General features: G+C 41.8%; 4 protein-coding genes across 12 annotated transcripts; 3 read left to right on the forward strand and 1 right to left on the reverse strand.

Moving 5' to 3' along the window:
* Positions 1-5,529: 5,529 nt before the first annotated feature.
* LOC118396587 (phospholipase A2 group XV) lies at positions 5,530-13,882 on the forward strand. Its single transcript, XM_035790876.2, has 6 exons — positions 5,530-5,905; positions 7,123-7,279; positions 8,151-8,269; positions 8,394-8,492; positions 12,484-12,708; positions 12,862-13,882. The coding sequence occupies exons 1-6, from the start codon at positions 5,755-5,757 to the stop codon at positions 13,371-13,373; spliced, it is 1,263 nt and encodes a 420-aa protein (XP_035646769.1). The 5' UTR covers positions 5,530-5,754; the 3' UTR covers positions 13,374-13,882.
* A 53-nt stretch (positions 13,883-13,935) lies between these two features.
* On the reverse strand, positions 13,936-21,498 carry usb1 (U6 snRNA biogenesis 1). Of its 2 annotated transcripts, none has more exons than XM_035790877.2 (7): positions 20,773-21,498; positions 20,452-20,618; positions 20,154-20,337; positions 19,916-19,969; positions 19,686-19,791; positions 19,359-19,442; positions 13,936-14,532 (listed from the first exon to the last, which is right to left on the reverse strand). In XM_035790877.2, the coding sequence occupies exons 1-7, from the start codon at positions 20,919-20,921 to the stop codon at positions 14,428-14,430; spliced, it is 849 nt and encodes a 282-aa protein (XP_035646770.1). In that variant the 5' UTR covers positions 20,922-21,498; the 3' UTR covers positions 13,936-14,427. The 2 variants fall into 2 exon arrangements, with proteins under 2 accessions (XP_035646770.1, XP_035646771.1); XM_035790878.2 differs by having other exon boundaries at positions 20,452-20,637; positions 20,773-20,919.
* A 188-nt stretch (positions 21,499-21,686) lies between these two features.
* Positions 21,687-30,469, forward strand: LOC118396586 (zinc finger protein 319). The gene is made up of 2 exons (XM_035790875.2): positions 21,687-21,836; positions 24,742-30,469. Exon 2 carries the CDS (start codon positions 25,029-25,031, stop codon positions 26,841-26,843), a length of 1,815 nt encoding a protein of 604 aa, XP_035646768.1. The 5' UTR covers positions 21,687-21,836; positions 24,742-25,028; the 3' UTR covers positions 26,844-30,469.
* An 11,770-nt stretch (positions 30,470-42,239) lies between these two features.
* csnk2a2b (casein kinase 2, alpha prime polypeptide b) lies at positions 42,240-55,411 on the forward strand. 8 transcript variants are annotated; one of them, XM_035790868.2, is made up of 14 exons: positions 42,246-42,778; positions 42,892-43,231; positions 45,483-45,588; positions 46,722-46,823; positions 49,295-49,387; positions 49,699-49,758; positions 49,895-49,978; positions 51,038-51,148; positions 51,301-51,402; positions 51,948-52,048; positions 52,524-52,563; positions 54,177-54,321; positions 54,438-54,520; positions 54,930-55,411. In XM_035790868.2, exons 2-13 carry the CDS (start codon positions 43,128-43,130, stop codon positions 54,512-54,514), a joined length of 1,125 nt encoding a protein of 374 aa, XP_035646761.1. In that variant the 5' UTR covers positions 42,246-42,778; positions 42,892-43,127; the 3' UTR covers positions 54,515-54,520; positions 54,930-55,411. The 8 variants fall into 8 exon arrangements, with proteins under 8 accessions (XP_052321618.1, XP_035646761.1, XP_035646763.1 ...); XM_035790870.2 differs by having other exon boundaries at positions 42,246-42,677; XM_035790872.2 differs by having other exon boundaries at positions 42,251-43,231; positions 49,337-49,387.
* Positions 55,412-58,425: the final 3,014 nt, after the last annotated feature.

The following is a 58,425-nucleotide window of genomic DNA, read 5'->3' on the forward strand; positions in this document are numbered from 1 at the left end:
CCTGACCTCTGTGTCTCTCTCTGCCTGTCACCTCTCTCTCTCTCTCTCTCTCTCTCTCTCTCTCTCTCTCTCTCTCTCTCTCTCTCTCTCTCTCTCTCTCTCTCTCTCTGATTTTATTGTTGTACATTTCTCGTTCTAGGTAGAACTGTCTGCAAAGGTTTATACCTAGCCCCAAATGTGGTTCTCCTGTAGGGACATGCAGAAGTAGACTATATCTTCTACTTAGTACATGTTTTCCTAAGAGTGTACAACAATAATTCACTCTCATTTGTCATTCAGTTCTTGCGTTGTGAGTTCAGTGTGTTGCTTGAATTATGTAATTTGTCATAGCGTGTCAAATGTTTTGTTAAATGAAATTGAATATTTAAATCCAGTTTCTAGTGGTACATTTCTCTTTCTTTTCAAAGTCTCTAATGTCATGATAAATGTGTCCCATGATTTAACTGGTGGGAATAGACCCATTTTTTTATGCCAATGAACATCCGGATTTCTCAAAACAGTTATTGATGGATAACTGTTTTGATAAAGTGCGAGTGTTACGAAGGGGGGTCAATTGCGAGTGCTAGATCACAAAAGGAGGGGGTGTGGGGAGGGGGATTATTTAAGATAATTTTTGAAGAGGTAGGGTTTCAGATGTTTTTTCAATAGTTGGGCAGGGACTCTGCTGTCCTAGATTAAGGGGAATGCTGGTACCACCATTGAGGAGTGGGGTGACATGGGAGAATTTGGTAAGGCTAAATACCAGGCAGGCTGCGGCCTTCTGGATAAGTTGCAGGGGTTTGATGCCACAAGCAGGGAGCCCAGCCAACAGCGAGTTGCAGTAGTCCAGACGGGAGATGACAAGTGCTTGGATTAGGACCTGAGCTGCTTTCTGTATGAGGTAGGGTCGTACTCTACGGATGTTGTAGAGCATGAACTTGCAGGAGCGAGTCACTGCTTTGATGTTTGCATAGAATGACAGGGTGTTTGTTGTCCATGGTCACGCCAAGGTTCTTTGCACTCTGGCAGGGGGACACCGTGGATTTGTCAACTGTGATGGAGAGCTGGCAGGCCTTACCCAGGAGGAACAGCAGCTCCGTCTTGTTGAGGTTGAGCTTGAGGTGTTGGGCCGACATCCAAGCTGAGATATCAGCCAGGCATGCAGAGATGTGTGTCGCCAACCTGGATGTCAGTAGGGGGGAAGGAGAAAAGTAGTTGAGAGTCATCCACATAGCAATGTTAGGAGAGACCATGTGTGGATATGACAGAGCTGTGAGAGAAGAGGATAGGGCCTAGAACCGAGCCCTGGGGGACACCAGTAGTGAGAGTAGTTGGTGCAGACAGATCCTCTCCACGTCACCTGATAGGAGTGCCCTGCAGGGTATGATGCAATTCAAGAGTGTCCAGAGCCTGAGGCGCCCAGCCCTAAGAGGGTGGAGAGGAGGATCTGATGGTTCACGGTGTCAAAGGCAGCGGACAGATCTAGGATAATGAGAACAGAGGAGAAAGAGTCAGCTATGGCAGTGCGGAGAGTCTCTGTGACACAAAGGAAAACAGTCTCGGTTGAGTAACCCGTCTTGACTGGTGAGGGTCAAGAAGATTGTTCTGAGAGAGATAGCGAGAGAGTTGGCCAGAGACAGCACGCTCAAGTGTTTTGGAAAGAAAAGAAAGAAGGGATACCGGCCAGTAGTTTTTTGATGTCAGAGGGTTCGAGTGTTGGTTTCTTGAGGAGGGGAGCGACTCTGGATATTTTGAAGTCAGAGCGGATTGGCAAAAAGTGGTTGATAAATAATAAACATTAAAAAAAGAATAGGAATCATTTTATGAGAAAAGTAAAAGGTGTGCAACCTGCCTCTCTATATAAGGAATAACGGACAGTTGAAATGAGATTGCTTTGTCACGTGGTTGAAGAGCTATTACATTTGAACATTTTCAAATATTGACATAAAATTGTGTAAGTGCTTTATTGGAAAATCAAATGGTGTGTAATGTGTATCCCTACCCTGTGAACAATACAACGTTGGTTTAAGGTGCCTAGATCATGTGATCTAGTAGCTATTGAAATTCTAAATCAAGAATTTTACATATAAATTAAGGTAAGGGGGAAAACTTTTTTTCTTCAAAAAACCAAAGGGTGTGCAAAGTGTGTCCCTACCCTCTGAACATGCCAAAGTTGGTTTAAGGTGTCTAGGTCATGTGATCAAGGAGCTATTGAATTTGAAGTATTTTTTTGTAAACATACATATATTTAAAACATGTAGGGATCATTTTATGAGAAAAGTAAAGGGTGGGCAACACGCCTCTCTATATAAGGACAAATGGACAGTTGAAATTAGATTGGTAAATCACATGGTTGAAAAGCTATGGAAATTCTCAATTTGTTTATATTTCTATAAACTCTTGTAAACGCTTTATAGGACAACCAAAGGGTGTACAATGTGTTTCCGGGGGCCTGTGAACAATATAAAGTTGGTTTAAGGTGCCTAGGTCATGTGATGAAGTAGCTATTGAAATTCTAAGTAAAACATGTCATTCATAAATTAAGGTAAAGGAAAATGTAAATTAAAATCAGAAAACCAAAGAGGGTGTCTCTACCCACTGAACATTCCAAAGTTGGTTTGAGGTGTCTAGGTCATGTGATCAAGGAGCTGTTGAAATGTAATTGATTTTTATAAATATTTTAAATGTAGGAATAACTTTATGAGAACTAAAGGGTATGCAACATGTATGAGGGATAATGGACAGCTGAAATGAGGTTGGTGGGCAGAGAAAATGTGTTTCCAGGAGGTGGAGGAGAGGTACCTATGACGGACTGGTCCAATAATGCATTTGTTATTGGACTGTGTTTTTTGGACAAGGAGGTAAATTGGGAAATCCATTTTTACTATCAAGGGCTGTGAAGAGAGCAATGGGAAAGGTGGATTCAATCAAGGTGACTAGATGTGGCCTTGTTTTGGTTAATTGTGTTGATGAAAATCTCTGAAACAGGAAACACTTATCTCTCTCACTAGCTTTAAGCACCAGCTGTCAGAGCAGCTCACAGATTACTGCACCTGTACATAGCCCACCTATAATTTAGCCCAAACAACTACCTCTTTCCCTACTGTATTTATTTAGTTGTATTTATTTATTTTGCTCCTTTGCACCCCATTATTTTTTATTTCTACTTTGCACATTCTTCCATTGCAAATCTACCATTCCAGTGTTTTACTTGCTATATTGTATTTACTTTGCCACCATGGACTTTTTTTTGCCTTTACCTCCCTTATCTCACCTCATTTGCTCACATCGTATATAGACTTGTTTCTACTGTATTATTGACTGTATGTTTGTTTTACTCCATGTGGAACTCTGTGTCGTTGTATGTGTCAAACTGCTTTGCTTTATCTTGGCCAGGTCGCAATTGTAAATGAGAACTTGTTCTCAACTTGTCTACCTGGTGAAATAAAGGTGAAATAAAAAATAAATGAAGAATAGAAGAAGGCTAAATTCCCACATCAGAAGTAACCTGTGTTGATCTTCGGAGCAGGGCACCTGCCAAAGGAGTTATAGCTGGAGTCTTGTTAGATATACTGTAGATGACGAGTACCTTATTCAGAAAGTGATCAGTACACGTCACTTGACCCGTATGGTAAATGGAAGGAAGGAGAAAAGCCTATCGCTACTATTGTTGTTTAGGGAGATTCTACATGTGAACATGTGAAGCTTGGCTATGTGAGGTATGCTGTGAGAGTATTTGTGTCCAAACCACTACAGTGTGGGAATTGTAAAATATATGGTCATGTGTCAAATGTTTGGAGATGGGAGAAATATGGTATTGAAGAATCTGTGAATGGAAAATGTTGCAACTGCGGTGGGGATCTTACTCCAGAGTTCCTTGAGTTGCCCTGTTAGGGTGAAAGCGGTTGAGGTGTCAAGGATCAGGGCTGTTCAGCAGATCTCCTATGTGGAGGAGATGAAGAGAGTCAAAGGGGCTAGAGGACACAGTGTTGAAGAAGATATGGAGGGGGGTGCATTTCTGGCCACAGTGATTAATTGTACAGCAGTGTCCAAGAAGCTGGACATCATTATATCTGCAGCCAAGAAGTTTTGGGGGCTCCAAGACTTCATGGCAGAAGCACTGCAAGGACAATTGTTGCTTGGAAATGTCCTGCCCTCACAGGAGTCTTCTGAGCCTGTGTAGGGACCTGATTATAATTTGTTGTTTTTTTGTTAGAGAAAAGCAGGTTGATTTTGTTTAGTAAAAAAATAGTTTAATAGTTTGTATGATATTTTCAAAAAAATGCATCCACATTATTTCCTTTTTGGGATCCTTATTATCCACTAGCACAGTAGGTGGCATAATCCATAAGACTCAAATGCATGCTTTTTAACCGTTCGCTGCCTGCACCCGCACGCCCGACTAGCATCACCACCCTGGATGGTTCCGACCTAGAATATGTGGACATCTATAAGTACCTAGGTGTCTGGCTAGACTGTAAACTCTCCTTCCAGACTCATATCAAACATCTCCAATCTAAAAATCAAATCTAGAATCGGCTTTCTATTCCGCAACAAAGCCTCCTTCACTCACACCGCCAAACTTACCCTAGTAAAACTGACTATCCTACCGATCCTCGACTTCGGCGATGTCATCTACAAATTAGCTTCCAATACTCTACTCAGCAAACTGGATGTAGTTTATCACAGTGCCATCCGTTTTGTTACTAAAGCACCTTATACCACCCACCACTGCGACCTGTATGCTCTAGTTGGCTGGCCCTCGCTACATATTCGTCGCCAGACCCACTGGCTCCAGGTCATCTACAAGTCCATGCTAGGTAAAGCTCCGCCTTATCTCAGTTCAATGGTCACGATGGCAACACCCACCCGTAGCATGCGCTCCAGCAGGTGTATCTCACTGATCATCCCTAAAGCCAACACCTCATTTGGCCGCCTTTCGTTCCAGTTCTCTGCTGCCTGTGACTGGAACGAATTGCAAAAATCGCTGAAGTTGTAGAATTTTATCTCCCTCACCAACTTCAAACATCTGCTATCTGAGCAGCTAACCAATCGCTGCAGCTGTACATAGTCTATTGGTAAATTACCATCCCCATACTGTTTATATGTATTTACTTCTCTGCTCTTTTGCACACCAATATCTCTACATGTACATTACCATCTGATCATTTATCACTCCAGTGTTAATCTGCAAAATTGTAATTATTCGCCTACCTCCTCATGTCTTTGCACACAATGTATATAGACTCTCTTTTTTTCTACTGTGTTATTGACTTGTTAATTGTTTACTCCGTGTGTAACTCTGTGTTGTCTGTTCACACTGCTATGCTTTATCTTGGCCAGGTCGCAGTTGCAAATGAGAACTTGTTCTCAACTAGCCTACCTGGTTAAATAAAGGTGAAATTTTAAAAAAATACAAAAAATTATGCACATTCAATTGTTGCAAACAGTATTATATCATAGAAGATATTAGGTTGCTAAGTCACTTGGTGTAAGAGCTATTGAAATGTGAATATTGTGATCATGCACTTTGTTGAAGATCCCTAACTAGTTGCATTGACGGGGTGCCAGACTGTCTCCACAATTGCCATGTGATTACTTAACTCGGGTCAGAATCGGGAAAATAAGACTTGTGCAATGTAAACCCTTTATCCTTCACATAAGAGACCAATCTGAGGTGTGTAGCTCAAATCGTTCGCCAGCTATTGAAGTTTGGAGGTCCGAATGGCTGGCGAATAGCGAATCTCAAGCCAACTTTTCCAGGTTGGGGAGTGAATGGGAGAAATGGTATCCTGTGGGTTGACTAGCCCAGCGCTCTTCCAGCTGTGTTTGTTGTTGATTTTGGTACCATACATCAAAGGCAGAACATTTGAGAAATGTCTCCCGGGCAATGCATGTCGATCGGAAAAACCTCCAGTAGTTCTAAGTAAGTGGTCATTGTTTATCCTTGATGTACAACGTTAGCTAGCTAGCCCTTCTATTTTCAGCTGTTCATTAATTGTAAAACAGATGGTCAGACAGCGAACAAGGCTAGTTAGGATAAACTCGTGCGTCCAAAAAAAGAAACTCATGCATCATGTTTCTCGATATATATATCTTTTTTTTTAGATGATCCCGAGTTGAACCCTGTATTATTTCATTACACAAAGGGGGTAAAAAAAAACGAGCTAATATACAAATCAACTAAACTCTTGTTGGTCGATGCATGCTTAATAAGGCTTGTTGTCTCCAACATTACAATGTAGCATCTGTCTCCAATTGTTTGAAATGGAACTTAATTTGACTTGGACATTTTGTTTCCCATGCGCTACAATGTCTCTAGCGACTGGTCTATCTAGCTGCTGTTACTATGTAACAGAAATGTAACCACATTGTAGTAATTCTGTTTTCTGTCATTGAGAACAGAAAATGATCAGTCCTATCACATTTTTTAATTATACTCAGTTATACAGTTAATCATGAAAATAATTATAGCAGCCTAGAAATTAGTAGTATAATTTGTATGTTTCAAAAAAGGTTGTCTCACTGCCATATCTAGAGTTTGGCAAGTTACAAAATGTAACGGTACCCTAGCAGTATTTGTAAGTCTACATGCATGTGATAGCAGTCAGTAAAGTTTTCCCTAGGTCAGTGTTTCTCAAAATCTGTTCACGTTTCGGGTTTTTGCCCTAGCACTGCACAGCTGATACAAATCATCAAGCTTTGATTGTTTTAATCAGCTGTGTAGTAATGGGGTATAAACCAAAACGTGCACCTCTTGGGGTCCCAAGGACTGAGGTTGGGAAATGCTGCCCTAGGGTTTCCTTTCTGGTTTCAGCTTTTAACTTGTGGTTGACTCGGGGTCACAAAGGGTTGTATGTAATCACAGACTCACATGTTGAAATTTTAATCTGGCAGGTTTTCAGTGATTGACCACTAATCTCTATATTACCCCCCCCCCCAACCATGAGTTTGTTTCAAATAGTTCAAGAAATGGGGTTTAATGGGGGGTGGGGGCTGGGGGCTGGTAGGAAAAGATGGGAGGTACACTCAGTGGTTTTTCTAGTACATTGGGCTAATAAATGGAAACTGATCAACTTTATCACACTCTAAATTGATAATGTCTTTGATTGGCCATCCTCATCATATTGTCTTGTCCCACAGTTCCTGGGGACCTGGGGAACCAGCTGGAGGCCAAGCTGGACAAGCCCAGCGTGGTTCACTACATCTGCTACAAAAAGACTGACGCCTACTTCACATTATGGCTCAACCTGGAATTGATGGTGCCGGTGGCCATTGACTGCTGGATTGACAACATAAGGTCAGTGCTTAGTGTTGTGTGAGGTGGAAAATAGGGTGATTGGTGCCAGGAGGGGTTGGGGGTATCTGATTTAGTATGAGCTCTGTATATAGCTACTGTCAGCATCTCTACTGGCATCTCTACTGGCAACTTGATATTAATAATAAAATAATTGTAATACTATTACGTAGCTGGCTGGGTAGGCATGAGAGAGAGGGATCTGTTTTTCTAGAGATCTGTTTTTCTGTAGCCTAGGTTGAATAGGTTATCTTCTGACCTTTGAATCCCCTTTGTAATCAATATGTTTTCAACAATTAGTCGGTCTCAGAGCGTATAGTTCATTTAATAGTGATGCCATAGTTCACAACCAAGTTGGGTCTTTCTTTTCTTTCCGATTAGGACTAGTTCCTCTTGAAATGCAGAAATTCTACTGAATAATCATTCAAACAGGTGCTTCCAGATGGGCCGCTAACCAAGTAACTACATGTCATTGTGCTGTGGCTTTATTCCAGGAACAGCTCATGAATTAAGGGAAGAAGTGAAAGTTTCCAATTCTATCCCATATCATCTTCACAATACTTATATTGTAAACTGTAATGTCATTGTAATTAAAGGTAGACTCAGCTAAATGACTGCCATGAGCAACACCGCAGATATTGAGTGAGATGCAACCCTTTGCTCTCACAGTATCTGTGCCTGTGCAAGAGTTTGCTTCATGCTATTACAGCACGCTAGCCACGGGACTAAAAACAGCAGAGAAGTTGAGCCTTGCGCTTCAACGCTCTTAGTAGTTTTGGAAATTGACCCACTATGCTGTTTTTCCTGCATCCACATCATATCGCCGAGTCCATCTTGAACTTTTCTAATATTCTTGGATGTCTGTCTGCATTAGACTGATTTATAACCGTACAACAAGGCAGACAGAAGCACCTCCGGGGGTAGATGTCAGAGTGCCTGGCTTTGGACAGACCTTTCCTCTGGAATACCTTGACCCTAGCAAGGGCGATGTTGGTGAGTGGACCCATCACCCTAGCATGCCTAAAGTATCTATTCAACAGTCTCCCTAATAGTGTGCGAGTATGTCAGTCTTTGCTTGTGTGTGGGCTTAAGTGAGCTACTATTGTTTTTGTTGCAGGTGTGTATTTCTTCAACATAGTGCAGGCACTGGTGGAGTGGGGATACACCAGAGATGACGATGTTCGAGGAGCTCCGTATGACTGGCGTAAAGCTCCAAGTAAATCAGTCTCTTTTCATTCTCTTACACACACATTTTAAATGTAGATGCATGTCTGTCAAAGAAACATTTGTGGTCTAATGAACAGAGCTTGGTCTTTGGATGGATTGTATGTCCTTGCAATGTTATTGACACCCCCTAGAACTCTCAAACTCAACTCTGGACCTCGAAGCCAGTCCCACTGCTTTTTTTTCATTGGTCCCCTCTAATCAGGGACTCATTTAGACCTGGGACAACAGGTGGGTGAAATTAGTTATCAGGTAGAACAGAGAACCAGCAGGCTCTGGATCTTGTAGGTTATAGGGATAGCCCCCTTTCTTTTTAAATTTTTGCCTAAAATGACATACCTAAATCTAACTGCCTGTAGCTCAGGCCCTGAAGCAAGGATATGCATATTCTTGGTACCATTTGAAAGGAAACACTTTGAAGTTTATGGAAATATAGGAGAATATAACAACAGATCTGGTAGAAGGAAATACAAAGGTTTTTTTTTTTCTACCACCATCTTTGAAATGCAACAGAAAGGTCACAGTTCTAGCCATCACTCTCTGGTTGTAATTCCGATGGTGTCCATAAGATGGCAGCAGTGTATGTGCTTTGATTGAGCTTTTACACTATTAGTAGCCATATTATTATAATTTCAACAATTGCAAAACACCCAGTTTTCACAACTCTCCATATTCTTAATGTTTGTCCAAAAGGAAAGGCTTGCTGTCGCACAAGGTTAGCAGCTACATTTTGCCACAGACACAGGGTTTCCAGATACTCCCGTAAAGCCAAGCTCATTGGCTATCTAGCTAACTTTGTTTGACCCCGATTGGTGCTAATTTAACAAAGTTACAGTTGATCAAATGAAGACCGCTCGAGTCATCGTCGTGCCATGAAGGCGTAGCTCTCTGACCAAATTTGGTGTCCTATAGGATATACTACACCCCTAATGATATAGTGAAGTCTGGTTTATGTTCTAGGATCTCTGAGGAATAAATACGAACACAATTTGACTGGTTGAAACAATGTTTAGGGTTAGATTATCACAGATTCTTTGCAAATTGAACGAGTGGAAATGCAAAATCGATCGTGCATGCTATATGGACCTTGTTAGGATATGAAAAAAGATTTTTATCTGACAAAACGACACTTCATGTTATCTCTGGGACCCTTTGGATGAAAAATTAGAGCAAGATTTCAGAATGTAAGTACACATTTCACCTTCAGAGGTGAATTTATCAAACCTATCGCAGTGAAAACATTTGTTGTTTCTCTCAAATCTGCGATTGTGACAAGGCGCTGCATGATTTACAACTGTCCTGTTGACGGGACGCCTATCCCGAAGAAGTTGTAAGAGTTAAATGCCCTAGACTAGAGTCTAAGGGTCCGGGGCTGGGTTTCTACTAAGCTAACATATGGAATTGTTTTAAGACGGTCATACCAAGGATCATTTAGCTATTTTATTTTGAATTATAGGACCCCTGTAGGAATAAAAATATATATTATACACACTCTTCCGTTCAATAGTTTGGGGTCACCTAGAATTATATATATGTTTGTCCCATTAAAATAACATCAAATTGATCAGAAGTACAGTGTAGACATTAATGTTGTAAATTACTATTTTAGCTGGAAAATGCATTATTTTAATGGAATATCTACATAGGTGTACAGAGGCCCATCAGCAACCATCACTCTGTTCCACTGACACATTGTGTTAGCTAATCCAAATATATCATTTTAAAAGGTTAATTGATCATTAGAAAACCCTCCCTTGTCACAACTCACCTGATTGGCTCAAACACATTAAGTTAAAACCTTTCGTGACTAGGGGGCAGTATTCATTTTTGGAAAAATAATGTTCCCGTAGTAAACGGGATATTTTGTCAGGACAAGATGCTAGAATATGCATATAATTGACAGCTTAGGATAGAAAACTCTAAAGTTTCCAAAACGGTAAAAATATTGTCTGTGAGTATAACAGAACTGATATTGCAGGCGAAAGCCTGAGAAAAATCCAATCTGGAAGTGACTCATCTTTTGAAAGCTCTGCGTTCCAATGCATCCCTATTGAGCAGTGAATGGGCTATCAACCAGATTACTTTTTCTCCGTATTCCCCAAGGTGTCTACAGCATTGTGACGTACTTTTACGCATTTATGTTGAAGAATAACTGTAAGCTGCTACATTGCGCAACTGGTCACCTGATGGCTCCCAGAGTGATTCTCGCGTAAAATACAGAGGAAGCCATTATTCCAATCGGCCCTACTGAAAAACCAATTGTCCCGGTGGATATATTATCGAATAGATATTTGAAAAGCACCTTGAGGCTTGATTATAAACAACGTTTGCCATGTTTCTGTCTATTATGGAGCTAATTTGGAATATTTTTCTGCGTTTTTTTGTGACTGCAATTTCCGGGCGATTTCTCAGCCAAATGTGAAGAACAAACGGAGCTGCATTCCAGGTGACTACCTCATGAAGCTGGTTGAGAGAATACCAATAGTGTGCAAAGCTGTCGAAGGCCAAAGAGTGGCTACTTTGAAGAATATAAATTATATTAAGATTTGTTTAACACTTTTTGGGGGAGGGGGGGTTTACTGCATGATTCCATATGTGTTATTTCAGTTTTCACAATTCTACAATGTAGAAAGTAGTACAAATAAAGAAACCCTTGAATGAGTAGGTGTCCAAACTTTTGACTGGTACTGTATATATTTTTGGGAATGTGGAAATGCCTTATTCACTTCCATAAAAATGGTTTGGCCCGGTACATTACAGCACTTGTAAGGGTTGTAGAGCAAAAAAGAGTACATGTTCGTGAGTCATCTTGCCATAAGAGTGGTCATATTAGTTTGTACCCAAAACCTGTTCGGACACTACATATATTTTTCGGGATCTGGTCTGACAAACACCGCTGTAGCTCTTCCATTGCAGATGCGTTAGGCTGACATCTGTAGCTTAAAACAGACATATTTTTTTATCATTACACTAATTAGATTTTTGCGGGGCGCGGACTTCGACTATAGGTTGATAGTCTTCGTTGTCAGGTTGTTTTTAGCCTTCTATTGTAAGATTTATTACCCGACTTCGGTCCAGTCATTATGAGCGACATTTAAGAGGAAAGGGAAAGATGGGTGTTAAGACCTTTTTATTGTATTGAATATATATACTGAACAAAAATATAAATGCAACAATTTTCCCATGACTTTACTGAGTTACAGTTCATATAAGGAAATTAGTAAATTGAAATCAATTAATTAGGCCCTAATCTATGGATTTCATATGACTGGGCAGGGGCACAGCCATGGGCGGGCCTGGGAGGCCATAGGCTCACCCATTTCGGAGCAGGGCCTACCCACTGGGGAGCCAGGCCCAGCCAATTTTTCCCTACAAAAGGGCTTTATTACAGACAGACAGTCTTCAGTTTCATCAGCTGTCCAAGTGGCTAGTCTCAGATGATCCCACAGGTAAAGAAGCCAGATGTAGAGGTCCTGGGCTGGCTTGGTTATTCGTGGTCTGCGGTTGTGTGGCCGGTTGGACATATTGCAAAATTCTCTAAAATAACGTTGGAGGCGACTTATGGTAGAGAAATGAACATGAAATTCTCTGGCAACAGCTCTGGTGGACATTCCTGCAGTCATGCCAATTGCACACTCCCTCAAAACGTTTGAGTGGCCTTTTATTGTCCCCAGCAGAAGGTGCACCTCTGTAATGATCATGATGTTTAATCAGTTTCTTGTTATACCACACCTGTCAGGTGGATGGATTATCTTGGCAAATGATAAATGCTCACTAACAGGGATGTAAACAAATGTGCACAAATGAGAGCAATAAGCTTTTTGTGCATATGGAACATTTCTGTGATCTTTTATTTCAGCTCATGAAACATAGAACCAACACATTACACGTTGCATTTTATATTTTTGCTCTAATAACAATATTTAATTGCAGTAGTTTGGAATGATCAGTCTCATGCATGTTTTCCCCCATTTTTTTAACAGATGAGAACAAAGCCTACTTTTTGAGACTGCAACATATGATTGAGGAGATGGCCGTGAAGGCTAGGGGTCCGGTTGTCCTGATAGCCCACAGCATGGGGAACATGTACACCCTGTATTTCCTGAACCATCAGCCCCAGGCCTGGAAGGATCGCTACATCAAGGCCTTTGTGTCCCTGGGTGCACCTTGGGCTGGTGTGGCTAAAACCCTGAGAGTTGTGGCTTCTGGTAAGCGTTTGCATATGATTTTCTGCATGAATTACATAGGTGTCAGAACCACAATAGTAAAGTTACCGTGGGCTGCATACTATTTAATGTTTAGCAACCATGTATTTTATATCTACACTATTGCATTGGATTAGAATGTCTCTTTCCTTGCAGGTGATAATAACCGTATCCCAGTCATCAGTTCACTAGAGATCCGCTCACAGCAGCGCACTGCGGTCTCAACCACATGGCTGTTCCCATACGCACATTCCTGGCCTGCTGACAAGGTGCTAATCCAAACACCCACCACCAACTACACAGTGAAGGACTACCAACGCTTCTTCAAGGATATCGACTTCGAAGATGGCTGGGAGATGCGTCAAGACACTGAACCACTGGTCAGTGCACTGGAGCCCCCTGGGGTGGCTATACACTGTCTTTATGGCAGCGGAGTGCCCACAGCAGAGGGTTTTCTCTACACTATCTTTCCTGATACAGACCCCACACTGATTCTCGGAGATGGGGATGGGACGGTCAACCTGCTGAGTGCCACCCAGTGCAAGCGTTGGATAGGCCACCAGACACAGCCTGTCCATATGTTTGAACTGGAGGGGAATGAGCATGTGGCCATGTTGCGCAACTTTACCACAGTAACCTACATCAAGACTGTGCTCTTTGGCCCTTGAGCAACCTTAACCAACTACTGCCCCTCGTCTTGCTGTCTTAAGTTACAAATTCAAAGATAAAGAACGGGGATAGTACAAAGAGAGAACTGATAGGCATTTGGACACATTACACATGACGGTCTCAGAGCCTGAGGAGGAATTGATGACGGCACTGAATGTTTTATCCTATTTTATTTTTAATTATCCCAGCAGACATTTGCTGTTTTTCCAAATTTGTACTATGTTAATTGATAATATTTGTAAAGGTCTTTCCCAATTAACTCAGATTACCAAGTTGTAACAGTTTACTAGGTGAATTAGCAGCAGTAAACTGTGATGAATTAATAAAACCAGGGTCTTGTTGTCAAGGCTGGATTGCTTACAGGACAGGAAGACGTGGTCTTATCACCTTGATTGTAACTATGCCATTGCGCTATGGTTGGACTTGAACAATATATTGCTGGAACTATCATGATCTGTGTGTTGTGACGATTAAGTAAAATATAATGTTAAACATTGCATTAAGCCAGCCTTCTGTGTGAGCTTTTTGTTATTAAAGTAAGGGGTGACACTATTAGCCTCATCATAGGTTCCTCTTCCCTAGTCTCTCCTCACATCTGCTGTGGAGCATGTATTCATCAATTCTAGTCATTGCATCTTATCTGGATTATAATTTTTGGATTATTCCATCCTCTCTTAAATAAAAGCTTAACGGGTCTATCCTACTAGTTCACATCAAGTTGAGCTCTTTTTAAAGAATGGATTAAGATTAATGGAACAGATTAAAGCTTTAGCTGACAACTGTCATAGGTCAATAAGAATTTGAAATACTCTTGGTCTAGGGTCAGTGTCTTGTCATACAGGAACTGTAGCAGAAAAGCTTGAACACATGTTTTAGCAAAACAAGCTTCACGTACGAAGATGTGCACAACCTTCGAAGTTGCTTGATCAATATCGCATCACTGCAGTGTTCTAGATTGAATCAAATAACCTCACTCGTTTAAAAATATATACTTTTTTTCACATTTTACTGTTGAGGTATCCAACATTACAGACTGAATGACAACTGGTTTTGTCAGTGTAGTGGAATGGAAAAGGTCTTGTTCCCAGCCTTACAACGCAGCTCTTGACAATCCAGCCTCAAGAGAAAGGGTCCATCCTCATGGGAGTCGACCAGACCCTGATGGGCGAGAGAACACAATGGGTGCATTCAGTTAAGTTGAGTGTTTACTACGTGGCATAACAGCTTGTACCGAATGACACATTTCCCCAAAACGTTCAACATTCTTAAACAGACACGGAGGTACGTTTGCTCCGTTTGGTGGGTGTGGCTTGAAGCAATGAGTGATGTATTTAATATTTATTATTTAACTAGGCAAGTCAGTTAAGAACAAATTCTTACTTACAACGACGGCCTACGGGAACGGGGGCTTGGATTTAAAATAATAGGACAAAACATCACGACAAGAGACAACACTACATAAAGAGACCTTAGATGACAACAGCACGGCAGCAACACATGATAACACATGGAAGCAGCATATGTTAGCAACACAAAAGATGGTACAAACATTGGGCAAAGACAACACAAAAACAATACATCACACGAAGCAGCAACAACTTTCAGTAAGTGTCCATGATTGAGTCTTTGAATGAAGAGATGGAAATAACTGTCCAGTTTGAGTTTTTTGCAGCTTGTTCCAGTCGCTAGCTGTAGCGAACTGAAAAGAGGAGTGACCCAGGTATTTGTGTGCTTTGGGGACCTTTAACAGAATGTGACTGGCAGAACGGGTTTTGTATGTGGAAGAAGAGGGCTGCAGTAGATATCTCAGATAGGGGGGAGTGAGGCCTAAGAGGGCTTTATAAATAAGCGTCAACAAGTGGGTCTTGCGACGGATATACAGATCCAGTTTACAGAGCAGTATATAGTGCAGTGATGTGTCCTATAAAGGAGCATTGGTGGTAAATCTGATGGCCGAATGGTAGAGAACATATAGCCACTCGAGAGCACCCTTACCTGCCAATCTATAAATTACGTCTCTGTAATCTAGCATGGTCATCTGAATCAGGGTTAGCTTGGCAGCTGGGATGAAAAAGGAGAGATTACAATAGAGGGAACCAAGTCTAGATTTAACCTTATCCTGCAGCTTTGATATGTGCGAGGGGCATTCTTCTTACCAAACCACATGACCTTTATTTTGGAGGTATTCAGAACAAGGATATGGACAGAGAAAGCTTGTTGGACACTGAGAAAGATTTGTTGTAGAGCGTTTAACACAAAATCTGGGGAGGGGCCAGCTGAGTATAAATAAGACTATCATCTGCATATACAGTGGCTTGCAAAAGTATTCACCCCCTTAGGCATTTTTCCTATTTTGTTGCCTTACAACCTGGAATTAAAATAGATGTTTTGGGGGTTTGTTTAATTTGATTTACACAACATGCCTACCACTTTGAAGAAGCAAAATCTTTTTTCTTGTGAAACAAACAAGACAAAAAAAAAACTTGAGCGTGCATAACTATTCACCCCCTCAAAGTCAATACTTTGTAGAGCCAACTTTTGCAGCAATTACAGCTGCAAATATCTTGGTGTGTAAGCTTGGCACATCGAGCCACTGGGATTTTTGCCCATTCTTCAAGGCAAAACTGCTCCGGCTCCTTCAAGTCGGATGGGTTCCGCTGGTGTACAACAATCTTTAAGCCATACCACAGATTCTCAATTGGATTGAGGTCTGAGCTTTGACTAGGCCATTCCAACACATTTAAATGTTTTCCCTTAAACCACTCAGGTGTTGCTTTAGCAGTATGCTTAGGGTCATCGTCCCGCTGGAAGGTGAACATCCCTCCCAGTGTCAAATCTCTGGAAGACAAACAGGATTCCCTTAAGAATTTCCCTGTATTTAGCGCCATCCATCATTCCTTCAATTTGGACCAGTTTTCCAGTCCCTGCTGATGAAAAACATGATGGTATTATTGGGGTGATGAGAGGTGTTGGATTTGCGTCAGACGTAGCGTTTTCCTTGATGGCCAAAAAGCAAAATTTGTCTCATCTGACCAGAGTACCTTCTTCCATATGTTTGGGGAGTCTCCCACATGCCTTTTGGTGAACACCAAACATGTTTGCTTATTTTGTTCTTTAGGCAATGGATTTTTTTCTAGTCACTCTTCCGTAAAGCCCAGCTCTGTGGAGTGTACGGCTTAAAGTGGTCCTATGGACAGATACTCCAATCTCTGCTGTGGAGCTTTGCAGCTCCTTCAGGGTTATCTTTGGTCTCTTTGTTGCCTCTCTGATTAATGCCCTCCTTGCCTGGTCCATGAGGTTTGGTGGGTGGCCCTCTCATAGCAGGTTTGTTGTGGTGCCATATTAATTCAATTTTTTAATAATGGATTTAATGGTGCTCCGTGAGATGTTCAAAGTTTCTGATATTTTTTTATAATCCAACCCTGATCTGCACTTCTCCACAACTTTGTCCCTGACCTGTTTGGAGAGCTCCTTGGTCTTCATGGTGACCCTTGCTTGGTGGTGCCCCTTGCTTAATGGTGTTGCAGATTCTGAGGCCTTTCAGAACAGGTGTATGTGTATATATATATATATATATATATATATATATATATATACTGAGATCATGTGACACAGATTGCACACAGGTGGACTTTAACTAATTATGTGACTTCTGAAGGTAACTGGTTGCACCATATCTTATTTAGGGGCTTCATAACAAAGGGGGTGAATACATATGCAGCATCACTTTTCAAATATTTTTTTTTCTCCAGAATTTTTTCCACTTCACCAATTTGGACTATTTTGTGTATGTCCATTATATGAAATCCAAATAAAAATATTTAAATTACAGGTTGTAATGCAACAAAATAGGAAAAATGCCAAGGAGGATGAATACTTTTGCAAGGCACTGTACATGGATGGGAGAGCTTCCTATTGCCTGAGCGATGTTGTTGTAAATTGAGAAGAGCATGGGGCCTAGGATCGAGCCTTGGCTTACTCCCTTGGTGACAGGCAGTGGCTGAGACAGCAGATGTTCTGTCTTTATACGCTGCATTCTTTGAGAGAGGTAGTTAGCAAACCAGGCCAAAGGCCCCTCAGACACCAATACTCCTTAGTTGGCTCACAAGAATGGAATGGTCTACCTTATAAAAAGCTTTGGCCAAGTCAATAAAAATAGCAGCACAACATTGCTTAGAATCAAGGGTGACATAATTTAGGACCTGTAAGGTTGCAGTGACACATCCATAACCTAAGCAGAAACCAGATTACATACCAGAGAGAATACTATAGACATCAAGAAAGCCAGTCAGTTTATTATTGACAAGTTTTTCCTAACACTTTTGATAAACAGGGCTAAATAGAAATGGGTCTATAACAGTTATGATCAGCTTGAACTACCTCTTTAAATAAAGGACACACTGTGGCTGCCTTCCAAGCAATAGGAACCTCCCCAGAGAGGAGAGGCAGGTTAGAAAGGTCAGAGATAGGTTTGGCGATGATAGGGGCAGCAACCTTGAAGAAGAAAGGGTCTAAACTATCTGAACCAGATGTTTTTTGGGGGTCAAGTTTAAGGAGCTCCTTTAGCACCTCTGACTCAGTGACCGCCTGCAAGGAGAAACTTTGTAGCGGGGGATAAAAGAGGGAGGAGCATCGGCCTAGTCGCATTAGAAGGGTTGGGAGATGAGGAAATGTTGGACGGGCAAGGAGGCATGGCCGTTTTCCAGAACTTCTTGGGGTTAGACCCATAGAGGGAGAACTGCTCCTTAAAGTAACTAACTTTGGCCTTCCGGACAGCCTGAGAGCACTTATTTCTCATTTGCCTGATCGAGAGCCAGTCAGCCTGAGCATGTGTGTGCCGAGCCTTTCACCAAATGGAATTCTTGAGGTGGAGTAACTCTGCCAGATCACGGTTGAACGAGAAACTGAACCTGTTTTTAATTCTCATTTTCTTTACGGAGGCATGTTTGTTAACAATACCACTGAAACTATAAAAAAATAAAGTCCAAGTGTCTTCCACAGAGGGGATCAAGCTGATTCTATACCAATTTAGAGGCCAGGTCATGAAGGAAGCCTTGCTCAGTCAAGTTTTTTTAGCAAATCAGAACAGGTCGTTTCACTGAGCAGCCATTACGAACACAGGCTGGAAAACAGTGATCACTAAGGTCATTACAGAGAACACCAGACTGATTCCTATCAGGATTATTTGTGAGGATAACGTCAAGGAGAGTAGACTTTTCTGGGTGTTTGGAGTCATACCTTGTGGGATTGGTAATAATCTGGGAAAGATTTACAGAATCCCATTGCCTTAGGACTTGGTCAGGTGGATTAAGCACCAGTTTAGGTCACCTAGCACGACAAATTCAGACTGCTGATCAGGTGCTGATGGTGGACGATAACACCCAGCAACAGTCAACAAAGAGCTATTTGAAAGTTAAATGCTTAAAACCAGCAAATCAAAATGGTTTGGAGACAGACTTGGTAGAGACAACCGAGCACTGAAGGTGATCCTTGGTAACAAATTGCCACACCACCACCTTTGGAAGATCAGTCTTGCCAAAAAAAATGTATAACCAGAAAGGTTAACAGTGTTAAAAACACTCTTTCTTAACCACATCTCAGTAATGACCAACACATCTGGATTGGAGCTGTATTTATAGGGCAGCGGTGTACTTTGAACCCACAACCCAACTCCTCTACGTTTCTCAAAATGTCGTTCAGAACAGCACAGTTTAATTTAATGTTGCATTACATTTTTTCATACTGAACGCAGGCCAGGCTTTAGGCTCTGAGTGAGACACTGGGGCTGTTTCATTCCCCTGATAGGATTAGATAGCCGATGAGATCAACATGGCAGAAACTAGACGAAGTTAGCCTATGGTTTGCATCTATCAAGTCCTCTCAAAGCCACAGGTGGAGGAAACAGCCATAGATGTTATTAATTGATGAGATTACCAAATTAAACAGATATATGGACAGAATAAACATATAGGAAGAGGTCATACCTGCAACTCCTGCAGACACTTTTTGCGAATGTGTTCAGTGCAGTCACCAACACACCAGGCCAGACTTATATGGAAGGAAGGATTCTAGAAGAAAAGTGAAAGTTCAGTATTCACTCTTCATCTTATGCAATACTGTTTATTTGTTTATCAATTCCTTGCTCAACAGTGCCACTAGTGTCAAACATGCTCCTGCAGTGACCAAATCCTATGTCAATGCACCTAACAGATATTTGAGAGATGTCAGAAGAATTGCGAGAGAGATAGAACAGTGATGGGTTGGAAATCGATAGTGTATTTTTAATACGCTAAATTGTTTTGAGTTCAGACCTTGTAAAAAGTGTCAAGGTTGAACTCCTCCATAGTGCTGTCCACTGCTTTCACAAGCTCTAGTAGCTGAGCCTGTCCTGTGGAGACTTCCATAGCCAGGAACATCCTGTCGGGGAGAGCAGAAGACTAGACCATAAGACTAGCTGCAAAATAAACCATACGTCTAAGCACTTTAGAATGCACTTCTTCATTCATGCTGTCAATGATCGTGATAAGAGATCCTACTGTACCTGGTTCTCTCATCATTAGAGTAGACCTTCAGCTTCTCAGCCAAACAAATGAACCTATAAACAAGATCATAATCATTTTACTTCATCCAGAATATTTAGCATAGTATTTGTTTGCTGCCTGCGTACTTCTGGTGACATGCATCCTCTAACCAAAATATAACAGAGAATAGTAACTCCACTTCCACATAAACAAAGGGACTAAACATAATAGCTGGGTGTACTGAGAAGAATAGCAGACCTCCTGCTGTGTGTCAAGCCTGTTCTGAGGGACTGTATGAAAGGCTGGATCCAGTGATGCCTCAGAACCACTGTCTTAGATAAACTGAGGTGAAACTCGTCTGTATGAGTGAGGGAGAAGCTGTGGGATGCTGCTACTTCAGTCATCTCATCAAGCAGCTCCAAGAACCCTTCCTCTGGGATGTCTAAGGAAGGAAATAAGAAGAAGTGGCAGGATGTTAAAACCGACAGCAAACAATCCTTCAAGACAAAAACCTTGTGTATGTGAGTGTATGCAGCTCTGAAGATAAGGCATTTACATGGAAAGTACACGTAAGTGGCCCAGTTTCCCCTCTCGTGTTTGAAGGAGCGAATCCGTCCACCATGTTGCATGCTGTCGTCAGTCAGTGGGTCCTCATCTTCCTCCGTGAACATGTCCAGCACACTGCCAGGAACAGGCAGTCTCGACTTGGAGTCATCTTCCTCCCTATTCACAGATACACTTACTGCGATTTGATTAAAGATATCAATCAAGGAACAAATCAACTTATAACAATGAGACATACTCGTTTGGGAGATGTCATAGGCTATCTAGCTGACGATAGAGAACAGTTGAAACAATATTTGGGAAAGGAAGTTACCTTGCATTGAGGGTGTGCTCTTCTGATTTGTGCTTCTTCCTCAATGAGTTGTCATCTTTGTGCCAACTTTGCTTCCTTTTTGTTACATTCCCTCCTAATCGTAAATGTTCTGTCTCCTCTTCAGAGCTGCTACTATAACTGACTAGCATTCTTCTAAGTAAAGCTCATACATCTATCCTTATATCAAGTTTCTTGATTCGTGTCTAAAATCAATTAAAAAAAAATGTGCAGTGAAGTTACAGAAACGTTGACTAACGAATGGCTTGCGATATTCTTCCGAGAAAAACAGTTGTTGTGGGTAATTTATGTCCCCCTGAAACAAGAACGTTCAAATATGTTCCATATTCAGTGACATACCGTACAGAATTAATTTTGACAGTAGCCTATATTTAATAATAATTTACTTAATGTTAGTATCATTTAACTAGCTACTTATGTGGAGTATTTCAAATGTAATATGATTGTCTTGTCAGAAGTGATTATTTGAAACATCCTCCCTTTATAGCAGCATGATCTTCTAGATAGCATAGCAAGGCAGCCACACACCCTTACTTAAAATAAAATAACATTATTTGTGAAAATTCACAAGTGTATTACTGTAATGCATAGTTATACTCATTGACGAAAGATACACGCTATTCGTTGCAGGTTCCGGGTATATGTTGTGAGCATGCCAATTAAAACTTGGATCATTCATGTTCCCGTGCCTGGGCAGGATCTCTGAGGCTAGCCAGTTAGCTAGCTAACGTTTTATTCCAAATACTCTCGCCTTTTTAAACGGGAGGAGAATGGCCCTGGCCTAGCTATCACACATTGACAGGGTGTTAAGGAAATTACCCCTCTGGGCTGAATAGAATATTAGAAATGTAGTGCGGTCATTTGGAACGACACAAAAGCTCTGAATTCGTCGGACCCGGAGTGGCTCTTGTGGAAACCCGCCGCGCCACAGCTTCGACAGGCCGAGGCTGCGGAGATGAAGGAACAGATTCTACGGCCTACGAATCATTTTCCATTTCTGGGAAAAATTTCAGACGCTACAAAGAACTTTAAGTGAAACGTTAAAGGTATGTTACCAGTAATATTGTCCTCAATATGTCACAAGTATCCTACTTATGTAGATCAGTTAGCTAACGACGTCAATAACCAAATATTTTCCGAGGCCAGCATTAGCAAATGCTAACTAGCTACCTCGCCATACAGATTTATGCTGCTGCAATCTGAGACAGACTGTCGCCCGCCACTGTAAAAATGATGGGCCGTATACTTGTCTCCCTTTTATGGCAAATGGCGTAGTTAGCTAGGTTTGCGTTACCCCCAATGGATGCGTATTGATTGTGTTCACGCTGTGGATGATTTGCATACAACCAATACTGTAATCATGGGGGGATGGGGGTGAAGGATTTCTTCAAATGGGATGGCAGAGAAACGGATGGGTCAAATAGTCGTCACCGAAAGCCTGCCAACACAGACAGCTCGTTGATCACCCCAAACCAATATGATTGACCCATTCTGGAAAGGGTAGTGGCGTTCTGCTGACCAGATAGAATGTTGAAAAAATAGACTGGTACTCGGACACACCAGTTTAGATATTGTCTGCCTCCTTATAATACGTCTGAAATGAGAGCATTTGTTTGGATATATTTTAGTGTGTTTGTAGTGATGGATCATTAGGCAGGTAAACGGAACTGATGTAGCCTATCCCTCTAGAGCTTTAATCTGATGGATGGATAGGGTCATTTCCGTGTAAAACCCATGAGCACCAACATGTGAAGTTTATAGGAGCATATCAAATTTTGTGTTAAATGAAAGCTAAGAGTATGTTTTGGGGAAATTAAGGTATAGATACGTTTCTCAACAATTTTCCATCCTAAAAATGTATTTAGGAATAAGCAAAAGCTTTGGTCACACAGATAGAAAAGGGGTCTTAAAAAACATCTACTAGGAAAAAGTCTTAAAAAGGGTTAGAAATACATCACAACACATGAATATTAAAGTAAAGGTTCCTGCCAATTAATATTTAGTTTGACACAAATTATTTTCCTTAAATATTGCCTAGTGTCTATTCATTCTGTTACCAAAAACCTACATCCACATTTTGTTTTCCGTTACAGCCTTATTCTAAAATTGATTTGGAAAATAACAATCTACACACAATACCCCATAATGACAAAGCAAAAACTGTTTTTTAGACATTTTTGCAAATGTATTACAAGTTGAAAAGGGTAATCACATTTACATAAGTATTCAGACCCTTTACTCAGTACTATGTTGAAACACCTTTGGCAGCAATTACAGCCTCAAGTCTTCTTGGGTACTAGCTTGGCACAACTGTATTTGTGGACTTTCCCCCATTCTTCTCTGCAGATCCTCTCAAATTCTGTCAGGTTGGATGGGGAGCGTCGCTGCACAGCTATTTTCAGGTCTCTCCAGAGGGTTCAAGTGTGGGCTCTGGCTGGGCCACTCAAAGACATTCAGAGACTTGTTCCCGAAGGCACTGTTGGCAGGTGAACCTTCACACCATTCTAAGGTCCTGAGCACTCTAGAGCAGGCTTTCATCAAAGATCTCTCTGTGCTTTGCTCTGTTCACCTTTCCCGTATGGATGATGCCAGGTTTCCTCCAGATGTGACGCTTGGCTTTCAGGCCAAAGGGTTCATTCTTGGTTTAATCAGACCAGAGAATCTTGTTTCTCGTGGTCTAAGTCCTTTAGGTACCTTTTGGCAAACTCCAAGCAGGCTGTCATGTGCCTTTTACTGAGGAGTGGCTTCTGTCTGGCAACTCCATACAGGCCTGATTGGTGGAGTGCTGCAGAGATGGTTGCCCTTCTGGAAGGTTCTCCCATCTCCACAAAGGAACTCTGGAGCTCTGCCAGAGGAACCATTGGGTTCTTGGTCACCTCCTTGACCAAGGCCCTTCTCCCCAGATTGCTCAGTTTGGCAAGTGGTGGCCAGATCTAGGAAGAGTCTTGGTGGTTCCATATTTGTTCCATTTTAGAATGATGGAAGCCAGTGTGTTCTTGGACTTTCAATGCTACACTTTTTTTTGTTACCTTTCCCCAGATCTGTTCTTCGACACAATCCTGTCTCGGAGCTGCTGTACAGACAATTCCTTCAACCTCATGGCTTGGTTTTTGCTCTGACATGCACCGTGAACCCTGGGACCTTATATAGACAGGTCTGTGCCTTTCCAAATCATGTCCAATCAATTGAATTTACCTCAGATGGACTCCAATCAAGTTGTAGAAACATCTCAAGGATGATCAATGGAAACAAGATGCATCAGAGCTCAATTTTTTATTCTCTTAGCAAAATGTCTGAATACTTATTTAAATAAGGTATTTCTGTTTAGTTTTTTTGCAAGAAAAAATTGTTTTCACTTTGTCATTATGGGGTATTTTGTGCACTGTTCCTCAAATAAATGTGTTTTAGTAACATTTTCAGTGGCAATTGTTAAAAGTAGACTTCATATTTAACTAGGCAAGTCAGTTAAGAACAAATTCTTATTTACAATGACTGCCAAACTCTCCCCTAACTCGGACGATGCTGGGCCAATTGTGCACCGCCCTATGGGACTCATGATCACGGCCGGTTGTGATACAGCCCAAGATCGAACCCGGGTCTGTAGTGACGTCTCTAGCACTGCGATGCAGTTTCTTAGACCATCACTCGGGAGTCTGTTTGTTCAACTTTGCAATACATTTTTTTTAGCTTGGCATACATTTTAAAGTGAAAAGGTGAGTGCCAGACTCGCTCTGTTATGTGGAATTGCCAATATAGTAGCAGTGTTGTCTTCTGACCTGCTTCCTCTGAAGTCTATACTTTTGGGCTCTGATAATTATTCTGTTGTCTAAGGGGATTCTATTGTCTAAGGGGAAGTCTCTGTGAAACTGAGATTTTGCACATCTTCTAGGAAGCCATAACACACACGGTAGTAATGAATAGTTGAATAATAATTGTTTCCTTTTTCTGCAGTTATCAGAAGAGGACTTGAAGACGGGTGGAGACGGTGTATTTTATTTTTTCTAAATTTAAATGTCTTTGCAGCAGGTGTTATTCCTCTGCACATTATTTTCAGACACAATCTATTGCATCCTAGAAACAAGCCCTTTGTCATATTTTCTACGTGCTTATGTTCGTCACTGACATGGCAGACTAAGTTACTGAGATTTTCCACCCGTCCACCGATCAATGTACCTTTGATTTTTCTTCATAAAAAGACCCAGTACAATATAAAACTGAATCCCTACACGAGAGCCAGGATGTCCGAGGCGTGGCAGCAGCACGCTGTTGCTCCTCCTCCGGTGGTGCACACCATACCACCAGGGGCGGAGAACGCGTTGGGCTGTGCTGTCTACGGTATCGTCCTGCAGCCTGACCCTGCTCTGCAGCAGTCACAGCAGCAGCACCAGCATGGCCAGCAGCACAGCCAGCAGCATGGGCAGCAGCAGCAGCAGCACCCTGCCCAGGTACAGCAGCCTTCTCTGCAGGTAGGGGGCGAGGGCGGCCACAAGTGTGGGGCATGTGGCCACGACATCTCCCACCTGGCCAACCCACATGAGCACCAGTGTATGGTGAGCCAGGACCGCTCCTTCCAATGCACCCAGTGCATGAAGATCTTCCACCAGGCCACTGATCTGCTGGAGCACCAGTGTGTGCAGGTAGAACAAAAGCCCTTTGTGTGTGGTGTGTGTAAGATGGGCTTCTCCCTCCTCACCTCGCTGGCACAGCACCACACCTCACACAACAGCACCAACCCCATGAAATGCTCCATTTGTGAGAAGACCTACCGACCAGGCTCCTCTGGAAACACCACGCCCAGCTCCTCTGCCACCAACCCTCAGCAGCCGTCTGCTGATGGAGCCTCTTCCAGTGGGAGTGCAACAGTGGGATCTTCTTCCTCAATTACATTTCCATCGGCCCGTGACAGGCCCTACAAGTGCTCTGTCTGCCAGAAGGGCTTCAGGCACCTGTCAGAGCTGGCCCGCCACGAGCGTGTGCACACCGGAGAGAAGCCCTTCAAGTGTGACACGTGTGACAAGAGCTTCAGCCAGTCCTCTCACCTGGCCCATCACCAGCGCACCCACAGCTCTGAGCGCCCATACAAGTGTGCTGTGTGTGACAAGAGCTTCAAGCACCGCTCCCACCTGGTGCGCCACATGTATGCCCATTCTGGAGAGCACCTGTTCAAGTGCAACCTGTGTGAACTGCACTTCAAGGAGTCTTCTGAACTGCTGCATCATCCATGCCACCCACAAGGGGCACGCCCCTTCCGCTGTGCCACCTGTGGAAAGGGCTTCAAACGTCCATCAGACCTGCGGCAGCATGAACGCACTCACTCTGAGGAGCGTCCCTTCCACTGTGAGGAGTGCCAGATGAGTTTCAAACAGCAGTATGCCCTGGTGCGCCACAGGCGCACACACAAAAACCCTTCTGACCGCCCTTTCAAATGCAACCTTTGCGACAAAGGCTTCCTGCAGCCATCCCATCTGCTGTACCACCAGCACGTCCACGGCATGGAGAACCTGTTCAAGTGCGCGTCCTGCCAGAAGGAATTCAGTCAGTCAGGAGAGCTGCTGCGCCACAAGTGCGGTGAGTCGTCCTCTTCATCTAGGGACACAGACAAGCCCTACAAATGTGACGTGTGCGGCAAGGGATACAAAAAGAGTTCGACACTGCAGCGACATCAGAACTCGCACTGCCAAGAGAAGCCCCTAAAGTGCTCCCTATGTGACCGCCGCTTCCTGTCATCCTCAGAGTTTGTGCAGCACCGCTGCGACCCGTCCCGAGAGAAGCCCCTCAAGTGCCCCGACTGCGAGAAGCGCTTCAAGTACTCGTCTGACCTGAATCGGCACAGGCGCGTCCACACCGGGGAGAAGCCCTACAAGTGTGCTAGCTGTGACAAAGGCTTCAAGCAACGGGAGCACCTGGCCAAGCATCAGAGTGTGCATTCCAGAGATGCCCAGTTCAAGTGTGTTTGGTGTGGAGAGCGCTTTGGAGACCTGGGAGCTTTGCAGGAGCACACAGTCCAGCACACAGCTGAAGGAGGGGGTTACCCTGTGCCACCTTGCATATAGTTATGCCCCTCCATTCTGTACAAGTTCATAGCAAACGTCCCTGTCTACCATTAATTTGCAGCACCCAGCTTAACACACTTGAACTGGGTATCTCTGGAGTGCACACTCTGGTGCTTTCCAGAGATGCCCAGTTCAAATGCTTTGGAGACCTGGGAGCCTTGCAGGAGCACACAGTCCAGCACACATCTGAAGGAGGGGGTTACCCGATGGTAGGTTACTCTGTGCCAACTTGCATATAGTCACGCCCCTCCCTTATTTTCCAGTTCATAGCAAATGTCCCTGGCTAGCCCTAATTTGCCCCCAGCATATAGAATCCCTAACCTCACTTCCCATCTGAAACTGTTATCAGTCCCCCCTACCCCCAAAATCCCATACAAATGATCATTGTCTCATAAAATGGAAGTGACAGCTTGTCATTGTACTGCCAAGTGTCACTGCTTTAGGGCTACCATCTGAAGGACAGAGGAGAAGAAACAATCAAGGATATGTCTTTCACTTCAAACTCTAGGGTGGATGTTCTAGTCCAGGGCCCAGTTTCTGAAAAGCATCTTAAGGCTAAGTTAATTGTTAGAACCTTTTGTAGGAGCATCGTTCAATCTCTGAGCTGTTTCCCAAAGCCATCGTTATTGGCGGTGCACTTGAAAACGCTCGTAATCTAACTCCTGCCTCAGACCACTCGTAGAACAGCGAAGTGCGTCGTTAAATGCTTTTTTCGTCTTCCCGCGTCACTTTATATACACAAGATCTCCACTAAACTTAGAATCACATGGTTTATCCCTCTCTGTGAACAAAGTTGACTACAAATGCACAGTCTCCAATATCTCTGCAATTGATACAAACAAGCAACGTATAAAAAGATGCTTCAAATGAAAACTGAGATTACTGCACTCAAATATACATACAGTAGGCTATAGTCCTATTTCAACCATATTGAAATACATTTAATGTTCAGTAAATTCAGTTCTATTTTGCTAGCTGTACACTACTGTCTCATTTGTCTCAGTATACTGTATTTCATGATGTGTAGCCTAACGTGTGCAGTGATGTGCCAAATCAGTGATATTTTTGGGGGGGGAGGGGGCATTTTTATTGGCATTAGAATGGCATTAGAATAAGCCGCCTAAATATTTGCAGCGGTAGGTAATAATATCTCTCTAGGAACTCATCCGTAGTCAGTATTGTGAAATACTTCTGTTTCGATCCTATCAGTATCGACACATGCTCCAACGATGCACTTAGCGACTGTTCTCTCTGTGTGGTGTTTTGCGTAACACATGTTATGTCTTCGGCCATTCTATGAAAGATGAATCGTTAAAACACTCAGAAGCATAAGTTCCACTGCTTTCGGGGAAACTGGGCCCAGGTCAATTACCTTCTCCTCTATCCTTGAATCAACTGCCCAAGAAGGAAAAAAGGAAAGAAATGTACATCACCACATTAGCCTACATTTCTGTCTATGAAAAGCTTTGTATTTGTACATAAGTTACCTTGTAGACTTGTATAGGAAAGGGAATGTGGACCAGTTCCCCTCAACCTGCTCGACAGGTCTGTAAGTGTTAAGGGTTGCACCATGAGTTGCTGCATGCAGTAATGTTCCATGCTCTTACCCAGGATAGACTTGAATTATTGCTAAGTTTCAGCACTTGCTACAGTCTGCTGATGGCCTCTTGCTTTTTTTATTATTTAGGAATCAATTACGCTGTATCAACGCTGATATAAAATGTTTTTGTTGGGTGGGTGGGTAGTGGGTCGAGATTATTGTGTATTGGTTACATTTCCACAACCTCATATCACTGTAGTAGCAGTGTATGTATATACACTAAAATCAGACACCTCTTTACCCTTTGTGCTTTAGTATTTTTAAGCTTTTTATGTATTAGTATCAACTCCACAACTATTAGTGTGTTTGTGTTTTTGTTTTTTTAAACATGAGGGTTTATTGTGCTATTGTGAAATATTACATATGCTTGTGAGTGTATTTGGAAGTATCTGTTTGTATCAAAACACCATTGTACTGCACCAGAATCCCAAAGGTGTGGAGATTAACCAGCTGAAGTTTCATCTCACTGCTATATAGAAATTGTATAGAAATCTATATTTCACACTAATATACAGTTGATATTCCTACCGAGATCAGTGTAGACTCTGCTGAAAACGTGTAAAAACCTGATCAAGCTTCCTCTTACTACGTGTGTGTATATAGTACAGTATGTATGTTTACCAGCTCCACTGTCTGTTTCTAAAACGGCATTAGCTGTTTTGTATGTTACTATTTTTTTATCATATGGGGACTGAAATGTTTTTTTTTCCTTCATTAAAGTCATAGTTATGATAGATTGTATGTCAAGTTTCCAAGGAGAACATTGTCTGTAAGCCCTACAAGGATTCTGACCCCTTCGTGCTCCTTTTGAAATTTTATCATGAATGATTGTTGAATCATGTCTGTGAAAATGGAATCCTGGCTGTGAAGTGGATTGTATAATACATACATGGGGTAGAATTTGGGCAGGTCTGTAGTTTTAGTTAACCCAATTTATGTCAGAGAAACTTATCTGCAGTATATTTGTGCAGGTCATGCTAACTTCTGGTTTGTATAGCCTTTAAAAAATATAAATAAAAGCTAGCATCCTTACCAAAATGGGCTGCTACAGCTTAATTGCAAAAATTATGGATTTACCCTCTCGTCTACTTAGTAGACTTTTAAGTTAAATTCAGAATGGCTCAAATTGACCTCAATTTGTGTTTTTAATGTGTGCAGGTGTTTTTTAAAACATTTTTTGCAAGTGAAGCATTTCAAGTGGTCATGTTTTGTCCCATTTGGTGGTGGATTTGTGTTTTGAGTGCAGTATTGACAGTGTTTTATGATGGGAGAAGGTAATAATTACTTTGAGGAAGGTTCTTTTTATAATCAGATTCAGTTCAGACTTTTTGGCCTTAATCTGGGGTCAGGGTTAATTAGAAACCCATTCTACTCCAGATCTGACTGCCTCCATGTTGTTGATCTGTTCCTTGTACTCTGTTTTGTTTTCTCCATTGGCATCTGATGTAGGCTAACATTCGGTGTCATTTGTCTTTTGTCTGTCTTTTCTTAAATGTGTTCGTCTTTCATCCGGCATTAAGACAACATAAAAGAGCAGTTAGGAATTTATTATTTTTGTAAAAGTACTGTATACGTTTTTGTCTTTCTCTTCAGTTTATTAATACCAAATTTATATAAACATTGTTTAAAATCTATATATATCTATATTCTTGGAAGGAGTTAACAGGGCCTTTGGGATGTAGGGGGGGTGTTTGTTTGATTGATGGAAGGGTCATTAGGAATGTGATTGACATTAATTTTGATCTAGTGTAGTGCAGAACAGTTAGCCCCTGCCTGTTGACCCTGTTTTCTCTGTTCTGTGCATGCTTGCTGTGTTAGTTCCTGTAATCTGTCCCAGGTATTAGTGCTTCAGATAGTACTTATTCCTCTTATCGCTTTTTTTCAAATTGTAGTATGTGAATGACGTAAAAAAATATATTAAAAAAAAATACGTGACAACGTACAGTATGTGTACATTCATGCTAAGATATCTGTATGTAGCATTCAATAACACAGCACTAACAAATAAACTTTTTTCATTTATAAAGGGGGTGTGTCATGCGTGTTTAATTGCAGAGGGAACTGACCGGTATTCTTTTTGAAGTATGTAGATTAGGTACATTCACTAAAATCACAAAATGTTCTAATTTGTAATAGGGTCTATAATGCTTGTTTAGATGCAGGTTATGACCTGTCCTTTATGCCACACGGTAGAAAGACGGCACTTACCATTTGATAATGTAGTACAGAAATATAACACATTTTCTGGTTAATAGTGACTTGATGCATGATTGTTCAACCATTTTATAAACATGTTCCATATACTGCAAGTTAAACAAAAAAAAAACAGCTATATTTATATGCGGTTTTATCTCAGTTTACAAAAGAGTGATGGATTTATGACTAGTTTTGGGCTGCTTTGGATTATTGAATAAAGTACTAGGAAGCATGTGAGGGTTCACTGGGCATAAACTGGTCCTGCTCTTCAATCATCAATCAAATGTATTTATAAAGCCCTTCTTACATCAGCTGATGTCACAAAGTGCTGTACAGAAACCCAGCCTAAAACCCCAAACAGCAAGCAATGCAGGTGTAGAAGCACGGTGGCTGGGAAAAACTCCCTAGAAAGGCCAGAACCTAGGAAGAAACCTAGAGGATCCAGGCTATAAGGGGTGGCCAGTCCTCTTCTGGCTGTGCCGGGTGGAGATTATAACAGAACATGGCCAAGATGTTCAGATGTCCATAGATGACCAGCAGGGTCAAATAATAATAATCACAGTGGTTGTAGAGGGTGCAACAGGAGTAAATGTCAGTTGGCTTTTCATAGCCGATCATTCAGAGTATATCTACCGCTCTTGCTGTCTCTAGTGGGTAACACTGTTAAAATAGCTTTTTCCATGTGATAACCAACATACCAGTAGTTATAGCACACGCAGTGGCGACCCGTCAATCAGGGTTTTGAGCCCCACATTTTTAGCTATTTTTTTATTTAAAAAAAATATATATATATATATTTTTTAGGCTAACCTGTTTTGCATGTTATTTTGGCATTAATATGTGCAAACAATGTAAAAGAAAATTTAAAAAAAAAGTGAATTACTTAATAAAGCCACATACAAACATGGTCTCTTGTTTGCATTCTTGAGTAATGCAGGTGTTTGAGCCTAGCTCAGTGATTTCTGTGGTGGGGCAGCCAGTGGAAAATACGGAGGGTAGGTGTTGGTAATGTTCTCTAGTTGTGCTATGATTAGCTCAGTGTTCTGTCACTGCCATGTTTAAGGGTAGACCTCGAAAATTCAAGTCCCTTGGGTGCTGCCATAGAGTTACATTACAAGTGCCTAAGCAAGGTCATTGGCCATAGATAAAATTACGTCAAATCACATTATATCATTATCTACAGTAGCTTTGATTGGACTGATCATGTCAACATCATACTTTCAAAATCTTAGCTAGCAGTCATCATCATGAATCAAGTCGAGAATCTACTGGCAAATCCGTTTTAATCCTTGTTATATGAAGAGAAATAATGAAGAGAAATTACAGATAAATCGTATCGCAGCCTTTTTATTTCTCTATTTGGTTAGGTCAGGGTGTGATTTGGGTGGGCATTCTAGTTTTCTATTTCTTAGTTGGCCGGGTATGGTTCCCAATCAGAGGCAGCTGTCTATCGTGATCTCTGATTGGGAATCATATTCAGGCAGCCTGTTTTCCACCCTAGTTTGTGGGATGTTGTTTTTGCACAGTAGCTGTATAGCCCTGGGGCCTGTTGCACAAAACTAGGATAAGGGATTAAGCCAGGATATCTTGGTGATCCTGGCTCAATTGATCCGTAATCCGGTTGCACTAAAGATGGATAGGGGGCAGGAGGATATGTTATGGTATAAATTACCATGGAGATTTATTCTGTGGAGCTAGCCTGCTCCAGACCAGGCTAAATTCCAGGATCTATTTAATCTCATCCCTAATGTCAGTCAGCAGTCACCACAAATGGAAACCAATAGTTATTTCACTGCTCACTATACATTGTTATCACATATAACTAGACCCACTGTCATTATTTAAACGTTTGTGATCATTAATTTCAATGATTTTGGATAAAAAAATGATTTTTAGATGTTGCTATCATTAGATAATTTACAGTTTCCCAGTTTCCCATAGACTATATATAAAATGATAGAATATTAGGGCCACAGAGGGAAAAAAAGACAAGTCATAATATTGTAACCAGTTGTTTTAAAGGAGGACTGTTGTTAAAATGACAGATGCGGGGCATTTCGTGAAATTGTACTTCAGTATGGTTTCATAAACAAAGAAATGCTGATGTGCCAGAATATTAAGTATCACATTGTCATAAGTATCAAAACTGTAAAAACAATATGTAGCTTTTCTGCAGAAAGAACCAGCCTCATAAATTTATGACTTTATCCTTTTTCTTCAGTGTGGCCCTAGTACTCTGTCATATAAACAAATACACATTCCATATGAATATAAAAACACAATGTGTAACATTATGTTCCTTTATTGAATAAGGACAAAACAAAGCAGGTAAACCATCAGCTCCTTTCGAAACTGAAGTCACAGTGACTCTACAAGATGGAAAGCACAGAATCCAAGCATATTATACAAAATGATACATACACATTCAAAGGTCTGTATATAACACACCCTGCATGTCTGCACACTAAAATAAATGCAGGACAAATCCATACACATCAACTGAACAGACAAATGAATGGATGCAGTAGCCTCCCTGCAGCCTTGTATTACACACAGTATACCGCACAAACATCATAAGAGGCCAAATTCGTAAAAAACGAACCCAAAAAAAAAAAAAAACCAAATTCCTCTGCCACCGCAGGACATATTTAACCAAAATTGAAAGCACACATACTAACTAAAATAATTCAACACATATTGGTCCCTCAGCAGCCGACCACTGTCGTCATCAGGGAAGATTGCCGGATTGTCCCAGTCCATGGCTGGTGGCACTCTGGGGGCCCTCTCCTTCCTCAGGCAGGCCACATTGTGGAGGACAGCACAAGCCACAGTAATATCACATGCCCTAACAGGGCTGACCCTTAATTTGTGAAGGCAGTGAAAGCGTGCCTTCAGGAGGCCAAAGGTCATTTCAACTCTGGCCCTGGTCCTGGCATGGGCATGGTTGTAGGCCTGCTGTGCTTCCTGGGGGTCTGTGAAAGGTGTCAGGAGAAAAGGCTGGCAGCCATACCCCTGTCTCCCAGCAACACACCAGAGAATTCACCTGTCAACACAAAATCTCATCATTACTACCTCATAAACACAGTGATATTCTTGACACAGCCATGATGGTTATAAATAGGGGTTGTGTGGCTTACCTTGTGATAGGCACTGATAGATTTCAGAGGCCCGAAAGATTCTGGAGTCATGGACTGAGCCAGGCCATTTTGCCACAACATTGCTGATCACACAGTCAGCATTGCAGACCATCTGAAATCATAAGATGAGGAATATTACACCAATCAATGCACATCACTGGCAGATTTTTTTGCTTATTTTCCTAGGTAATTTTGCTCAAGAAAATATTCAAGATGTTTTTTAGATATTTTTTTTTTTACTGAAAACAAGACAAAAATACTAAGTAAGAAAGACATTTTTGCAGTGCAGTGAGCAACCGACCTTGGGTCCTTTGAAAGGCGCTATATAAATTAAAGTGATTATTATTATAGCTCATCTATTTATTCAATTACATTTTATTTATATAGCACTTTTCACAATAGTTTCATTCTGTCAAAGCAGCTTTACATTAATGAAAGCAGGAGAAACACAAAAAAAACGGTGGACAACATAAGAAGCAGAGTACAACGGCTAAGATTAAACCGTACTGAGCGTAGTAACTAAATAATAATGTAAGGCTTTAATAATAATTTATCATAGCTTTATACAGTGTGATGGACTTACTTTACACAATTTCACTCATATCTGCAGTGCATTTCAATTACAAATTTAACCGTTTCATAATTACAGTACAACTGCGTTTTTGGAGATGTGAATTAAATATTTGAATTGTAATTGTGATGTTTCAGCGGAGCGGTGAGTGTGTAATTGTGCACTACTTACGCATTCAGGCGGTCTGCAATACTTTGCCACGCTTTTTCTCTTTGCTTTATCACTGTGGCGGTGTTGCCTTTCTTCTTAATTATATATTTTACCTCCTCGTATGCCTCCATGAGGATTTGTGCTTCCGACGGGGAAAAGTACGCGGCTCTAGTTGCCATGGTAAATCAGTTAATCTGTGATCTGTGGCGGGGTCTATTTGAGTGAGCCGTGAGCGCGCACCTATCCAGGATTGGTTTCACCTGGCTTAATGAATCCGTGTCTGCTCATCCTGGCTTGGTCTTTGTGCAACCAATTAAGCCTGGACGCACATGTTTTGGCTTCATTGAGCTCAGCTTAGTCATTTATCCCGGATGTCTTAATTCTACTTTTGTGCAACAGGCCCCTGCAGAACTAATTTTATTTTATTATTATTATTATTATTCCCCCCCATCCCCCTTCATTCTAATAAAGTACGATGAACACTTTCCACGCTTCGCTTTGGTCTCATTCCGACGACGGACGTAACAGTGCCTTGCAAAAGTATTCATCCCCCTTGGCGTTTTTCCTATTTTGTTGCATTACAACCTGTAATGTAAATGGATTTTTATTTACATTTTATGTAGACATACACAAAATAGTCAAAATTGGTAAAGTGAAATTTAAAAAATTACTTGTTGAAATGTATTTTTAAAAACGGAAAAGTGGTGCGTGCATATGTATTCATCCCCTTTGCTTTGGAGCCTCTAAATAAGATCTGGTGCAACCAACTACCTTCAGAAGTCACATAATTAGTTAAATAAAGTCCACCTGTGTGCAATCTCAGTGTCACATGATCTGTCACATGATCTCAGTATATATACACCTGTTCTGAAAGGCCCCAGAGTCTGCAACACCACTAAGCAAGGGTCACCACCAAGCAAGGGTCACCACCAAGCAAGGGTCACCACCAAGCAAGGGTCACCATGAAGACCAAGGAGCTCTCCAAACAAGTCAGGGACAAAGTTGTGGAGAAGTGCAGATCAGGGTTGGGTTCTAAAAAAAATATCAGAAACTTTGATCATACCACGGAGCACCATTAAATCCATTATTAAAAAATGGAATTAATATGGCACCACAACAAACCTGCTATGAGAGGGCCACCCACCAAAACACACAGACCAGGCAAGGAGAGAATTAATCAGAGAGGCCACAAAGAGACCAAAGATAACCCTAAAGGAGCTGCAAAGCTCCACAGCGGAGATTGGAGTATCTGTCCATAGGACAACTTTAAGCCGTACACTCCACAGAGCTGAGCTTTACGGAAGTGTAGCCACAAAAAAAGCCATTGCTTAAAGAAAAAAATAAGCAAACACGTTTGGTGGTCGCCAAAAGGCATGTGGGAGACTCCCCAAAAATATGGAAGGTACTCTGGTCAGATGAGACTGAAATTAAGCTTTTTGGCCATCAAGGAAAACGATGGCCAAAAAGAGACTTGCAGCTGTAACAAAGTATTGACTTAGGGGAGGGCGTGAATAGTTATGCACGCTCAAGTTTTCTGTTTTTTTGTTGTCTTATATCTTGTTTGTTTCACAATAAAAATGATTTAGCATATTTAAAGTGGTAGGCATGTTGTGTAAATCAAATGATACAAACTCCCAATAAATCAATTTGAATTCCAGGTTGTAAGGCAACAAACTGGGAAAAATGCCTAAGGGGGTGAATACTTTCACAAGCCACTGTAACTCATCTGAACAGTAGGCTAACGTTCCCTTGATGTGCCATAGGCCTATTACCTGGATTTCTGCAGAAATGGGATATTATCCTACACCACCACAACAGTAGACAAACACAGGCTGCTTACATTAATAACACAAACAATTATACATTTTAATGTATTTATTTGACACACTATGTCAACATTCACAGTGCAGGGTGGGAAAGTATGTAAACCCTTGGATTTCATAACTGGTTGACCCTCCTTTGGAAGCAATAACCAAACATTTTCTGTAGTTGCCGATCAGACCTGAACAACGGTCAGGAGGAATTTTGGACCATTCCGCTTTACAAAACTGTTTCAGTTCAGCAATATTTTTGGGATGTCTGGTGTGAACCGCTCTCAAATCGGGTCGAGGTCCGAACTCTGACTGGGCCTCTCCAGAAGTCATATTTCCTTCTCTTGAAGCCATTTTTGTTGTTGATTTACTTCTGTGTTTTGGGTCGTTGCCCTGTTGCATCACCCAGCTTCTTTTGAGCTTCAATTGGCAAGTAGCACTGTAGCACTGTAGAACATCCACTGGCTTCCCTTGGCATGCATGCCACTGGGTCTACTTTAACCACTTCACCAAATCTTTGCCAAACATTACTTTTCTGGCCCTCCCTTCATTTGCAACTCTTCATTTAGAAGATTTTCTCTTATTGAATTAAACTCCGACATTTTCCTTTTTCCCCTCTGTGGATCAACGTTAACTTTTTCTGCCTGTCCCCAAAAGCATTTGGCAATTTGCATGTAGGCTATTTGTTAGGCCCTAATGTTGAGGTTAGGCCCTAAAGTTCAGGTTTATGCACTAATGCCAAAATAATGAATGAAAAAAACGACATGAATCCGATAGATATAAATTGCACAATAATTATACAGCCTCTGTGTCTGTGGATACTTTCCCCTTAATGTATTTTTCATGTCAGCCAGGCCCATCTTTTCAAAGAAACACCATTTATTTCAACCTCTATTTGAGTAAAATAAGTAGTTTTGTTTAGATCACAAGAAAATCTTAACAAATTAGCAAAAAAATCGGAATGTTCATAATAAAATGGGGACAATTCGTTTCCCTGGCTGTTATATGGTTTAATTAGAAATACTAAAACAGTAAATTAATAGATGGCATTCACTGCTATAAACCTGTCTCCAATATAATCACATAGTTTACACAGGCCCACGGCGGACCTTTGACAAATACACCCCCGTGTGAAAAGTAGTCCCATGGTGTTTTTTTAACGAGCTCAATGTATTCCAAACACTGGTGGTAACCAGATGATCCCGATAATTTAGGTAGTAAACGATGCCCACCTCTGATATGTTCTATTGCGAACTGTCTGGGACTCTATGTTTTTTTCTTGTATACTACTCAAAGATATTTGACTAATTAAGTCAAATTCGAAATGAACTGCAATACACTGGGGTCAAATATATTAGCATAACTAAGCTACACAGAACCCCGGTGGACACATAATAAAATGAGAGGCTAATTCTCCATGTAAAACCTGTCCCAGTCACTGAAGTACACTAAGGTCCCAGTGCAATATTCCTAGCACTGCCCATTGTGGCGTGGCATACATAGAGCTCTAAGAAATATATGTATTGGACTGTCATACATACATTTACATTTAAGTCATTTAGCAGACGCTCTTATCCAGAGCGACTTACAAATTGGTGCATTCACCTTATGACATCCAGTGGAACATCCACTTTACAATAGTGCATCTAAATCTTTTAAGGGGGGGGTGAGAAGGATTACTTTATCCTATCCTAGGTATTCCTTAAAGAGGTGGGGTTTCAGGTGTCTCCGGAAGGTGGTGATTGACTCCGCTGTCCTGGCGTCGTGAGGGAGTGTGTTCCACCATTGGGGAGCCAGAGCAGCGAACAGTTTTGACTGGGCTGAGCGGGAACTGTACTTCCTCAGTGGTAGGGAGGCGAGCAGGCCAGAGGTGGATGAACGCAGTGCCCTTGTTTGGGTGTAGGGCCTGATCAGACCATGGAGGTACTGAGGTGCCGTTCCCCTCACAGCTCCGTAGGCAAGCACCATGGTCTTGTAGCGGATGCGAGCTTCAACTGGAAGCCAGTGGAGAGAGCGGAGGAGCGGGGTGACGTGAGAGAACTTGGGAAGGTTGAACACCAGACGGGCTGCGGCGTTCTGGATGAGTTGTAGGGGTTTAATGGCACAGGCAGGGAGCCCAGCCAACAGCGAGTTGCAGTAATCCAGACGGGAGATGACAAGTGCCTGGATTAGGACCTGCGCCGCTTCCTGTGTGAGGCAGGGTCGTACTCTGCGGATGTTGTAGAGCATGAACCTACAGGAACGGGCCACCGCCTTGATGTTAGTTGAGAACGACAGGGTGTTGTCCAGGATCACGCCAAGGTTCTTAGCGCTCTGGGAAGAGGACACAATGGAGTTGTCAACCGTGATGGCGAGATCATGGAACGGGCAGTCCTTCCCGGGAGGAAGAGCAGCTCCGTCTTGCCGAGGTTCAGCTTGAGGTGGTGATCCGTCATCCACGCTGATATGTCTGCCAGACATGCAGAGATGCGATTCACCACCTGGTCATCAGAAGGAGGAAAGGAGAAGATTAATTGTGTGTCGTCTGCATAGCAATGATAGGAGAGACCATGTGAGGTTATGACAGAGCCAAGTGACTTGGTGTATAGCGAGAATAGGAGAGGGCCTAGAACAGAGCCCTGGGGGACACCAGTGGTGAGAGCGCGTGGTGAGGAGACAGATTCTCGCCACGCCACCTGGTAGGAGCGACCTGTCAGGTAGGACGCAATCCAAGCGTGGGCCGTGCCGGAGATGCCCAACTCGGAGAGGGTGGAGAGGAGGATCTGATGGTTCACAGTATCGAAGGCAGCCGATAGGTCTAGAAGGATGAGAGCAGAGGAGAGAGAGTTAGCTTTAGCGGTGCGGAGCGCCTCCGTGATACAGAGAAGAGCAGTCTCAGTTGAATGACTAGTCTTGAAACCTGACTGATTTGGATCAAGAAGGTCATTCTGAGAGAGATAGCGGGAGAGCTGGCCAAGGACGGCACGTTCAAGAGTTTTGGAGAGAAAAGAAAGAAGGGATACTGGTCTGTAGTTGTTGACATCGGAGGGATCGAGTGTAGGTTTTTTCAGAAGGGGTGCAACTCTCGCTCTCTTGAAGACGGAAGGGACGTAGCCAGCGGTCAGGGATGAGTTGATGAGCGAGGTGAGGTAAGGGAGAAGGTCTCCGGAAATGGTCTGGAGAAGAGAGGAGGGGATAGGGTCGAGCGGGCAGGTTGTTGGGCGGCCGGCCGTCACAAGACGCGAGATTTCATCTGGAGAGAGGGGAGAAAGAGGTCAGAGCACCGGGTAGGGCAGTGTGAGCAGAACCAGCGGTGTCGTTTGACTTAGCAAACGAGGATCGGATGTCGTCGACCTTCTTTTCAAAATGGTTGACGAAGTCATCTGCAGAGAGGGAGGAGGGGGGATTGAGGAGGGAGGAGAAGGTGGCAAAGAGCTTCCTAGGGTTAGAGGCAGATGCTTGGAATTTAGAGTGGTAGAAAGTGGCTTTAGCAGCAGAGACAGAGGAGGAAAATGTAGAGAGGAGGGAGCGAAAGGATGCCAGGTCCGCAGGGAGGCGAGTTTTCCTCCATTTCCGCTCGGCTGCCCGGAGCCCTGTTCTGTGAGCTCGCAATGAGTCGTCGAGCCACGGAGCGGGAGGGGAGGACCGAGCCGGCCTGAAAGATAGGGGACATAGAGAGTCAAAGGATGCAGAAAGGGAGGAGAGGAGGGTTGAGGAGGCAGAATCAGGAGATAGGTTGGAGAAGGTTTGAGCAGAGGGAAGAGATGATAGGATGGAAGAGGAGAGAGTAGCGGGGGAGAGAGAGCGAAGGTTGGGACGGCGCGATACCATCCGAGTAGGGGCAGTGTGGGAAGTGTTGGATGAGAGCGAGAGGGAAAAGGATACAAGATAGTGGTCGGAGACTTGGAGGGGAGTTGCAATGAGGTTAGTGGAAGAACAGCATCTAGTAAAGATGAGGTCGAGCGTATTGCCTGCCTTGTGAGTAGGGGGAAGGTGAGAGGGTGAGGTCAAAAGAGGAAAGGAGTGGAAAGAAGGAGGCAGAGAGGAATGAGTCAAAGGTAGACGTGGGGAGGTTAAAGTCGCCCAGAACTGTGAGAGGTGAGCCGTCCTCAGGAAAGGAGCTTATCAAGACATCAAGCTCATTGATGAACTCTCCGAGGGGACCTGGAGGGCGATAAATGATAAGGATGTTAAGCTTGAAAGGGCTGGTAACTGTGACAGCATGAAATTCAAAGGAGGCGATAGACAGATGGGTAAGGGGAGAAAGAGAGAATGACCACTTGGGAGAGATGAGGATCCCGGTGCCACCACCCCGCTGACCAGAAGCTCTCGGGGTGTGCGAGAACACGTGGGCGGACGAAGAGAGAGCAGTAGGAGTATATATACATATACAGCTAGATAATGTGTTTGATAGGTCTAAATACAAGGACAAAATTGTTACCACTTAAAATCTTGATAATCATTATGATCATGATCCTGCACAAACATAGTCACTTTTTTTATTGTATTTTTCTTTAAAAACAAGGCAATATTTATAGCAACTAAATTACATGTCCCATTATTTATGAATAAGTATACCTTCCTAGTCTCTAGACAAATGTTAATGCTTTGATATCATGAAATTGTCAATGATCAATGATGGGAGTAATTATTTGCAATGCACACTAGACGGCACTGCAGCCTTTTCTAAACCTGGAGCCACGTGGCCGTTCCACAAATTTATCCAGAGATATTAGAGAAAAGAGGAGATAGAAATCCCATTGCGAAAAGAATGGAGGAACGTATAACGCCCCACCCAGCAGACTGTTGTCAAATCGGATTCACGTTGTCATGCTGCGTCACGCCGTTGCTAAAATAATTCTTCAATCTCAAATTCGGGGGGGGTCGTAAATTCAGAGCATTGTCAGATTGTCCTTTTCGCTCTCGGAGCGCACATCGGACGCTCTGGCCAATGAGTAGGTTTGATTTTAGCATTCTGACCTCACAACTGCAGTCAAGCACCCAAGATAACTGGCTAAAGTTACCCCCCAGCTCGATTGTCCATTGTTTGTAATCTATGTATGCTTGTGTTCCCTCATGTGCTTTATGTATTGATTTGTTGTTAATAAAAATAAATTACAAATATAAAAAAATATATAAAATAAATAAATAACTGGCTAAAGTTGGCTAGCAACTTCCATACACAAATGAGAGAACACCTCACTGACCATTTTACTTGCCCAAGCAAAGCTGGTTAGGATGTTTTCATGTTATTTATGGAGTTGGTGACTGTTAAAGTGCTGTTGGCAACAATTTAATTACGTGTTGCCATTTAATGACACTGGTCATATTTAACTAGTGTTGTGCATTCGTAAATTAATCAGTTATTCTGCGCTCTGGCACACCCAGACGAGTGCGCATTGAAATCGTAGTAGATAACCAGAGTGAATTTACGAACGGAATTAGGAAAATCGAACATTTTCTACTTGCTTATTCGTTTAACGAGGCACGAGTATAACTACCAAGCGTTCGCATGTCAGAGTAATATAGTTTTTTAGTGCCGACTAGCATGTGGACGCGCCATAAATTGAGAAACCTGACTATTTCCCTTGAAAGCATATGTAATGTCACGATTCCACAGCCACACGATATTACAGAGAGCAAATTAATTATCTAACATCTCGGAAAATATTTGTAATGTTTTATTTGAACCTTTATTTAACTAGGCAAATCAGTGAATAAAAAAGTATTATTTACAATGATGGCCTACCAAAAGGCCTCCTATATAAATATAGGACAAAACACACATCACGACGAGAGACAACATTACATAAAGAGAGACCTAAGACAACAACATATTACACTTATTGTTCACTAGCGCCCAATAGACTCCCATTCATTCGTTGATGGAGAACTCTCCTTGTTCCAGAATAACCCATAATACACCGGGTGATTGGCGACGTACACAATGGCCGGTAATACGATTCCAATTGAGTTTCCCATCTCTTCAAAATTATATTTGGTTTATCCAGATGATATTCGTTTCCGGGTGCACTTTCTATCGCAATCCGGTTTCTTGCGGTTCGGAATAAGGACCGGGGGCGGGGGCGGGGGGTCTACAAGAAAGCCCCAAAACCCGAACTCCAACAGGTTTTTCAAGCGAATTTTTAGGTGGTCTTCACTGCACCGCGCTCCACCGTGGCGCGATTCTGACTGAGTTAGCATAGTAGCTAACAAAATGTATTTATACTCCACCCATCTCCAACCGGCTGAAGCGACTAGTCAATACCCCATAGTTAGGGGTGAGCTGTAAAACCCAACTTCTCTATTGGACTTTTCCGTTCAATTCCTCCCCATCCACCCCGCTGGAAGATTGCATTGGGAGGGCCATAACAAGAAGAGTGTACTCTGGTAGGAACCCAGTTTCGGATTCGGGATTTAAGGCCCACAAAGGGGTTGGGGGTTTAAACCACAATCATTTGATCCCTAAACCCGCCATGCCTGGCTTCTCGGTCAGTGTTTTGGTCACCTTTAATAAAAATGTTTGCCTTTTATTTTATGTAAATAGTGGCAGTTCTTGAATTTGGCTTTCTACCTCAACACTCCATTTTCATTCTCCTCCCAGACGTTTTAACACTAGCAGTATCTGACGGCCCTCGTCTCCCCTTATCCATCATCAACCTCGGTGCGCAGCGCACTGTGGTCATCTCTCGCGGGGGGAAATATAAGAAAATAGGAACCACCTTACTCGGACAAAGCGAGGCTCCGACAAGAGAACAGCGATCTGTATTCCCTTTCCAAGTAGCAAACGAGCTCTGTGGCAATCGAATCCTCAAAACAGACCGGGCTCCGGTGCTCGCCATGCCCGGCCCGGCGGCCGGCAGTAAATCTCGGGTGTATGCAGATGTCAACACGTTGAAGAGCAGGGAATATTGGGACTACGAAACCCACGTGCCTAACTGGAGGTAAAGTCTTTTATTTTTATGCCTGGCTGGAATTTCTAAACGTCATAATGCATTATTTAGTATTTTATTGCCAAATGCTTTATCAAATATATTATCTCCATATATGTTTTCTGTTTTTGTTTTATGTCCTTCATAGTTTATTGCTGCAGGCTATTCATATTTGCTATCCACTCAACACGATGTACAGGTAGCTACCACAACAGGATATTCTACTACAACCATGGATTATCATTATGGTCGAATCTGTGGCCATATATTGTCCCATTGCATTGGTTCTGTGTGGGCGGGTGCAATATCAGACTAGATAGCTAGCTATCATAATTAATACATAATACGAACGTACTTTGAAGACTATATTTGCAAAATAATGTATTTTGGAGATTTAGCTTGGTTAACAAGGTTTTGTTGGGAACGTTCATGGCTTGAGTAGGTGAGTCTGCGACAAACACATTCAGATTGGCGTGGGATGGGAAAATCATCAATCTGTGAGATCGAGGAGGCCTTGCTGACGCCGAGGCAGCACCAAATGATGTTTGTGAATCGTACAACAGTAGATACATAGTTTCCCACATTTCATAAAACTTTACATAGCCAGATCACGTTATCATTCCTTTAAGTGGCATATATAGATTTTTCTTTCAGATCTAGCTAATTTGGTTACATTTACACAAGCTGTTAATGAGACACAACCTTTTAATTACTTCATTAAATGTCTGTACAGTTACAGCACTTCATTGAAGATTGACTAGACCTTGAATTGAATCTGTTTCCATTAGACCACTAGTTTAATATATTCAGTTCGATGCACAAAATAGGGTTGTCCCAGCACCACTGGTCTTATTCATTAGTATAATCAAGGGCCCTCAAAAAGATGGATACTCGGAATGTCCCCTCTCTGTGGTTGAAATGTCACTCTCGCTTTCATTGACTGGGAAAATGAGTCTTGTTTCTAAAAGATTCAACCTCTTTCCATCGAGGCCTATTCTATACCTTGAGTGTTGTGATGGGAAGGAAGGATGTGGAATAAAATGTTGACTAATCTGTTTTCTCATTTACATTTTTTTTAAATGTATTTTTATTGAACCATTATTTAACTAGGAAAGTCAGTTAAGAACACATTTTTATTTACAACGATGGTCTACCAGAAGGTAAAGGCCTCCTGCGGGGACGGGGGCTGGGATTAAAGAATAAATAAAAATATATCACGGCAAGATAGACACCACAACACTACACACTACATAAAGAGAGACCTAAGATAACAACAACAGCATGGCAGCAACACATGACAACAACAGTTGTAGTATACCTTACAGTGAAATGCCTACTACAAGCCCTTAACCAACAATGCAGTTTTGAGAAAAATAAGTGTTTAGTGAAAAATAAGAATAAAAGTAACAAATAATTAGAGCAGCAGTAAAGTAACAGTAGTGAGGCTATATACAGGGAGTACCGGCACAGTGAGTCTATGTGCGGGGGCAACGGTTAGTTGAGGTAATATATACATGTAGGTAGACTTAAAGTGACAATGCATAGATAATAACAGAGAGTAGCAGCAGTGTAAAAGAGGGGGGGCAATGCAAATCACCTGGGTAGCCATTTGATTAGCTGTTCAGTAGTGTTATGGCTTGGGGGTAGAAGCTGTTGAGAAGTCTTTTGGACCTAGATTTGGACCTAGAGTGTCCATGATTGAGTCTTTTGAATGAAGAGATGGAGATAAACCCTCAAACTGGACTGCTTTTGCAGTTCGTTCCAGTTGCTAGCTGCAGCGAACTGAAAAGAGGAGCGACCCAGGGATCTGTGTGCATTGGGGACCTTTAACAGAATGTGACTGTCAGAATGGGTGTTGTATGTGGAGGATGAGGGCTGCAGTAAGTATCTCAGATAGGGGGGAGTGAGGCTTATGAGAGTTTTAGAAATAAGCATCAACCAGTGGGTCTTGCGATGGGTATGCAGAGATTACCAGTTTACAGAGGAGTATAGACTGCAGTAATGTGTTCTATAAGGTGCATTGGTGGCAAATCTGATTGCCGAATGGTAAAGAACATCTAGCCACTCGAGAGCACCCTTACCTGCCGATCTATGAATGAAGTCTCCATAATCTAGCATGGGTAGGATAGTCATCTGAATGAGGGTTAGTTTGGCAGCTGGGGTGAAAGAGGAGCGATTACGATAGAGGAAACCAAGTCTAGATTTAATCGGAGCCTGCAGCTTTGATATGTGCTGACTAATCTCTTTTCCGTCTTCCCTCTAGTAACCAGGAAGACTACCAGTTGGTGCGGAAGCTTGGCAGAGGGAAGTACAGTGAGGTCTTTGAGGCCATCAACAACAATGACAAGGTGGTTGTCAAGATCCTCAAGGTAAGTTGTTGAAGGCCTGCTTTGCTCTTATGAATCATCCAGCAGTGATGAAAGAGTGGTCTGTTTTATTTAAACATGTACAGTGGAGTCCAAAATGATTTGCACCCCTGATAAAGATGAGAAAAAATACTGTATAATACAAATACTGAGCGTTATTGTATGCTCAGAAAAATTGGGAAATTATTAATTATTATATATATATATATATATATATATATAAATTTAGTTTAACAAGTAATAAAAAAACATCTAAATAAGATGGAGGTCAAAATCCCATAAAACATTTTAGAAAAAGGCTGTGTCATTATCCTCACAAAAAGAGAGTGCTACAGTATTAAAAACTGGTGCCAATAATTTTGAGTCCTATCTTTTTTTTGTTGGTTTTTTAAAAATATTACTTGTTAAAATGTCTTTCTCTGTATTAGTATAAAAGTATATAATTTCCCTTTTTATTTTAGCATACAATATAGCTTCCCTCTAGTAACCAGGAAGAAAGACTACCACTTGGTGCGGAAGCTTGGCAGAGGGAAGTAAAGTGTGGTGCTTAAAAAATAAAATAGAATACAGCTCAGTGAAAGACAGTTTAACCAGTAATCCAAAAAAATCGAAATAAAGATGGGGCTCAATTATTAGCACCCCTGTTTTCAATACATGTAGCATTCTCCTCTTGAGAGGATAAAGACCCTAAGCCTTTTTCTAAAATGTTTTATCAGATTGCCAATCATTTTGACTCCTATCTTTAGATGTTTTTTTATTATTATTTGTTTAACAACATCTATTTCTCTGAGCAATTACATTAGTATAAATAATTTAAGATTTTTTTTCGAGCATACAATGTAGCTCAGTATTTGTCTAATTTATTTAATACAGTCTTTTTTTTTGCTCATCTTTTTCAAGGCTGCCAATAATTATGGAACCCCCTGTACCATATCACATTGTCCAAGTAATATTCAGACAGGATAATAGAGGGAAATATGGTGACATGGGAGGAAAAGTAGAGGGAGGAAAAGTGGACCTCTTGCTGATGCTTTCACTATTACCACTGTTGTTAATGAGATCACATCCTGCACAATCAAATGTTTAGGCTACATCCTGGTTTAATTGGATGTCTCTGTTATCATCACCCTAATTAGCCTGTCAAGAAGAAGAAAATCAAGCGTGAAATCAAGATCCTGGAGAATTTGCGAGGTGGAGCAAACATCATCCGATTGGTGGACACAGTGAAAGACCCTGTGGTATGTTACAGCTCTACTTTCTTCTAGCTTCTAGTTCTTAGTCACCTGAGATCAGATTTGTTTACATTGTAAACCAATTTTGTCAGTGTTCCTATACATATAATGGCTGTTGAATTGAAGCTTCGGTGTTGTCAGTATACCTGTTATGCTGGCAAAGATAGCAAATGTTATCCTCACAAAATGAAGGTTTGGCTAATGAAGGGGAAAGACCACACCTTATCAACATTTTTACAGTTACAGTTGACGTCCTTTCTAATATCAGCACATTATACTTTACTTATTGTGAATACGTTTGATATTCTTTTAGTGATGTTCACTTTAAACTGTTTGAAAGTTCTGCAAACTAGTCATCTTACTCACAGATGAAGTCTTAAGCTAATTAACTGACAGACGATCTGAAAGCAGGTAGATGATCTGGTTCTTGCATGGCAGCCTTGATATTAACTGTATGTGGGGATACTTGACTCAGTCTTTTTTACATTTTGTCAGGGTTATTTTGAGAATAATGTTTATGGATGCAAGGAAGATGCCCAACAGATAACATTACCTCCTCAAATAATTGCTTACATGCAATTCTTCATCACCTATTCCCTATGCTGCTGCCTACAATAACAGAAATGGGAATTATGATAATGGAAATTACTGAGGCTAACATTGACATGGCTTATCTTTAATTACAAAATGATTGCAATTGCAACGGGGACCAAATTGGGATGTGATTGCTATTATATTCTTTTATGTTTTATCTATGTTGATGTGCTTCTGCTGTGTGGTGGGTCTTAAGCCACTTGTTGCTCTACCTTTCCCTCGCAGTATACATTTTACGTCGGAAGTTTACACACACTTAGGTTGGAGTCATTAAAACTCATTTTTCAACCACTCCACATTGTTAACGAGAAATATCTATAGTTTTGGTAAGTCGGTAGGACATCTACTTTGTGCATGACACATGTAATTTTTCCAACAATTGTTTACACACAGATTATTTAACTTATAATTCACTGTATAACAATTCCAGTGGGTCAGAAGTTTACATGCACTAAGTTGACTGTACCTTTATTAAACAGCTTTGAAAATTCCAGAAAATGATGTCATGGCATTAGAAGCTTCTGATAGGCTAATTTACATAATTATAGCCAATTGGATGTGTAGCTGTGGATGTATTTCAAGGCCTACCTTCAAACTCAGTGCCTTTTTGCTTGACATCATGGGAAAATCAACAGAAATCAGCCAAGACCTCAGAAAATATTGTAGACCTCCACATGTTTGGTTCATCCTTGGGAGCAATTTCCAAACACCTGAAGGTACCACATTCATCTGTACAAACAATAGTACACAAGTATAAACACCATAGGACCACGCAGCCGTCATACCGCTCAGGAAGGAGGAGAGTTCTGTCTCCTAGAGAGGAGCATACTTTGGTGCGAAAAGTGCAAATCAATCCCAGAACAACAGCAAAGGACCTTGTGAAGATGCTGGAGGAAACAGGTACAAAAGTATCTATATCCACAGTAAAACGAGTCCTATATCGACATAACCTGAAAGGCTGCTCAGCAAGGAAGAGGCCACTGCTCCAAAGCCACCATAAAAAATCCAGACTACGGTTTGCAACTGCACATGGGGACAAAGATCATACTTTTTGGAGAAATGACTTCTGGTCTGATGAAACAAAAATATAACTGTTTGGCCATAATGACCATCCTTGTGTTTGGAGGAAAAGGGGGGATGCTTGCCAGCCGAAGAATACCATCCCAACTGTGAAGCACAGGGGTGGCAGCATCATGTTGTGTGGGTGCTTTGTTGCAAGAGGGACTGGTGCACTTCACAAAATAGATGGCTTCATGAGCAAGGAAAATTATATGGATATATTGAAGCAGCATCTCAAGACATCAGTCAGGATGTTAAAGCTTGGTCGCAAATGGGTCAACAAAGTCGAGGTATTGGAGTGGCCTTCACAAAGCCCTGACCTCAATCCTATAGAAAATTAGTGGGCAGAACTGAAAAAGCGTGTGTGAGCAAGGAGGCCTACAAACCTGACTCAGTTACACCAGCTCTGTCAGGAGGAATGGGCCAAAATTCACCCAACTTATTGTGGGAAGCTTGTGGAAGGCTACCCGAAATGTCTGACCCAAGTTAAACAATTGAAAGGCAATGCTACCAAATACTAGTTGAGTGTATGTTAACTTCTGACCCACTCTGAATGTGATGAAAGAAATAAAAGCTGAAATAAATCACTCTACTTTTATTCTTACATTTCACATTCTTAAAATAAAGTGGTGATACTAACTGACCTAAGACAGGGAATTTTTACTAGGATTGAATGTCAGTAATTGTGAAAAACTATGTTTAAATGTATTTGGCTAAGGTGTATGTAAACTTCCGACTTCAACTCTATATGGCTCATAGCATAATGTAATTTTTAATGTTTGCTTTATCAATTAATGTGATTTGAATATTTCCACCTTTCTCAGATTTTTTCCTCTATTTGTCCTCTCTCTCAAACCTCTCTACAGTCCCGAACGCCTGCGCTTGTCTTTGAATGCATCAATAACACAGATTTTAAGGTAGAATCATCTCTAGGCATGGGGTTTCACTGGTATGGGATGGTGTAATGAGTGGGAATCTTGATCATTTCACCCATAATGATTTTTTAATAGCCTATTAGGCTATACCGTTTCAGATACCATGTTGGTAGCAATGACTTATTGCATTGTGCAGAGAATTTTCCACTCAATATGTCTGTCCTGTTTGTCTGTCTTTTTTTTGGTTGGTAGAAAGTGTTTAGGTAAATTGTGTTTGTTTCATCATGAATGCATGCATCACATACTTTCTTTCTGCAAATTAAATTTAAAACTTGATTTTCTTCTCTGCCCAGGAGCTCTACCAGAAGTTAACAGATTTTGATATCCGTTTTTACATGTATGAACTACTTAAGGTGAGCCTTACAGTTTGACCCTGTGTGTTTTCACAGCCTAGTCCCACCTTCACACCTTCCTAACTGTGGGGTTAGTTTGTGGTGTCTAGCCAATATGTCTCTGTCTCTGACATGATGTGGGTATTTGTGCTCTCAGGCTCTGGACTACTGCCACAGTATGGGGATAATGCACCGTGATGTCAAGCCCCACAATGTGATGATTGACCACCAGATGAGGAAGGTAGGGGGAGCTCTTCACCTTTCTTATGAGATGTTGGGTCCTCAGAAAGCTCTAGGAGTTGGATGTTATTCTCTGTTTGAAAAGTCTACAACGCTTACAGAAATGTGTCAGAGATTTGTCTAAAGTGACTATTTCTCCACCATTTATAATGGGTGTTTGAACTCTTTTAGTCTTCATCAAATAGAATATTCTTATGGCATCAGATTGCATAAGGACACATACAGGACTGCAAAAAATTAGACTTTTTCCAGGAGCAATTTCCCTCGCGCGGTTTACATTGTGACGCGCCACGGTTTGCATTGTGACGCGGCGCGGTTTACATTGTGACGCGCCACGGTTTACATTGTGACGCGCCACGGTTTACATCGTGACGCGCCACGGTTTACATTGTGACGCGCCACGGTTTGCATTGTGACGCGCCACGGTTTACATTGTGACGCGGCGCGGTTTACATTGTGACGCGGCGCGGTTTGCATTGTGACGCGGCGCGGTTTACATTGTGACGCGGCGCGGTTTACATTGTGACGCGGCGCGGTTTACATTGTGACGCGCCACGGTTTACATTGTGACGCGCCGCGGTTTACATTGTGACGCGGCGCGGTTTACATTGTGACGCGCCGCGGTTTACATTGTGACGCGCCGCGGTTTACATTGTGACGCGCCACGGTTTACATTGTGACGCGCCACGGTTTACATTGTGACGCGCCACGGTTTACATTGTGACGCGCCACGGTTTGTATTGTGACGCGCCGCGGTTTACATTGTGACGCGGCGCGGTTTACATTGTGACGCGGCGCGGTTTACATTGTGACGCGCCGCGGTTTACATTGTGACGCGCCGCGGTTTACATTGTGACGCGCCGCGGTTTACATTGTGACGCGCCGCGGTTTACATTGTGACGCGGCGCGGTTTACATTGTGACGCGGCGCGGTTTACATTGTGACGCGGCGCGGTTTACATTGTGACGCGGCGCGGTTTACATTGTGATGCGGCACGGTTTACATTGTGATGCGGCACGGTTTACATTGTGACGCGCCGCGGTTTGTATTTGTGCTGCAGCTACGTCTAATAGACTGGGGCCTTGCAGAGTTCTACCATCCTGCACAGGAATACAACGTCAGAGTAGCATCTCGCTACTTTAAGGGACCTGAGTTACTGGTGGATTACCAGGTAAATCCCCAGCACATGCAAGCAAACACACAGACACAATTGGTATTTCTATACATTTGCCATGTTATTGTGTACCGATTTTCATTGTTATTGGTAACTGTATGTGTATTGATGTATGGCAGTAACTGATGCATTCTGTGATTTCCTGTCAGATGTACGACTACAGTTTGGACATGTGGAGTCTTGGCTGCATGCTTGCCAGTATGATCTTTCAGAAAGAGCCCTTCTTCCATGGCCAGGACAATTATGACCAGGTATCCCACTAACTATAACCACTCAACAGACGTTCCCCTTCTATTGTCACCACCAAACTTTAGTCTTACTACAACCCAACTTATTCAACCCAATGTTACTACTAACTTGTGTAATCTCAACCTCAACCAACACTGACTCAGTGTTTCCCCTATATTTATTTAGCAACGGCGGGCCACTACTGTTAAATCGTTGCCGCCACTCCAATTTTTTATTTTATTTCTCATTTTTAGAAAATACTTTTCGGGATGGTAAACCGTTTCTGTGTAAACTTAAAACCAGATATAACAACTAGACAGGCATTGGGCCCCCATTGATACATTTTCTCTCATCCCCACGACAACGTGTAGAATTGCAGGAAACTAACTTTGACACCGCTCTGTAAAAGAATCCTAGGGGAAAAAATGACTGCTACAATCTATTAGAGTAGATAACACATTCACTACCTGATGATAACATGTACTAACCAAATTAGCTTGTGCATGGAAAAATATTCCCTAAGACAAACCCAAACACTTGTGTGAAATTGTCACTGTTATCATTTCAGCTAGTCCGAATTGCCAAAGTCCTGGGGACAGATGAACTTTTTGGTTACCTGCGCAAATACCACATTGAACTGGACCCACGCTTCAAGGACCTTCTTGGCCAGTGAGTACCAAAAGGGAGTGCTGTTGAGACATGGAAATAAGGGTTACTGGTATTTACCTGGTAATGAGGAAGCATTTGAATTAGTTGTAGGATATCAATTATTTCAACATGCTCCACTACAAGATTGATTCTATTAGTGATATATTTAAGCAATAAGGCACAAGGATATGTGGTATATGGCCAATATACCACAGCTAAGGGCTGTTCTTATGCATGACACAATCTTTAATAGCTGCCAGACAGTGGCTCACTAGTTCCAGAAAAGGAAACATAATTTCCCAGGTGACGATAATGTTGTACAGTGCCTTCAGAAAGTATTCATACCCCTTGACTTATTCCACATTTTGTTGTGTTACAGCCTGAATTCAAAATGAATAAAAAACATGTTTCTTGAAATGTTTGCAAATGTATTGAAAATGAAATACAGATATCTCTCTGACATAAGTATTTACACTCCTGAGTCAATACTTTGTAGAAGCAGCTTTGGCGGTGATTACACCTGTGAGTCTTTCTGGGTAAGTCTCTTAAGAGCTTTGCACACCTAAATTGTACAATATTTGACCTTTTCTTAAAAAAAATATTTAAACTCTGTCAAGTTGATTGTTGATCATTGCTAGACAGCCATTTCCAAGTCTTACCATAGATCTTCAAGCTGATTTAAGGCAAAACTGTAACTAGACTACTCAGGAACAGTCAATGTCGTCTTGGTAAGCAATTTCAGTGTAAATTTGGCCTTGTGTGTTAGGTTATTGTCCTGCTGAAAGGTGAATTGGTATCCCAGCGTCTGAACCATGTTTTCCTCTAGGATTTTGCCTGTGCTTAAAGCTGTATTCCGTTTATTTTTATCCTAAAAAAAAAACCTTGTCCTTGCCGATAACAAGCATACCCGTAACACGATGCAGCCACCACCGTGGTTGACAATATGAAGAGTGGAATAAGTTGTTGGATTTGCCCCAAACATATCACTTTGTATTCAGGACAAAAAGTTAATGTCTTCGGCACATTTTTTGCAGTATTAATTAAGTGCCTTGTTGCAAACAGGATGCATGACAAACAGGATGCATTGAGGATTTTCATTGACGCAATACCGCTACTCACTGTTTGTTTAGGGGCTCCCGAGTGGTGCGGCGGTCTAAGACACTGCATCTCAGTGCTTGAGGCGTCACTACAGACACCCTGGTTTCATTCCAGGCTGTATCACAACCGGCTGTGATTGGGAGTCCCATAGGGCGGCGCACCATTGGCCCACGTCGTCCAGATTTGGCCATTGTAAATAAGAATTTGTTCTTAACTGACTTGCCTAGTTAAATAGCAAATCAAATGTTCATATTTTTTTATTATCTATGCGTAGCCTACCTACATGTACAAATTACCTAGACTAACCTGCACATTGACTCGGTACCGGTTCCCACTGTATATAGCCTCATTATTGTTATTTTATTATTTTATTTGTATTATGCACAGGCTTCCTTATTTTCACTCTTTAGGTTAGTATTGTGGAGTAACTACAATGTTGTTGATCCATCCTCAGTTTTCTTATATCACAACCATTCAAATCTGTAACTGTTTTAAAATCACCATTGGCTTCATGTTGAAATCCCTGTTTTTTTTTTTACACTTCTACCAATCGGTGCCCTTTGTGAGGCATTGAAAAACCTCCCTGGTCTTTGTGGTTAAATTTGTGCTTGAAATGTATTTCTCGATTGAGGGACCTTACAGATAATTTAATGTGTGGGTACAGAGATGGGCAGTCATTCAAAAACCATGTTAACCACTATTATTGAACACGGAATGAGTCCATGCAACTTATAATGCTATTTGTTAAGCACTTTCTTTACTTCTACACTTATTTAGGCCTGCCATAACCAAGGGGTTGAATACTCATTGACTCAAGACATTTCAGCTTTTCATTTTGTATTAATTTCTAAAATGTTCTACAAACCAAATTCCACTTTGACAATATGGGGTATTGTATGTAGATCCGTAACACAAAATCTCAATTCAATCCATTTTAAATTGGGGCTGTAACACAACAAAATGTGGAAAACGAAAATGGGGGTGAAAACTTTCTGAAGGCACTGTATGTGACTGGAGGTATTAAAGCTGGCTCTCTGTCCCCCCCAGACAGACGCGGAAACGCTGGGAGCAATTTGTTCAAACCGAGAACCAGCACCTGGTTAGCCCTGAGGCTCTGGACCTGCTGGATAAGCTGCTGCGCTACGACCATCAGCAGAGACTGACGGCCACAGAGGCCATGGAGCACCCCTACTTCTGTGAGTAGCTCAACCTGAACCACGCCTGCTGACTACCTCTGCTGTTAGTGGAGTGTCAGTTATTGTGCATTGATGAAAGGTGACATGATCTTTAACATGTTGACTCCTCAACACAGATCCTGTGCTGAAGGAACAGTCTCTCTCTAATGCGGATGGCAATATGGTGTCCAGTGGATCCACTACGGCTCGATGAAAGCAGGTGAGTAAGAGAATCACAAACACTTGTTCTAAATTGTTCCATTGTTTTAAATTGTTCTACGGCCGTACGAATTTGATTTACTGTATAACAGATGCCCCATTTCTCCAAAAATAAATAATAATAATTACAGCGATTTAATTTGATTCTCATTAATATATTTATTTCAACGATTCCCTATGACAAATCGTATGAGTCACTTCGCCATTGTAGTGGTTGGGATTCGGTTCAATCAAGGTGAATTGAATCATGAGAATCAAAAACAAATCAGTTGTACTGTAAATCACATTTGTCGGGCCTAATGCTCTGTGTTAAAGTTTCTATTTAAAACTTTTAAAATAAAATCACTTTAATATTCTATAAAATGAATGCGCATGAACAGTATAATTTCTCTTCCCTTTTTGTCTTTCAGGAGAACATTTGTTACCTCGACTTTTTAGCCCTTTGTGGCAGAAACTTCTTCAAGTGTACAGTGACAATGGATCAGAGCGACACCAGACACACACCTTCTCTTTGTCAGTCTGAGGTTGACTTGCCCCAGTTACATGTCAAGCAGCCAGACCAATGAGCTTGGTGTCTCACTGCTGCCCCTGTCCTTCTCTGCCCCCTTCTCTTATCACGAGGTAAACAGAAAATGTTCAAAGACAATAAAACAAGGATCCTTCCCCGTCATTACCCCCTCCCCTTTGGCCCCCTCCCTCGTTTAACAAAGCATGGAGTATGAAAAGGAACGTGAGCCTGCCCCCCTCCTTGGTCAGTCTGTCTGTTCAGTGTTCAGCCACTTGGCAGGCCTATGCTCAGACTCCACACACTGTAGTACCAAAGTGTTATGGTGGACATTTTCTCTGCTTTAGGTAGAATGATAATATGAATAAAAATAATACTTTTTATATATTAATGTGTTTGTGTCATGAATTGGTCATATTTCGCCATAGCATATTGTTATTCATACTGTCTTACAGTATATTTGAAAGGAGTAATTCATCAGACAGAACTACAAATACTACCTGTATCTGGTGGTCAAAGAACAGTTGTCATCAATGCCATTAATAGCTGAGGAAGGTGACAAATGTCAATCACCCACCTTCCGGAGATACCTGAAACCCCACCTCTTTAAGGGTACCTAGGATAGGATAAGTAATCCTTCACCCCCTAAAGATTTAGATGCACTATTGTAAAGTGGCTGTTCCCTGGATGTCTAAAATTTGTAAGTCGCTCTGGATAAGACAATAGCTGAGGAAGTTGCCACCACAACCGTTAATGGGCTTGGCATCAAGATGTGCACAACCTAGAAATGGCCAAAATGTTTTGACAGACCATCCATTGTGAACCATCAGTGCTAACCAGTGTAATCTTTGTGCACTTATCTGTTGAACGACGGCCCTCAGGAAACCAGAGGAGATACCTGAAAACCTCCGACAAATGAGTGTCTGGTTCACACCTTGCTACCACACTCAGGACAGTAGTGTGACTACTAGGAAGGGCACTCTGAGGGTGTCACATCGCAGCATGAAGACCTATTATTCATCTGTATTTTCATCCTTTTCCCTTGGTTATATTCGGACAGACTTCAATCTCTGATTGTTGTGTTGTTGGGTATATTTATCCATCTCACTGTGTGTTTTTACCCACATTTACAGGCATTCATGCTGTGACCTTTACTGTAAGTAGGCCAGTGGTATCGGAAAGCGTTGTCGCCTGACACCTGTGTCTTAGTGTGTCCTGGTTCCCGTGAGTAGCTGAGTACAGCCCGTTGCACAGGAGCCCTTGAGAATGGAATTACTGGGATGTCAGGTGACATAGTGTCGTACAGTGAGAGGGTTCACTCCTGTCAAAATCTCCACGCGGGAATAGAGGTATAAGAAGACCACCCACCTTTGGGACAACGACTCCCGTTGTTTGTGCAGAGACAAGACCCTCTCATCATTATATACAGTATCTCTGGTACGGTGTTGCTCTCTGATCAACTCAGGAACTGACAGTTTCTCCACAACACTTCCCTTCTGCTAAAATGTCCACCTATCGGCGCTCAGCAATGGCACACATTGGTTTATCACATATTTGCACGAGGCAGATGTATCACAAGCACCAAAACAACCAGCACACAATTTAAACCTATGAGTTAACTCCTTAACAAACCCATTGTATACCCTTTATAAGTAGTAACTGACTGTAAAGTGGTACCCATCTAACAAAATACTGTTTAAAAAAAAAAATGTTTGACCCTTATATAGAATTCACCTGATTGACCTGATTAAACATCACTTGTAGAAGTTATCAGAGTCCCTGATTCTTTCACACGTCTGCAGTGATGAGGCAAACTTTATGCATGTAGGCTAATGGTATCGTCGTGTAATCTTGGTAAGAGTTATAGACACCACCAGTACACCTTGTGTTGAAATTGTACCTGTACATACGAATTGGCTCCTCAACTGTTTGACCTTGATATCAGAATACAGGAGATCAGTACGATCTGATATCACGTTCAGGGTACATAAATCAACTTGGAACCTTTTTCAGTGAGTTGTCTCTCTCACCCCCAGGTAGGCTTGCTTATGTAATGAACTACATTGACATGTACCATATAGGGGATCCATTGGCCATTAGTATGTCTCCACCCAAGGAACCGGCCAATTGTAAATAAGTACTGTAAATGGTGCTGAAGCACAGGAGCCAAACAGCCACTATTGAGAGGCATTGTTATTGATTGTGTATCGAGTGTATAACTACATCATAGGAGTTTTTGACACTAAAAGCTTATCAATGCCATCAGGCCTTATTTTTGATTTTGAGTGTGCAGCTGCATCACATCTTGTTTTTGTAAATGCATGTGAGTAATTCCAGGGTAGCGTGGCTGAAATATCAACTTTCTCCTTAAGAGGAAACCTGAGAGCGAGCTTCCTGTCCTACAACCGGACTCCTCTGCTCCTCACGTTCAGAAAACATCTCTTCCAATCAAGTTTTAACAGGGGCCTTGTCAGATCAGCAGGCGCCCATGTCCGGCAGCTGTGGTCAGGTCTGCATGGCTTTAGGCAAGCAGGAGAACAGGAGTCGGTGTTTACAGGGGCGTGAATGAGATTTTCCATGTCATTTAACAACCATATGAATCTTTTGGAATTGATGGGAGGGCTTATTTTCGGTATCTTGTGTCCAGTGTTGTTTTTAGTGTCCAGTGTTTTTAAAATTATTTTAAGTGTGTCTACTTGTTACCTATTCTTCCCCTTTCTTTGTGTCTCTCTGCCTTTAATTTGTCTGAGGATCATTCATATGAGTCTTTTGGAATAATTTACTCAATTAAACAATGGAACCTCAACTGCATAACAATTGATCATGTTTTTTTCCATCATTATGTTTGTTCCTGAACTTCCCTCCAGCTCTATCCTGGAACCCTTAAGGAAAATGGAAAACAGGGCATCCACGAAATACCCGGAGACGGGAGCTAGCAGCAGATACCAAAAGATGTGGCATGGGGTGGAACGAGATAGACAAGAACTAAGTAAGTAGAACTTCCTCCAAGCCAGTAATTACTGTAATGTTTTGAGTACGTATCTCCATTTGGAATTAACTGGCAAATGCTTGAAATTATGTCTGCCACAAACAGGTATGCAAGTGCTAAGTACTATGTGTGTTCCATTGTAACTACTGGGTCTGTCTTTGTTACCACCATGTAACTCAGAGTCTACACTTCAATGGACAGTAAACTATTTGATTACATTTACACAACAAACAAACACGTAATATTACATCAGCCCAATATGACAGACGAGGAGTTAAGTTGATTGAAATAGTCAAAACTTTAATAAAGTAACCACAGTAGAAATGCAGGTTTTCACAGTGCCAATGTCAGTCAATTACACTTTCCGTTTAGCAATGTACACCCAGAATTAAACACCTAAAAAAGAAAACAA

This window comes from Oncorhynchus keta, chromosome 17, assembly GCF_023373465.1.
Source record: "Oncorhynchus keta strain PuntledgeMale-10-30-2019 chromosome 17, Oket_V2, whole genome shotgun sequence".
Taxonomy (NCBI): domain Eukaryota; kingdom Metazoa; phylum Chordata; class Actinopteri; order Salmoniformes; family Salmonidae; genus Oncorhynchus; species Oncorhynchus keta.

What these genes read in the sequence shown, in the direction of transcription:
- LOC118396586 (XM_035790875.2), top strand. Translation starts at nt 25,029, where the DNA reads ATGTCCGAGGCGTGGCAGCAGCACGCTGTTGCTCCTCCTCCGGTGGTG.
- usb1 (XM_035790877.2), bottom strand. Translation starts at nt 20,921, where the DNA reads ATGCTAGTCAGTTATAGTAGCAGCTCTGAAGAGGAGACAGAACATTTA. An exon ending in TCTAATGATGAGAGAACCAG is followed by an intron (nt 19,792 to 19,915) that starts GTACAGTAGGAT and finishes TCTCCCCGACAG; the next exon opens with GATGTTCCTGGCTATGGAAG. An exon ending in AGTGTCTGCAGGAGTTGCAG is followed by an intron (nt 14,533 to 19,358) that starts GTATGACCTCTT and finishes CTCGCCCATCAG; the next exon opens with GGTCTGGTCGACTCCCATGA.
- LOC118396587 (XM_035790876.2), top strand. Translation starts at nt 5,755, where the DNA reads ATGGGAGAAATGGTATCCTGTGGGTTGACTAGCCCAGCGCTCTTCCAG. An exon ending in CCCTAGCAAGGGCGATGTTG is followed by an intron (nt 8,270 to 8,393) that starts GTGAGTGGACCC and finishes TTTTTGTTGCAG; the next exon opens with GTGTGTATTTCTTCAACATA. An exon ending in TGACTGGCGTAAAGCTCCAA is followed by an intron (nt 8,493 to 12,483) that starts GTAAATCAGTCT and finishes TTTTTTTAACAG; the next exon opens with ATGAGAACAAAGCCTACTTT.
- csnk2a2b (XM_035790868.2), top strand. Translation starts at nt 43,128, where the DNA reads ATGCCCGGCCCGGCGGCCGGCAGTAAATCTCGGGTGTATGCAGATGTC. An exon ending in ACATGTATGAACTACTTAAG is followed by an intron (nt 49,759 to 49,894) that starts GTGAGCCTTACA and finishes TTGTGCTCTCAG; the next exon opens with GCTCTGGACTACTGCCACAG. An exon ending in TTGACCACCAGATGAGGAAG is followed by an intron (nt 49,979 to 51,037) that starts GTAGGGGGAGCT and finishes TTTGTGCTGCAG; the next exon opens with CTACGTCTAATAGACTGGGG.